Source organism: Lissotriton vulgaris, unplaced genomic scaffold (assembly GCF_964263255.1).
Source record: "Lissotriton vulgaris unplaced genomic scaffold, aLisVul1.2 SCAFFOLD_2391, whole genome shotgun sequence".
NCBI lineage: Eukaryota > Metazoa > Chordata > Amphibia > Caudata > Salamandridae > Lissotriton > Lissotriton vulgaris.
Genome location: NW_028240686.1, coordinates 233,993 through 306,081, shown reverse-complemented (window position 1 = coordinate 306,081; position 72,089 = coordinate 233,993). Strand labels below are relative to the sequence as shown.

General features: G+C 41.6%; 1 protein-coding gene and 1 pseudogene across 1 annotated transcript; one reads left to right on the top strand and one right to left on the bottom strand.

The window, feature by feature from the left end:
* Window positions 1-45,240: 45,240 nt before the first annotated feature.
* Window positions 45,241-48,369, bottom strand: LOC147672907 (uncharacterized). The gene is made up of 4 exons (XM_086947929.1): window positions 48,147-48,369; window positions 47,808-47,866; window positions 47,645-47,709; window positions 45,241-47,552 (listed from the first exon to the last, which is right to left on the bottom strand). Exon 4 carries the CDS (start codon window positions 47,537-47,539, stop codon window positions 46,136-46,138), a length of 1,404 nt encoding a protein of 467 aa, XP_086804055.1. The 5' UTR covers window positions 47,540-47,552; window positions 47,645-47,709; window positions 47,808-47,866; window positions 48,147-48,369; the 3' UTR covers window positions 45,241-46,135.
* Window positions 48,370-55,892: 7,523 nt separating this feature from the next.
* Window positions 55,893-56,505, top strand: LOC147672906 (uncharacterized; annotated as a pseudogene).
* Window positions 56,506-72,089: the final 15,584 nt, after the last annotated feature.

Below are 72,089 nucleotides of genomic sequence, written 5' to 3'. Positions count from 1 at the left end.
GGTCAGATGTGTTCATGAGCTGCTGGTGCACTCAGTTGTGGCGGCCGGCCTGCCGACTCGTGGATGTGTTGCTGGTCCATTCAGTTATGGTCACTGGCGGGCTTGTGCAGCCTGTCGTGGTCACCGGCCGGCTGGTGTGTGTGCAGTGCTGCCCCGGCCGGGTTGTGTGTGTGCACTGCTTATGCAGCCTGTCTGGTCACCGGTCGCCTTGTGTGTGAGCTGCTGGTCCCGCCTGGCCTGGTCACAGGTCGGCTTGTGTGTTTCGTGCCTCGGACGGGTTGTGTGTTCGCCGCCGTTGCAGCCTGTCCCGGTCACCGCCTGGTCGTGTGTGTATCTTGCCCCGGACGGCCTGTGTGCCGCCGCCCCGGCCTGTCCCGGTCACCGCCGGCGGCCCGTGCTCGGACTCCTTTCAGAGGGATTGGACTTCCGTTGTGTTGATAGATCCGTTCCGCCGGCCGGCCGGGGAGGGTGTTGTTGCTTCGCTGATTTATTTTGAACCCCGGGGTTGTACAAGCCCCTGACAGTTTGGATAAATTAGCCGAGCTTCGCAGCCTCCTAATGAGAGGATATTATTTCAGCACCTCGAAAGAAGCGTGAAAAACGAGCAAGGCTCCGCCGAGGTGTCGGATCGATTCGAGATCAGGGTGTAAATTACACACAACGAAATATCCGTGCGTGCGCGATGCGGCTGCGAGCGCGGCCGGTCGGCCGGGGGACGGGGTGGAGAGACGAGCTGCGCCCGGAGCCGGGGAGCACCGGCTAAAACAAGGGCCGCGCCGGGCGGGCGAAGGACCGGCTGCCGCCGAGTGTGAACGGGGTGTTTGTCTTTACTAGTGCGTGAGAGAGGCCGTGTCTTATGGCACCAGCCTTTGATTCATTATGTACGTAGTTGTGTAATATAGGAAGGGGCATTAATTAATATATATATATATATAATGTGTTTATGTGTTTTTAATATATTTTCTTCATATATCCGCATGGTTTGTTTATTTATATATATCACATAGATATGTGTGTGTATATATATATATATATATATATATATATATATATATATATATATATATATATATATATATATGTATTTTATATATTTTCTTTATATATCCGCATGGTATGTGTATATTTGTGTGTTTGTGTGGTTAATATATTTTTGCAGTCGGTTTGCTACCCAGTACGTCATTATGTTGTATGGATTTGTATTATGCATGGACTCTTCGGATATAATTTATGCTTTTAACTTTTATTTGCATTAGATTATTAGGGGTATGTGGATATTACATGTTTGCTACGCATGCGCATACGCGTCTGTGTAAGATGTGCCGCCTGCGTCATTTTGTGTACTTTTTGCGTGTTTCCCTACTATCTGCCTATCATTTTTTGTTTATTGTGTTTGTTTAGCTGTTTACGTGATATGTATGAACATTAGTTATGTGTATTGTTTACGTTTGAGCCCTGGACATCTTTATCGCACACTGTTACAAACACATGCGCCGCCTTTATGTTCTTGTGTGTGTGTGTCTGTGTATATTGTAATTGAAGCGTATTTGATCAACACGAGCCCGGTTGCGTCTGCCTTAAAGGAGGGCTGACTGGCAGGTGCCACAGGTGAGCAGACGTGCCTTTCAGGCTCTGCCCTGTGATCACCAAAGGGCAGTGCCGGCTCCTGCCTGGCCCTTCAGGGGGCACTGCCCTCTGCGGTGTCACGGCGCCCAGTGTGAAGGTCAGAGCCCCACACTTCTGTGTATAGCGCCTGGAAGTGACGGCGCATTCCACACCACGCTGATCTACCACATAGACATCGAGTGCTCAAGTACAGACAGACGAGGCCGGATTACACCCCCTCGCCCGCCCCCCCTGCCCTCTTGGTGCATATAGGGGTGAACACCCAAAGGTGAATGGCTGCTCTTCAAAGAGGCCCCCACAACGCGTGCGCCGCGGCCCCGCACCCAGCAGCCTCCGCGCCGCCCCCCGCCCGGCGGTAATTATATCCTTTCGAAGCCATTTACTGCCGAACAGCGCTACAGTAAATATGCATATTGCTAATAAGGTTTGCACAATTACTCCAGTCAAACACGGCCGCATGTTTACATCACCGCCACGTACAATACGGTAGTTAAGACAGTAAACTTTCTAGGCGGCTTCTGGGAGCACAAACCTGCTGGAGAGTGTAGGGGTGGAAGTATCCCTAAAATAAGAGTGTTTTGTGAATCGGGTTTGTGGCACAGCGGCTCTTTTGGGAGACAGACCCGTGTGATCGGCTGGCATCCCTCTGTGGTGTCAGCACTGACCCACTTAGATTCTGATCCGACCTCACTTCACTTTTACAGCCTAGCGCTCAGAAACCGCATGGCGGTATTAAACAGCGCTTGACTGCTAGGTCAATAAGCAGCACCAGCGACCCTCCTGCAGAGAAGCAGAAAATACCCAATAATATTAATATTAATATGATAATCTTGGAGTGACATCACCACTTTGGTGTATTAAGATGTAATGTTGAGTTATGACGTCAGCGCATCTGAGTTACTACAGAAGGGCAAGAATCGGTGTTTGATCAGGCATACAAAACGGGTAACCGCCTTTAAATTCCTCTGACATCAATCTGCTTCAAATACCTGTTTCAGCAGATTAAAAGCTGCCAACCGGTGCAATTATGTCCACAATAAATATTTTATATTAGTTCCTCGTGTAGTTTCTTTGAATTGAAGATGTATTGCTTCAGATAGAACCGGAGACAAAGGCTTTGAAGATGGTGGAAGGCGCAGTGATGTTGTCGGGGCATTATATGACATAAAGTACTCCGAACGTAGTAGAAAGCCTAATGTAATCCGCCCAGATTGTTATGGCCGTGTGAGGGAACTCGGCTTTGCCCTCCGCCTCTTTTGCCACACACCACCCCGTGACCCGCAACATCCTTACAATGTTTAGTGGGGTTCGCTAAACCCATATAAAGCCACCGAACTGCCTTCTCAAAATCAATTAATATGGGGGTAGTTGGGGGTGGAGTGGACCACCCTACTTAAAGGTTGACTTTTAAACCTTAGGTTTTCAAACATACTTGGCGGCTTAAACACACCTAGATTGGATGTTATGCTGATGTATGTTAGCACAATATGCTCGTATTATGCACCATATTAATTATTTGTTTTCTTTTAAAGGGCCATCCCTAAGCGTTGTGTAATGTAATAAAGACATTTAGGATACAGCACAAGTGACTATGCCGTGGTCTCACAATTCCATCTCAGAGTATAGCGACATTATGGTAAATGCATAAACCAGGGGGCGAAAGGCAAGTGGTGTGTAGTGTCAACTTTAACCTGTGACAATTTTATTGCACCGCAATAGCAGGGCTTCATTTGAGCCGGTGGGGCCCACCAGCGCTCATTTTCGGAGACTGGCACGTATTGGTACTCTTCAGACTTTGACTCAAAATAAGAGGGAGGCGGGGGTGATGGTAAAGCAGAACAAAGGCGTAAAACCATCTGCAAGAGAGAAATATATGATCAGAAAGTGTAGGGTGGGGCAGGGAGGGGACATGAGGTGGAGTCAAGAAAAGACTGCCTTGGTATTCTCAGCCCAAACCTTCTGCAGGCGGGCGGCCAGCTTCGGAGGAAAACTCTGGACAAGTCACTGTTGTATTACAAACCGAGCAGTGAACAATGAAAGGCGACAGCTGCGTCTTTGTTACATCATGATCTAGTTTTTTTAGTGTGGCCAAACAATATATTTCGAAAAAGTTACTTTTATTAAAATCAGTATATTGAAGGAGACGAAATGATATTTGTGTGAGTGGTCTATTAAGTTGCATTGCCTACGTCCGTGGGTGGGACTTTGGTGACCCTCTTTTGCAGTTTTGAGAGGATATTTGGTGTGAAGAGTGAAGGTTTTTGCAGCTGCTCTCTGCAGTGCTTCTCTTACAATGTACCACTGTTTTCACGAATGACTCGGGTTTATTTACCTATCAGAGGGAGGTTGTTGATTGAAGAAACGGGTTTGATTGAGCTGGGAACATGTTTTCGTGTCACGATTATATTCTGACATATTGAGATCCTTAGGCCCATCTCGACAGGTGAGAACCACCAGCAAAGGACCCACACGACCTGTCTTGATCGCCCACTGGTTGAATTCCATCACTCTCTGGAATGGTGTAATCCCCTTGAATTCTAGGAAACATTCCCACGAATTTGGGATTATCAAACTGTGCAGACATTTCTCCGGCAGACATAGGCGATGACACCCCGTTTGATAAAACAGCCCCTCTCCGAGTCGACTTTCCCTCGAAACATACATCAGTTTGCAAGACTCCAGCTCGAAAGCCCCAGAGCCCTGTTCAGGGTTCCAACTTTCTGTGCTCAGTAAATTGTGTCGTTTAATTAGGCTAATATCACCGCTCGTTGTTTACAGCGCCTTTAAACAACAAACGGTTGGTGTGGAGCGCTATATAGTAAATGTTATCTTTATTGGAGCGCGGAACTGTCTGACCCGAACCATGGGCGGTCCATGCACGTGCGCTTGACGCCCTGTACAGGGCAATGTGATCTGTGCCACCAAAGAAACGCCAGTTTCAAGCAGGTGTTCTCTCTGGGGCACTGCCCGCCTCAGAGGCCCATCACCGCGGGGTCTGGCAGAGGGGTCCGCTAGACAGCCATCTTTGCCACCCTAATCTCTGCGTCCCATCGGACCCCCCCCCCCCACCTTGTGTTCCTCGAATAGATAATACCGGCGACAGTAGGACGCGCGCGCCTAGAGAGGAGGTGGCACAGAGGGGGCGTGGCCAGAAGTTTACAGAAACTTTGTCAGACGAGATTAAAACATACAATCCTCAAACATACTTCAGGGCTGGTTAAAATGACACATTCAAATAAAGAATGTCAACAGAGCGTCTAATTGGCAGCCACAAAGACAGCCTAAATATGTCTTGGTGTAAGTTTGGGAGCAGAGCTGGGGCGGCACGTGTAGTCTCTGCCAGTCCCGCACAGTACAGAGTGCCTCCCCCCAGAGCTGCGAGCGCCGTGCCCGGTGTGTCTGTGGTGTGGAGTATGTTTACAGTCATCGGCGTGTGCAGAGGACGTGGCGGCATCCTTTGCGCGTCCCGTGCCCCCTGGTGCTGGCACGCGGGCCACTTTGGAGTGTATTTTATGGCGCCTTGACAGAATTGCGCCCTATGTGCCAGGGTGACTTTAGTGTAAGGTGTGTTTACGGAGCTGTCATTGGCTGGAAAGGACAGGGCAGCTCCTGCTGTCTTCTCCAGCATGCCCTGTGCGTGCGGTGCCCCCGGTGCTGGCAGGGCATTGCCCTGTGTGCCACGGCGACTGTGAGATAAGTTTACACATGGGTCACCGAATGGAAGGGGCACCTGCTCTCTCTGCCAGTCATGGAAAGTTCATGCTGTGTGGTGCTGGTGTTTGTGGTGTGAGGTGGCAGGGCAGTGCCTCTTGTGCCCAGGTGTCTGTGGTATGAGGTGCGCACAGAGCGGCTACTGGATAGCTGGGCAGTGCCCCGTGTGCCAAGGTGTCTGGTGTGAGGTGTGTACAGAGTGGATGCTGGATGGCAGGTAACAGGCAGGGGCGCATTTGTTGCATAGAAAGGAAATGCACGAAGCCTTCTTTTTTTCTGGGGTGTCCGTGTGATTACCCGGCCAAATAGTGCTTTCTTGCCCCTCTCGAACCACCCCTTGCACTGTCCACTGTTTACGAAAATAGCTCATCCCTGTCCACTGCTGTTCTCTGTAAACTTCTGCTGTTCTCTTTAGACCTTAAACTGTTTCAAAAGTCGACCAAAATTGAGTCAGAAGGAACACCTCAAGTGCTGCTAACAATCGATTCGAGGAACTATATTTTCAAGTATGTGCGGGAATGGCCATGTGGTGCTAGGGTCAATCCGTCGCCGGTCGGTGCTCGATTTACTTTCTTTACTACAGTGAATGCACCCTACAAAGTACTTTCTTTAAGGTAAAATAGAACGTAAATAGCAGCACGTGCATGCAAACAAAAAAAAAAAAATAGAAATCCGTGGCCCCCAGAAGTGTAAAATTACGATTGTGCATTTGGACTTACCTCTCGGTTAATAAGGCATTAGGGTAACTGAAAAGGCCGCAGGAGGCAGCATCTCTTGAAATAGGTCTCTGGGTGTCCTGTCGCGATAATAGATTATGGAGAATTCTATTACAGGGGCCTGCTTTGCAAATCCCACCCTGGCCTCTTTCAGTGAGTTATCACTGTTTCCATCCGCAGAAGCAGCCCCCCCCCCCCGCCCCCTTTTTATCTCGGAGTCTGCCAGGCCTTTCAGCAGCACCACAAAAAACAGGGCAGCCCCAAACACGCGCCCCGGGATTAAAATAAATAATAAAAAAAAACAATATTTATGTTAGGAAGCAATTGAAAAGTTTGCCTTTACGTGTCAACACGAAATGCAGAAATAGATTGGTGTTGTGTTTCCAGTCCCACCTGGAGGGTTATTTTTTTAATCTGTATAAACAAATTATTCAGTGTTTCTTTGTAGATTCGAGGCAGAGATGAGTGTGCGAGGGGCTTTATGCAAATGCACGCGGAAAGCTTCTCGGCGACTTTGTGTGTTTTTATAGCGTCTTTTGACTTTTCGACAGTGCTCATTTAAACTGTGGTACTCACTGTGAATGTGGGGTCCAGCGGGTGGGGGAGGGGACATTGTCTGTGACTCGGTACCTGGGAACAATCCATCCAAGTGCGACTTGAACGCTAACGTGTTGAATATAGCGCTTTATGCTAGAGGTTCACCCTGATTCTACTCCCTTTTAATGTTGGCGGCTGTGATGTGGCCAGGGTCAAACAGCGCAGGTGAGCCGGAAGTCAGCCGGCTGTAAAACACACTCTTAAAATCCAAAAAGGTAGCCACCAGCACCCGCCGGAGGTAGCACGATGCCCTGATTTTCACTGCTTCTAGGCGCCCCCGGTTTGGGGAGGTAAGGGGACTCCTGCGTAGAAAGGTAAAAGTATATGCTTAGCCTGGTAATGAACGGATTATCCGACATTCCCAGACGCCGACTTTATATTTTCGAAAACTCATCCAGCACTTCAAAACCTGTCACTTGTACTTCCCCGGCTGCCCTCTCCGCTGAGCGCCCGCCTCTGTCTGTCACCTTGGCACATCTGTGGGTGGCTGCAGGAGGGAAGGCCCTTCATGTCAAGCAACTGCCTGCCCTGCTCTGTCCACACCGTGCTTCATTTAATGAACACTTGTTTTGTCTCTTATATTAATTTCATACATCTCTCCACCACAGGGCCTTGGGTACGGAGGACATGCAACTGGCCTTCTTTGAAATCTATCTATCTATCTATCTATCTATCTATCTATCTATCTATCTATCTATCTATCTATCTATCTATCTATCTATCTATCTATCTATCTATCTATCTATCTGTATGTCTCTCTGTATGTCTCTCTGTATGTCTCTCTGTATGTCTCTCTGTCTCTCTGTATGTCTCTGTGTCTCTGTCTACCAACCTGTCTGTCTGTCTGTCTGTCTCTGCCTGTCTCTCTGTATGTCTCTGTCTCTCTGTATGTCTCTGTGTCTCTGTATGTCTCTGTGTCTCTGTATGTCTCTGTGTCTGTCTACCAATCTATCTATCTATCTATCTATCTATCTATCTATCTATCTATCTATCTATCTATCTATCTATCTATCTATCTATCTATCTATCTATCTATCTATCTATCTATCTATCTATCTATCTATCTATCTATCTATCTATCTATCTATCTATCTATCTATCTATCTATCTATCTATCTATTCTACCTACCTACCTACCCTGTCTGTCTGCTTGCCAATCTATCCACCTGCCTACCTATCATACAAATGCGCAGAGTGTAATATGCTAGTTAATACAATTGATGAGTTTGGTGAGGCGTCATGACAAATACGATGAAGCATGGAGAGGGCCATTCTGCCCCCTTCCCCCCCCCCCAAACAATGGTGATAAATGGCATATCACTCTTGACATGTCCTTATATATATGGTCGATGCTGTGCTGTTCTTTCACGTTCACCTGTTATAAATATAGGGGGCTATTTAGTAATGTTCTACGCAGGTGCTCACATTGCTGGAAGTGGCGCAAATCATGGCCTTAATTTATCACCATTTAAAAAAAAGGCCCATGAGCTCCGTGGAGACTTGTGTCTTGTGATCACCCACCCCAGCCTTAGTAACTCTAGGCCCTGGTTTATACATACCAAGAACTCAGTCCAAAAATAAAAACAACATGTCTGTTCCTGCATTAACCTGCACCCCAAGATGAGCGCCATACTGTCTAGGCTATACTGCCTAGACATACGCAAATTGTGGTGTGGATATAAATATAATATATATAAATATATATATCTGAGTTCCATGTGAAATACTGGTTTGGTTTCACAATCATAATGGCAGCTCCCAAACAATTCTAAAGATTATTACCATTGTTTAGGCTGCTAGAATTATGCGGTACAAAAGGGAGTGGTGATGGACGGAGCATCTGAATCAATCAAACACTCACACCCAGTCAAAAGATCTGGGTTTAATCCATCACCGTTCTTTAGCCCACCATGTCTGAACTGGGGTGGCAGAGTGGGCTAAAGAACGGTGATGGATTAAACCCAGATCTTTTGACTGGGTGTGAGTGTTTGATTGGTTCAGATGCTCCGTCCATTACCACCCCCTTTTGTACCGCTTTTGGCCACCATAAGTGTGGCAGGGTATGCTCAGACGTGAGTCCCTTGCTCACTTTGCCACTGGATTCAAGCAAGCCGGGCTGAAGACGGCCAGAATGCCAGAAACTGGTCCTCGGAAGCTTGTTTCCGGTCCAGGGAAGGTATGGCTTGGCAGTTCGGGCTGGACTGTTCCCATGAGGCACAGGGTCAGACTGATTTGCATATAGCCATGTCTGAACTGGGGTGGCAGAGTAGGCTAAAGAACGGTGATGGATTAAACCCAGATCTTTTGACTGGGTGTGTGTTTGATTGGTTCAGATGCTCCGTCCATTATCACCCCCTTTTGTACCGCTTTTGGCCGCAATAAGTGTGGCAGGGTATGCTCAGACGTGAGTCCCTTGCTCACTTTGCCACTGGAATCAAGCAAGCCGGGCTGAAGATGGCTGGAATGCCAGAAACCGGTCCTCGGAAGATTGTTTCCGGTCCAGGGAAGGTATGGCTTGGCAGTTCGGGCTGGACTGTTCCCATGAGGCACAGGGTCAGACTGATTTGCATATAGCCATGTCTGAACTGGGGTGGCAGAGTGGGCTAAAGAACGGTGATGGATTAAACCCAGATCTTTTGACTGGGTGTGAGTGTTTGATTGGTTCAGATGCTCCGACCATTACCACCCCCTTTTGTATCGCTAGAATTATGCAGCACAATTATATAAGTTATGCGGTATTGGTATCTATATTATGCTGCAAAAAGGGCACAATCCTTCACTCTTTTATCCCTCAACTATCCTTTTCAATCAAAATTACTAGACTAACATGTTCACTTCTCAAATTCCATATTCAAATATACCAATTTCATCCTTCATCCTTCATCCTTCATCCTTCAATTCACCACTAATCCTTTATGGGTTCCAGAGTAGTGTGCTACTCTCCAATAAAGCGTCTCAACCACATATCCACCATTAAAATTACTTTCATGTTTCATCATACTAATTCAACACTAATCCTTATGGGTTCCAGAGTAGCGTGCTTCTTGCGCTTCAAAACCCCATCAGGGGTAGAAAGCGCTTTATAAATACAAACCTCTTTCCCTCTTCTATCCCACCACCTACCCTTCTCTACCCAAATAACTGAATAACATATCCACTACTCAAATTACTTCATATTTCACCATACTAATTTTCATCACTAATCCTTTATGGGTTCCGGAGTGGCGTGCTACTCGCCAGAAAAGCGCTTCAACATCCATCAGGCGTAACAAGTGCTGTATGAATGCAAACCTTTCTTCCCCTTTTATCCCTCTACTATCCTTCTCACTCCAAATAACTGACTAAAATCCACCACTGAAATTACTTTCATATTTCACCATATTAATTCACCACTAATCCTTTATGGGTTTCCTGAATAGCGTGCTTCAACACCCCATCAGGGGTAACAAGCGCTATATAAATACAAACCTTTTTTCATTCTCTATCCTTCTGCTATCATTCCAAATCCAAATAACTGACTAACCTATCCACCACTTAAAATGTACTTGCATGTTTCACTATACTAATTCAATACTAATCCTCTATTGGTCCCGGAGTAGCGTGCTACCCGCCGAAAAATTGCTTTGACACCTCGTCGGGTAGTAAGCACTATATAAATGCAATTAAAATACAATACATTAGGGAGTTCATTCTTTAGCAATATAATTGTCATCCATTTGAGTTTGACATTTTTTTGAGGACATCTGAAATTTATGTGGCAAATTATGTAGCCTGTGCCGGAAATCCATTACTATGCAATACACGCTATAGCCACAGAATCACACCAGTCCACCGGCCCTCATCAAAGTTCATTATTTTATCAACAGTTTATTAATGAAAGGTTAACCTAAAGGTGCTGTATTACAATTCGCACTCCTTGTTAGCTGCACTTTGAAATCATTTTTTTTTAAAGCTAACCACCCGAAAGGACCATGTAATATTAAAAAATGCATATTGAATCACATGTAATATCTATGGTCTTATATTACCATCCCAGGGTCTGGTAACATTCACATGCAGGCTGACGTCTTTATGATGTCACCAGAACCCCTCATTGGCAGGGCTTTACGTGGGACGGGTCTCACCGGTGTTGAGCACCGGCAGTTTTTTAAAGGTGGCCTCCAAACGGGTCTCTATTGGGCTCCGTTTTGTGCCCTGGCACAGGCGGTCCGTTTTTTCCGGACTGCAGTGACCGCAGGCACATCCATGTGCGGTGCTCACACTGCTCACTTCTCACTAGTGGAGAAGTTACGCCATGACGTCATGCCAGGTGAGCATTGTAAGAGAAAGGAAATCCTTTAAAGACAGTCAGTTTCTCTCTGGATTTCCCTTCTCTTTTTGAAACTCAGGAGCAGCAACATTGGTGTGGTGTCACCAGGACTGTAAGAAGCTTTTTCAATGTTATATACAAGCCGTAGTTTCTGCTTATTTATCTTATGCAACTAACAGCCATTGACAAAGACAATAGTCCTGACTTGTTGTCGTGTATGATGTTACTTGTTGTATCACATATCTGGATGCAATGACAGAAACAGCAAATTACAAGTTGGGTGGCAAACTATGCTGAGCACAGATTTTTAGCTACGTGTTTTAAGCCAGGTCCTTAATTACATTGGCCACGCCCCTATGAGAGACCCCCCAGTTTTTTCATGCCACTTAAAGCCCTGGGCGGAGCCATGATGACTCTCAAGAAGCAAGCCTCAAGTGTGGTCACGACTCCCTTCTTCAGCAATGGTAAGGTGGTTTATAAATAGAGTATCCTACTCGGAGGACCTGCCATTCTCGAAGCTAAATCATAGACAAATCAAGACAAATAAAATAATATTTGGGTGGCTGAGGAGCAGCGAACATAGAGGAAGGATATAGAATGCATCTGACAGATGTAGTGTTTGTGTTGAAAGTTCAGGCTTGGTTGGCATGATAATGTTCTAATCATGACAGAGAGCTGCTATCAGGGTAGCTTCAACCCCTTGCGTGCTCGTGACGGAACCGTTCCGTCACGAGCCTCTGGTGTGCTGTGCTGGTGACGGAACAGTTCCGCCACGGCCCGCTCGCCGCACCTGCGCGGTGTGAATTCCGCGCCTGCGCTGAGCGTTCTATTGAGCGGGCGGGGCCGTGACAGAACCGTTCCGTCACAAGCACAGCCCACCCGAGGCTTGTGACGGAGCGGTTCCGTCACGAGTACGGGAGCGCCGCATGGCCCCCCCCTCCCACTTAGCACTGCGGCGGAATAGCAGCCGCAACTAAGGGGTTAAAGAGGTGGTGCCCTTGTTCTTGATGCAAAATCACAAGAACTGGGCCTTTTCAATATGGCTCCAGGTTATGTCTTACTTGAAGTAATTCTAGAGTGGAATATCTAAAGCTTCAGCTGTCTTTTCTCAAGTCAGGTAAGCTGTGTACTGGCAATAACTTTGAGTTTGACCTTTGGACTGGAGTGAGTGTGTGAATGTGAGTTTATTAATACACTTCTGGTAAATACCATGTTTTGTTTGGTCACCTTTTCACTGGTATTGGCATAAAACACTCACACAGAGCCAACCATACACATGCATCTTTGCATGTGCTTGTGTGTACATGTCCATGTGTGTGTGTTTCTATATATGAGCATAACTGGAAAGAGCTTGAGAGAGGGTGTGGAGGGTGGGAAAGCGAGGGGAGATACCTCACCATAACTGTAATACTGTCCAATATTGAATCTATGGTTTCTGGTGACATCATAAACTACAAGGCCTTTAGGACGAGTGGTTTGTAAGTGCCACCAGAGCTGGCAAAATAGGAACATTTTACATATCACCCAATATTTTATTGTTTTCTTATGTTGCATGTTTATTTTGGGGTAGTTCAGTTAAAACGTTTTTTTCTTCAATGTGCACCTGACAATGTCATTAACTGAAATTTGAATGTTTATGTTCTGTTTCTCTGTCATGAATAAACTATTAATAAATAAATGGACAGTGGTGATGGCCAGAGGATTTACACAATTCTGTGGTTTCTTGTTTGACTGTGTAATTATGGATTCAACTCCGCTGCCATATAATTTGCCACACAATTGGTATTTTCTGCAGATTGACGTTTATCAAAATAAGACACCAGAGTGTGACCCACAATGCAGCACGAATTGTCTTTTCTTGCCACATAATTTAGGCAACTAAATAATTTGACACTCCATTGCTCCTTAAACCTAGTAGCCCTGACAATGGTAAATCTCTGCGGAGTGGTTTGGGGCTGTCAATATGATGATGAAACCCATATTTCAAAGGAAACCTTAAATACAGGTCTTATAAAGCTGCACTTATGCACTAAAAGCCCCTACACATGTAGAAGGTAAATTTATAAAACCCGCACCGCCTTCTGTCTGCTCCACCGCGCCCTCCAGGGCCACACAGGCTTCGCCCAGGGTTAGGGTAAATATAAGGGCTCTGGCTTGTACACACATTTCGCGTTTGCTGCGGATGGCTCACACCCCCCCTCCAGCCCCCAGCCCCGGCCCCCGGCCGCTGATTTCATTCCCGGGATCTGACAGCAGCAGGGACCGTCTGCAGGCCGCTGCTTCCCCGCTAATTATCACCTTATGAAAAGTGTTTCATTAAGAAACGCGGCTCCTGATTAATTATCGACAGAATGCTGACCAGAAAGAAATGAAATTAATCCCTGACCCCAGCTGGGTAATGCGGGGAACTCATCGCATATCCTTTTAATATTGAAACACAGAGTGGAATTTTAATAGAAAATATTGTCTTTCCCCCAAATCTCCAGCCTTTATTAATGCCCCTGGGCAAGGAGGGATATTGCTCTCAATATCTTTTTTTTTGTTCATTTTAAATTTGTTAACCGCAGTGCACTTCATTTTCCGACGAGTTAGAGCTTCTTTTTAATTTCATTCCGGTGTAAGTACAGCACATAGCCCTTTAAACATTTAAGATATTACACCTCTTTAAACCGACCTGTGAAGGAAAGGCTATTGCTGTTAAGTGCAATTTAAGTAGACATTTGTACGTTTGGAAAGTAGTACCTACTGTCCTTAAATCTACAGCTGATGTTTGGAGCTACATCTTCAAAATGGCGTTTAAGACCTTCTTCTTTGTCTGTTATTTTGCATAGGACCCAAAACCCCCCAGGTTGTTCCCGACCTGGCCCCCATCAGAACCCACAAATCAAGACTTGACGACCAGAGCAGTGGGTTAAAGAGGCCATGTTTATTATAAACCATCACATATAAACATGACAATATATCCTCAATAAGATTCAAATTTAATACGACATAGATTTGTCTACTTTGATCACTGAACGATATTTTCATTTATGTTGATCATAACTTCATGATTTATCAGTAGAAATGACAGAACTTAATTTATCGACAAAGACAGTTCTCTATCGCTCCATCACTAAAGGGCCGTCTGTCTCGCGCCCCCCAACTGAGAACCACGCAAGGCGCAACCCACCTGCGTCCTTGAGAGGTAAGCCCCTACCATCTGGTCCTTGTCCACCACCTGAGGGGCCCACCCCTCTACCACCAGGCTGCCCGTCAGGGCTCGTAGGGAACAACCAGGGGCTGATGCCCCATGCCCTTGATTGTAAACTGGCGCCCTTGCCCCCAGCCGGTGCCTTCATTCTCTCTGGGGTGAGCTTACCATATCTCCCCTCAGTGCTGGCCTAGAGAGTATGCAGGGGGACTCCCCTTAACAATGTAAGGCAATTTAGGTGGCCTCCTTACCGCCACAAGGGCGACCAGGGCCAACCGCCCTCCCTACCACCAGACCACTCCTGAACCTCCAAGTTCCATCGATCCACAGACTCGGAGCGATGTCAAATTCAAATGCCCGGATCCATCAGTCTGGGTCCCAGGTAGACATGTGCCCACCATTGCAGTGAACCATACGATTCCCATGCCCAATTTGTGGGTGCATTATCAAGCAGGCCCCTGCCACCGCTAGGCCATTTCAGCCTTCCAGGCACTTGGCCAAAACATTAAAGGGCGCTTGACCGTAGTCCTTTCCCCCAATTTCGCCCTGGCACTATGAGATCACGCTATCTTGGAAACGTCCTATCCCAATTTGGGCAAACCCAGACAGAGCTTCCCTCCCGGCCTGGTGACCCAGTCCAAACATATCATTACCTCCTAAATGTAGAATAACCAACTCTGGGAACTGCAGTCCCCCATGGCACATGAAGTCTTCCTCCAGCTGCGAATGTATGGGATCTGAATGTCACCAATGTGACTAACACAAAAGGGAGACATTCTCACAGCCCTAGCTTCACCTCACGTTGCTGCTGCCAACAAGCGATACGGGCCCAACGCATGAGCCAGTGTCCCAGCACCCACACCGCTTTGGAAGACGTACTACCTTAATCTCGTCTGGTGAAAGATCTGGCATGCTGTGCATGCCGCAGCCCCAATTATGATTAGAGTGACCAACTACTTTGATCCCCCAGCTGAGGTAGGTAGTCCTATGCACAAATTATGCACAAATCTGCACCTGATGACAGATGTATGCACCCATGAGCATCAACTGGCATACTTCATCCCTTTTATGCTGAGTCGTGCTCCACTACAGTCCCCTTGCTAGTAGGCTCAGCATAGAACCTCCCAATGGGAGTGAGCCTGTCTCCATAAAATCCAGGAACTGTGCCCCCCCCCCCAGTACTGAGTCGCAATGTCCTTACCAGTTTTGCTCCCCCTAAAATGACCCTGCACCTGTTGCAGGAAGTAATGTAAGTCCATCGGAGGACTGCCCCCTAAGTGGAGGTCACCCAACATGTATCTTGCTAAGATCTTACTCCTCAAGAAGAGATTGCCCTCATTCTAAGTCCCCTAAGCTTGGCGAAGAAAGTGATCACAGTCCGTTGGGCTCTCGCGTAAGATATATGCCCGCTTTGTGATCCTCATAATTGCACGCCGTCCCAAGTGGGCCTCCAGTGGAATGGGGGGATTTCCTCCCCCGCTGACACGTAAAGGTCCTGTAAGCCCTAAGCAATTTCGGTCATGACTTCTGAGTGCACTCACAGAGCGGGCTCCTACCAACTGTGATAGGGCAGGACTCCCATCCACCAAAGAGATGTCGAGAACCTAGCCATTCGAGCCACTGCTTGAAAGGAGGCCTGATGGCCCCCTGATTTCAGCCTATGTTATGGTCGTAGCTGGAACCAGCCAAGCCTCCTCCCTGGCTGACATTGCTGCTCAGAACAAGCACAGAAAACCAGCCGGTGCCGCTGAAAGCATCCCAATGTCCCAACGTACCCCAGGACACCAGTCACCGGTCTGCGAGACCTCTTGTCTTCTATGTAAGACTTCATGAAATGGGACCCCGGTGAAATGCCTACATTCGGCAAGGCAGGAGTGCACTCCACCCACTGTGAACTCGGTGCCCATCACACAACACAACAAGGACCCCAACACAATTCGTCGATTGGTCTGCCCTAGACACCACCCTGCCCGGTAGGGGGAAGGGGGGTACCATCGCACTCATCCCAGCCAGACAATCAATTACCACCCTAGACGCCGACTTAACAATTTCCTTGACTCTTTCTTTACCAGATCATCATGATGACAAACCGGGCCAACCTGCCCCCGCATGAAGCCCCCACCAAGCACTTCACTCGAGCTGGGCAAGTAACACTCAGGGCCTTCGGTGGTGGGCCGCCCCCAACAGATTCCAGCAGCGGTGCGCCCAGTGTCCGGATGCCTACGGCCCTGCGAGAAAGAGAAACCTCCGACATGGCTCTGGATTCCCTGCCGTCCTCTCCCGTCCGAGTCTGACTTATCGCCTCTCCTGTCGCGTGACTCCTTCGCTCCAGCACTGGTGTATAGATTCACGCAGTCCACAGCTCACGGGGCCTGCGCTGTAAAGAAGAGGATGAGGGCCAGGGCATTGTGCCCTAAATAGGCCCCCGTCCTCTTCCCCCACCCATTACCGTCCCGTAAGGAAGTGATGTCGGTCTCGCCCCGAAAGTACTTCTCGCCATTGCGGCAACCAATCCTTCAGCTAGGAGCCACGAGGGCGTGCCCGGGATCCTGAAGGGCCCACGTCGTAATGGTGCGCTGCCTTGTAGTACGCGCTTTTCCAGTAGAGAGGAATGTAACATGAACCCCAAAACTCTGAGAACCTGGTCCCTACATCCAGGTGAACTGGACACAGTCTGAGCTTTGCGCCTGTACATACAGGTGAAGTGAGACGGTATGAGCTCTGTGGATGTATATACAGGCAAAACGAGACGATATGAGCTCTGTGGTTGTATACACATTTGAAACTACACAGTCTCAACTCTATGGCTATAGAGACCGGTGAACTGGACACAGCCTGAGCTCTGTGGCTGTACCCACAGGTGAAACAAGACCGTATGAGCTCTGAGACTGTACAAATAGTAAACCTAGACACTCGTAACTCTGTGGCTGTAGAGCCAGGTACATCTAGACCAGAGGTCTCCAACCTTTTGTGTAGTCAGAGCTACTTCTGGCCAGTGAAAATCGTCGTGAGCTACTGAACTCGAAGCAACTCGCACATTTTTCCGAGAGACCCCCCACGCTCAGTTTCATTGACTTTAAGCCTAATTTCATCAGAGCCCATACTGTGGTTTGAACAAAATACCCAAGACAGGCCTGACTTAAGAGTACCCTAGAACACCAAAAGGAATAACTTTGATTTGTGACGCTTCAAGACATTTCAAGTAATAGGTTCAAAATTAAGACCTTTCAGTAATAGTTGTCATTGTAATGTAGCTCAATTAACAAACATATATGGAAAGCGATCTTACCCCCGCTGCCTGTATGTGGTCCGTGCCCCTTTTTCTCCCCTCTGTTCCCCTCGCTGTCCCCGTGCTCTCTCTGCCCGGTCTTTCCTTCTGTACCCTTCGCTGCCCCGTGTCTCTGCCCCGTTTTCCCTTCTGTTCCCCTCGCTGCCCCATGCCTCTCTGCCCGTTCTGCCTTTTGTTCTTAGCTGCCCCTATATTTCTGTATTTTGCCTCTGTGCCATTCGTTTTTTGTGCCCGTCTGCCCCCTTTCCCCTCGTTTTTCCCTTGTTTTTGTGCCCCTTTTGCCTTCTGTTTCACTTGTTTTTCCCTCATTTTTTGTGCCTTTCTGCTCCGTTCCACTTGTTTTTTGTGCCTTTCTGCCCTCTGTTCCACTCGTTTTCCCCTTGTTTTTTGTGCCCTTCTGCCCTGTTTCACTCGTTTTTTGTGCCTTTTTGTCCTCTGTTCCACTCGTTTTTTGTGCCTTTCTGCCCTCTGTTCCACTCGTTTTTTATGCCTTTCTGCCCTCTGTTCCACTCATTTTTGCTCCGTTTTTTGTGCCCTTCTGGACTCTGTTCCACTTGTTTTTTGTGCCTTTCTGCCCTCTGTTCCACTCGATTTTTGTGCCTTTCTGCCCTCTGTTCCACTGGTTTTTGCTTCATTTTTTTGTGCCCTTCTGCCCTCTGTTCCACTCGTTTTTGCTTTCTTTTGTGCCCTTCTGCCCTCTGTTCCACTCGTTTTTGCTTTGTTTTTTTGTGCCCTTCTGCCCACTGTCCCACTCGTTTTTTGTGCCTTTCTGCCCTCTGTTCCACTCGTTTTTTGTGCCTTTCTGCCTTCTGTTCCACTTGTTTTTCCTTCGTTTTTTGTGCCCTTCTGCCCTCCGTTCCACTCGTTTTTTGTGCCTTTTTTCAGCAATGGAGATTGCTTTCTTTGCGCTATCATAAGTCCCCTCCCGATGTAAACACGGGACATCCACTAGAGTGCAGGCAGAGTAGACACCCCCCTTTGACAAATGGCTGTCATGGGTTAACCAGCCATTTTATTGGGAGCTGGCAACCGACCTCTGGAACTGCAAAAATCAAACATTTCCCCTCATATGTTTCCGCTGCAACAAACCTCTGGTTATGTCCTTTGTTCCTTCGTCAAAATACATATAGTATCTTTGCACTTACAAACAATAAAAGTACCATTGAGCTTACCTGGGGTGGAAGTCACGTCTCCTACTGCTCCGTGCTGGCACCCGTCGCACAATGGCAGACAGTGCGATACCAGCGCGTTTTCAGTAGACGATAACGTCACAAGAGTCAGACTCTCACGAGAGGAGTCTGCAGCTCCAGGAGAGGAGCGTCATCCTCTTTGCCCGCCCCCACCCCAGCTTAGCTCCAATCCGAGCAGCTGGTTTGGGTGAGGGCGGGCAAATGGAGCCGGAAAGGCTGAAGGGCTACACAAGCTACTCCCGGGGTCTCCACGAGCTACCGGTAGCTCACGATCGACCGGTTGGAGACCCCGGATTTAGACAGTCTCAACTGTTTTGGCTACAGAGACTGCTGAATTGGACACAGCCTGAGCTCTGTGGATGTACTTACAGATGAAACGAGACGGTGTGAGTTCTGTGGTGTAGACACAGGTAAAAGGAGACAGTCTGTGGCTAAGGTGAAACTAGGCACAGTCTGAGGCCAGGGACTGTATAGACAGTACAACTAGACATCCTTAACTCTGTGCCTGTAGAGACATGTGAGCCTAAACATTCTCAACTCTATAGCTAGTGAGACAGGTGAACTGGACTCAGCCTGAACTCTGTGGCCGTACATACAGGTGAAGCGAGACAGTATGAGCTCTGTGGATGTAGGCGCAGGTAAAAGAGGAGACAGTCTGTGGCTAAAGTGACACTGAAACTAGACACAATCTGATCTCTGGGACTGCGCAGACAGTAAAACTTGACATTCTTAACTCCGTAGCTGTAGAGACAAGTGAAACTAGACACCGTCTGAGCTCTGTGGCTGTAAATGCAGGTATTACTAGACAGTCTGAATTATGTGGCTGTAGAGGCAGGTGAAACTAATTCAATTCAATTCAATACATTTATATAGCGCGCTACATACCCAGAGGGTCTCAAGGCGCTAGGAGAAGGGTGGGGGATTACTTGTCGAATATCCAGGTTTTAAGTTGCTTTCTGAATGCTAGGTGGTTCTGAGTGAGGCGAAGGTGAATGGGAAGTGAGTTCCAGGTTTTAGCCGCCAGGTAGGAGAAGGATCTTCCTCCCATGGTGGTTTTGTTGATACGAGGTACAGCAGCAAGGGCATGGTTGGAGGAACGTAGCTGGCGGGAGGGGGTGTAGAAGGAAAGTCGTGTGTTGAGGCATTCGGGTCCAAGTTCATATAGTGCTTTGTGTGCGTGGGTTAGGAGACAGAATGTTATCCTCTTATTGACGGGGAGCCAGTGGAGGTTTTTCAGGTGACCAGAAATGTGGTCGTTACGCGGGATGTCTAGTATGAGTCTGGCTGATGCGTTCTGGATGCGTTGGAGTTTTTTCTGAAGTTTTGCGGTGGTACCGGCGTATAGGGTGTTTCCGTAGTCCAGGTGACTTGTAACCAGTGCGTGGGTGACCGTTTTTCTAGTTTCGGTGGGGATCCAGCGAAATGTTTTTTTGAGCATGCGAAGAATGTTGAAGCAAGATGATGAAACGGCGTTGACTTGTCTGGTCATCGAGAGTGAGGAGTCCAGGATGACGCCATGGTTCCGTGCGTGGTCCGTCGGGATGGGTGCTTTTCCAAGGGCCTCTGGCCACAAAGAGTCGTCCCAGGCGGAGGGGGAGGTACCTAAGATAAGGACTTCTGTTTTGTCTGAATTCAGTTTCAGACGGATGTGCTTCATCCACTCGGCTACTTCTTTCATTCCTTCATGCAGGTTGGTTTTGGCGGTGTTAGGGTCTTTGGTGAGTGAGAGGATCAGTTGAGTGTCATCAGCGTAGGAGATGATGTTGAGGTTGTGTTGGCGTGCGATGGCCGCGAGGGGGCTCATGTATACGTTGAAGAGGGTGGGACTGAGTGAGGATCCTTGTGGCACGCCGCAAATGACTTCAGTGGCCTCTGACTTGAATGGTGGGAGGCGGACTCTCTGGGTTCTTCCGGCAAGGAACGAGGTGATCCATTCCAGTGCTTTTCCTTGGATTCCGATGTTTCTGAGGCGTTGTAGCAGGGTGCTATGACAGACTGTGTCGAAGGCTGCGGAGAGGTCGAGGAGGATGAGGGCGACTGTGTCTCCATTGTCCAGTAGAGTTCGAATGTCGTCAGTTGCTGCAATGAGTGCGGTCTCAGTGCTGTGTTTGGTTCGGGAGCCGGACTGTGAGGGGTCGAGGGATTTGTTGGTTTCGAGGAAGACGGCGAGTTGGTTGTTGACAGCTTTCTCGATAACTTTGGCCGGGATGGAAGGAGCGAGATGGGGCGGTAGTTTTTGAGTTCGGTGGGGTCAGCTGTGGGTTTTTTCAGAAGGGCGCTGAGTTCGGCGTGATTCCAGCTATCCGGGAAGGTGGCGAAGTGGAGGGAGCAGTTGATGACGTCTCGGAGGTGTGGTGCTATGATGGAATCTGCTTTGTTGAAGATGTGGTGAGGGCATGGGTCTGTGGGGGATCCTGAATGGATGGAGTTCAGCAGACGAATGGTGTCCTCAGTGGAGATTGGGTTCCATTCGTTAAGGATGTTCAAGGGGGGTGAAGGTGCGGCAGAAGGTTGGGTGGGTAGGTCTCCGGGTTGATTGTCGAAGCTGTTGTGGATGTCTGCGATTTTGTCGTGGAAGAACGAAGCTAGGGAGTCGCAAAGGGTTTGAGAGGGAGTGATGTCGTTGGAGTTGGCAGTGGGGTTGGTAAACTCTTTGACGATGTTGAATAATTCCTTGCTGTTGTGGGCGTTGTTGTCTAGTCGGTCTTTGAATGCGGCTTTCTTGGCAGTCCGGATCAGTTGGTGGTGTATGCGGGTGGCGTTTTTGAAGGCGTCCCTAGTGCTGGTGTTTGGGTCTTTTTTCCAGGCCTTCTCAAGGGAGCGACAGAGTTTCTTGGATTTCTTGAGATCATCGTTGAACCAGGGGGCCTTTTTGTTGCCTAGTTTGATTTGACGTTTTTTCAGGGGTGCTAGGTTGTCGGCGCTGTTGGTTAGCCATTGAGTGAGGTTAATGGCTGCTTGGTTGGGGTTCGAAGAGTGGGCAGGGGGGGTTTGAAGAAGCGATGAGGAGATCTGGTCGATGGTGATTTTGTTCCAGTTTCTTCGCAGAGTAGGTTGGGGATGGATGTGTGTTGCGGTCTTATTGTAGATAAAGTGAACGCAGCTGTGGTCCGTCCAATGGAGAGCTGTGGTGTGACTGAAGGAGATATGTTTGCTGGAGGTGAAGATAGGGTCGAGTGTGTGACCAGCATGGTGAGTAGGGGTATTAACAAGTTGTTTGAGTCCGAGGTTGGCGAGATTGTCCAGAAGGGATGCAGTCTGAGCTCTGAGACTGCACAAGCAGGTGAAAGTGGACAGCATTGGCTCTGTTGCTATAGTGGCAGGTAAAACCAGACATTCTTAACTCTGTGGCTGTAGAAACAGGTGGAACCAGTCAGTCTCAATTCTATGACTATAGTGATCATTGACACAGGCCAAAGTCTGAGCTATGTGGCTGCAAGGACTGCTCGGTGACTGCACACCAGTGAAAGTAGACAACCCGAGCTCTTTAGCTCTAGAAACAGATAACACGTTAGAAAACTCCGTGGCTGTAAAGACAGATGAAACAAGACAGTAAGAACTCTGTGACTATGGAGACAGGTTAAGCTGGACACACTCTGAGGTCTGCGACAATAGAGATGGTTGAAACTGGACACAGTATGACCTCTGTGACTATAGTGACAGGTTAAGCTGGACATGCTCAGACGTCTGCGACTATAGAGACAGATTGAACTGGACACAGTCTGAGCTCTGTGACTGTACAAACACGTGAACGGGCACACTGAATTCTGTGGTGGCAGAGATAGGTGAAAGCACACAGCCTGAGCTCTGAGGCTATAGAGACAGGAGAAACTGAACACAGTCCAAGCTCTGTGATGGTACAAATAGGTGAATGTAGACACTGAATTGCATAGGCAGGTAAAACCGGACACTGTCTGAGCTTGAAAAGGTGAAACTAGAAATTCTTACAGCCCTACAAGCAGCAGAATGTAGAGACAGTTCGAATTATCTGGCTGCACATGCAAGGGAATCTACACATAGGTCTGGATTCTGAGGCTGTACGGAGCGGTGAAACCGGACATTGTTTAAAACTGAGGCTAAGAGACCGATGCAGCTGGACATAGGGTCAGCCACAAGTCCTCAAGCTGCTAGGTACCACTGGACACAGTCTGATACCTGGCTGTGGGTAAAGTGTAACTGGCCATACCTCAAGACTGGAGCTGTGTGAGAAGGAACAACTGGACTGCCTCTGAGGCCTTTAATTATAGGACAAGTTCAGCTAGAGTATGTCACACTCTAGGCCTTATTTAGATCTCAGCAGATGGAATACTCTGGCACAAATGTGATAGATACCACATCAGTCGTATTATGATCTCCATTAGATATAATGGGATTGTAATATGGCAGACAGGATATCCATCAAGTTTGTGATGAAATATTCCTCTCCACCAAGGTCTAAATCAGGCCCTCTGTGAATGCAACATAGGTTTCAGTGCACAATGTCGAGTCCCTGATGTCTCAACAAGTGTAACCAGAAGAAGTCCAAGATCTCAGGCTTTATCATCTGGCACCCCTGTCTGTGGATTGGGCTGGGGTGTAAAGCACTTACATAGCTCATGATAAGCAAAGCAAATTCCCCAAATTCCTTACCCAGTTAAGACTAATTTGTATTCATCAGTTATCTGTCACTCCATCTTCTGCCTTTATATAAACCCATCCAGCTTGCATACAATGCAACCATCATCACCATGCCTTCTGAAGCACACGCCTTGTGCATTTATAACTCTTTTTGGTAACTCCCGAAGATTTAATTGACACTAAGGATGACTTTGGGTTTATTTAATTAACTCTTTTGATCATGCGACCTGTTGATTGACTACTATCTAACTTAACAATAAATTCACCATTGTGTCCATTGTTACTCTAATATATAAAAAGTGAAAATGTTCAACAAAAATGAACCAATTTGTAAAATATGTTAATGATAAATAAAAATGTAAATTAATTTATATTATATATATATATATATATATATATATATATTTTAGATGCTACAGTACTATTGGACTTAATTTCGGAATAAATATTTTATAAATATAACCAAATCAATCAATAAATCAAAATATACTTTATTACATTGTAAAATATAATCATACAAATTGCAATCCATAAGCTATATACACAATATTTGAACAATACAGTATTCCTTTGGGTAGTGTAGATTTTAAGAACTTAAAACCAAAAAATAATCTTTAGCGTCAGCCAACACTTGGAGAAATCATTAAGCAAAGGTACAATGATCGATGTTATGCTTTCTTAAAACTGGCATTAATAATCTTTTAGGGAAAGACAGTTAAATGTACAAAAAAAATTAAATGTAATAGTGTTTGACTAAACAATTCATCACAAGGACAGGAACGGAGTCGGAAGTAAACGGTTCCAAAATAAAGGACAATTGATGACGTGTCAAGCCAAGTCTAAATTTCAACAGGATACCTCTCTCCCAGACTCTAATATCCAAGACGAGGTGAGGTTCATTAAAAGGAATAGTCGGAATGGGAATTCAACTTCCTTGTGTAGCATTCGCCTTCTCTTTAAGAAATAATTTTTGAGTCTAGATTTATCTTCTTTACAAATGGAAGTGGGACTTGAGAACAGCTGAAGCTTGCCATGCTCACATAGTACAATTTTGTCATAGGACAACCAGGGTATTTTTAAACAACTGTCACAATGCATATAATCCTAATATAACATCTTTATTAAGTGTTGCTTTGGAGTTACACCAAATAATAACCCAGGGTAGTAATGGGCAAGTTTTATAGTATCCTTCAAGTAATTAAGCCCCCAACTCCATGTAATAAAAATAGTATGAGGGGCTAGAAAGCAAGCAGGCACAGACAGAAGCAATTCTCCTCCGTTTGTAGGGTCTTTGTATAAATGTACTCCCATGTTCCTCACCATAAGTAAGTATATGAATACATTGTGTATTATACATTTCCAATAGAGATACAATAGGATGACTACCAACCTCACTAGAAATATTAATCACAGCTTCTATTGACTTCAAATGTTTTTGAGTTCCAAAAAGACTTGGTTCTTTCGATTGAGACCTCTAAAAAGGGATGTTGATGCACTTTCTCTTGGACCTTACCCTAAACAGAAAGTGTTCATGTCCTCGTGCTATTAGGTCTATACGACAATATTCGGGATTTTTAGAAATTTGTCACCAAGAAGAGGTTGCTCATAAAGCTCACAAAAGCATCAATCAGTATTGTTAACTTGTTGGGCAAGCAGGCCAACAAGACCACATCAACTGCATAAAAGAGAGATGGAATTTGCCTAGAGCCCAATACTGGAACATTCTGTTCTAGACTTATCAAGTGAAAGCTGAGTTTATTAACATATAAAATAAATACATTAGATGCCAAAACACATCCCTGTCTAACCCCTCGCTTCAGTTGAAAGGATTCAGTACATTGTCTCTCTTTCTGAAATCTAACATTCGCAGTCAGTGTGAAGTGAAGCAAAAAAAATACTAGAGCATCATCATGGCCAATGTTTCTGAAATGCAACCACAGTTTACACCTGTTAAGAAGATCAAACATGCTGAATAGAATTATGAATGCTGGGTACAATGGCAACCCTTAGCCATGGTGTTCTTACCATATATTAAATTTAAGTTAAGGCACTGCTCCACTGTGCCCAGCCCCCTCAAAAACCATATTGTGTTTCCGAGTATATTATTAACTGTTTCCCAGTTAGCAATCTTTTTGTGCACAACCCTTCCTATAATTTTAACCATAGAATGTAATAAAGCCATTGGCCTATAATAACAAAGGTTCAACTGTTACCTTTTTAAGTATGGGTGATCTACTAGATTCTGCCCATGTCCTCGGCAATGCAGACCCTCAAACATGATTATAAAGTTAGTAATAAGTGGTACACTTAAATCACAATTAAATTAAAAAAGGTCTGTATATTAAATTAAACAAAAATTATTTTCCAGAAGTGTAAGTTAAAAAACAACCAAAAGTAAAAAGGCATTTTTATTATGTATTAATAATTGATAAAAATGATGAATAGATTTAATTAACAGTAATTATATTGTAAGGAAAAATAATGTTTCATTGCGTTTTAAGATAATTAACTTTAATATAATATCTAAAAATGAAATAAAAAATGTTTTAATTTAATTAATGTAAAAAAGACATTTCATTTCAATATATTTTTAAATACTTTAAATAATTTCATTTCATTTAACCTTGTTTTCTGTGGGTTTATAGGTAAGTTCCTACCTCCATTGATTTCTATGGGAGGGTGTTGCAGTACCATTGGTTGGCCATGTGTATTGCTGAACCTAATCCAGCTCTGATCTGAAGTACATTTACTACTGTTTTGAGCCATTTATGGTGGCCGCCCCTTTCCCTGTGTGATGTATGCAGATGATAATATAATTTTGGATTTAACACCCAAGAGCTTGAAAAATAGGTTGATGTCTCTCCAACAATATACAGCCTTACATTATTTGAAGATCAATGTTCAAAGAGCAAAATATTGATTTTAAAAAACAAAGTTTGGGAAGATTAGTCATTATGTCTGGCGTATAGGCTGAAAGAGAGTGAAGACTGTAAAATCATATCCCTATTTACGGAAAGCTGTAACTGGTAATACACTGAATAAAGCCCACATAGAATATTGTTCCTCTAAAGCCTCCTTGCATGCAAACTTGTTATGTGCCTTTTATAACGCTATGGGGAGACAGCATGTTATGCAGATGCTTTCTGTTTTCAAAGTGAAAGCCCCACCTACACTACATGTTATAGAATCTATTAATGTACTAAATGGAGCTTTCTTGAGAAAATTGAAGGGAAATATTATGCAAATTATGTAATTTTAATTTGTCTGTTTCGGCCCCAGCAATGAGGTTGGAATTTGGTCTGACAAGCTCGTGTGTGCAAGCATTAGCCAGTGTGATTTCGTGGGGTTATCAGCTGAAGAACAGTGAAAAGGATTTCATGAGGGGCTTTTTGAATTATGAAATATTTGGTTCAGACTTGGGTAAATACTCTTTCTCTCGAGATCTCACTTTTGTGCTAAGTTACTTTGATTTACAGAAGGAGCTTGTGATTTCCCTCTCTCCTTCAGAATTCAAAAACTTTTAAAAAGCTACTGGGAGTGTTGTGAGTTACCAGAGGGTTCTCACATTTTGTATGACGGAGAAAAGGATGGAGTTGATATCCTTGTCTTGCTGCCCTAAGGTAGGCCAGAAGTACCTGGCCTAGAATTTGGACCATGTTTCTCACCGTTTTCTGACTTTATTTCGAAACGATTTAATGGCAAATTGGTCCTCTTCTGGGAAAATAGGAAAATATTGTAACGTGTGATTTGGGGATCCAGGACCTTAACCATGTTCTTTTCATTTGTCCTCCTTTGTCATCTCAGCGTCGCCACCTTCTATGCCAATGTTTTTACAGAACAATGTTAACTCTTTAGAGGCATAAGAAACAATTGATGGACGCAATGCTGGGCAATGCAAACATTCACCCTCATTCACACGGATCTGGGTTTAATTCATCATTCTTTTGCTCACCACACCACCCCAGTTTGGCCCCAGCCATGTTCAAATAAGTCTTGACCCTGTTCCTTGTGAGAACAGTCCAGCCCGAACTGCCAAGCCAGGTCCTCGCCGGACTGAAAATAAGCATCCTGGGACCAGTTTCAGAGCATCACCCTTCATCAGCCAGGCTTGCTTGAATCCAGTGGTGTAGTGAGCACGGAACCCACATCTGGGCATACCCTTCCCACTCAGGGCGACATATGCAAAAGAAACAATTGATGGACGAAATGCTGGACAATGCAAACATTCACCCCCAGTCACAAGGATCTGGGTTTAATCCATCTTCCTTTGCTCACCACACCACCCCAGTTTGGACCTAGCCATGTGCAAATCAGTCTTGACCCTGTTCCTTGTGGGAACAGTCCAGCCCGAACTGCCAAGCCAGGTCCTCCCTGGACCGTAAACAAGCATCCTGGGACTGGTTTCAGGGCATCACCATTCATCAGCCAGGCCTGCTTGAATCCATTGGTGTAGTGAGCACGGAACCCACATCTGGGCATACCCTTCCCACTCAGGGCGACATATGCAAAAGAAACAATTGATGGACGAAATGCTGGACAATGCAAACATTCACCCCCAGTCACAAGGATCTGGGTTTAATCCATCTTCCTTTGCTCACCACACCACCCCAGTTTGGACCTAGCCATGTGCAAATCAGTCTTGACCCTGTTCCTTGTGGGAACAGTCCAGCCCGAACTGCCAAGCCAGGTCCTCCCTGGACCGTAAACAAGCATCCTGGGACTGGTTTCAGGGCATCACCATTCATCAGCCAGGCCTGCTTGAATCCATTGGTGTAGTGAGCACGGAACCCACGTCTGGGCATACCCTTCACACTTAGGGCGACATATGCAATAGAAACAATTGATGGACTGAATGCTGGACAATGCAAACATTCGCCCCCAGTCATACGGATCTGGATTAAATCCATCATTCAAAAACACAACTATCTTACATTTAACACTTCCATGTAATGGAATTATGATTAGAATGCAATGTAGGCAATCTTGTTTGAGAAGTTGCTGGCAATATTCTAGAAAGGCACATAGGTGAATATGTGATACTGCTGGTATTTATTATGTTATTATTTTGACTTTTATATAGCGCTCGCTTGTGACCTGCAATGTTAATGCTTGTGTCTGAGATATATATATATATATAGGAAATGTGTGTGTCCTGTAAGCGTACAATGTTTAGGTTTATTCTCAGACACGTTATGCAAGATATGAATATGCTTGCATCATTTTTCTTTTTTTCTATTTTTCTTCCAAATACTTCCCCACCACTCCCAGTTCTTAGGCAACCCCCGAAACTGCAGTGCTCCTCCTTTCATTCACTGCCTCCTGAAGCCTCATTGTGATGCTGTGGCATTTTAAGCCACTAATAGGATGCCTATCTCTGCTCCTCAATCAGTGTGACGGATGCATACCACTACAGGGCACAACAACCCAAAATATTAACGTAGCCCCCTGCTATAAAACAGAACAAAGGCCACCTGCGAAATAGCCTAGTTGTGCACATTGTGAAAGAGAAATAGAGATTTCTCCAAACTAACCATCTTAAACTCACCAGATACATGGCCCTGTTCCTGTTCCCCTGCTTCAACTCCTTGAGGTTCTCCTTCACGCCCCAGCTATGGTCTTCTCTCCATTCGCTCTCATGAAATAAGAATTTTATTTTACTTGAATGCCAACTTTTCATAACCCTGTTAACCCTATCTTGTGCCATTCTTTCATCTATGTAGAAGATTCCTCTTTTAAGCAAGACATTTTCATGTGTCAGAGAGTCACAGGTTATTAGGCGAGGAATCTTAGACACCACAACTCTTTACAATGGGAGCATGTATTTCGGCTGGTTTAGGAGGTGCAGTTCATCCCTGCAGCCCATGGCAGGCACCTCGCTGCTGGGCTCTACAGGGGCCCTCGGCCTCTAACCAGAGGCCTTGTACCCAAGGAGGCCCTGCTGGGGGCCCCCAAATTCGAGTTCCGGCAGCCTTTTTGTGTTGGAAAGGTCAGCACGTTAAGGCTGCGGAAACCCAACATCGTAATCCCTCGGGCGGAAAGAGCCGCCCTTGGAATTAATGGCCGCATTCCGACTGACAAACGGGCTCTACAACGTCGGAATGACCAATCTGATTCCTTTCCGACCACCTCCATCATGATGAGGCGGTCGGAAAGGAATCCGACCGACATATTATAATGTGGTCGGAAAGGCACTGACCGACAGTTGTTGGATTTACAGTTTCTTGAAGCACCACATTTGTCCCAGTTGTGTGATAAGGGAATCTGTTTCTCAGCTCAGTCTGAACTTGACTTTACACATTATCATTTATATCAGTCTTTATCAGTCTTGAGACACCTGTTTTGACACCACCTTTTTGAGTTGTATTCCTCAAACCAGCTCTCACTGAAATTGTAAGGCCAACTCTTATTGGCTGTACTGCAGACAACACAGATATTTTCTCAGCTTTTTCTGAGTTGTCCTCAGCTTCTTCATTGGCTGTATCTTTTCTTGTTTCATAAGAACAGGTTCAAAATCTTCCTGCCCAACAGCAGGAACTTTCACTTGTGTGAATACTTGCTGTGATGCTGAAGTACTAGTTTAAGCGGTGATAGTAGATTGATGTGAATTCTCTACCACAGTTCCAGCGGCAAATTCATAATTATCTTCTTAGCACAGCTTGAACAGCTGGAAACCAGGGTTGTACCTATTCTGGTTCAACTAATCAGAAATTCGGAGCATAGATGTGGACTAAATACCCAGTCCACTGCAGTGTTAGGTGCCTTCCAATCTTGTCTTCATTTACTGATGGGAAGTTGTCCATTTTTATAGCAATAATTGAATTTGCATAGCCACAGAAGCCAAAAAGACAACATGTAGTGATCCAAAGAATAGGCTATACCATTGGACATGTCTTTTAACACAAATGACAATACTTTTCCAATCAGACGCCCATATCAATAATGCCAGATCCGAAGCATACCAACCCCCCTCTATCTTTGAGCTATTGCTGGGAAGAAAGGCGATGGGTATTTTGTTATGCGAAGTAGATCGAAGATTTTATAAAAAATCGAGATACAAAATCATTGATAGTGTTTGGAGGGTATGGAAGGCTAGCAGAAATTTGTGTAATATCCCCAAAATTAATGCATATATCCATATTTGTAGTTTTAGCCTCTTCTCAAGATTAGGGATAGAAAGGACCTTAAAAATCTGGAGGGAGTTGGGTATTAAGACATTACGGAATTTAATGGATGGGGATGGGATTATAAGCTTTGAGGCTTTACAAAAGAGGTATGGAATCCCAGACAATCATTGTTTTGCTTATACCCAGGTTGATCGCTCCCTGAAGGCTGTTAAACCAAAACCGCCTTTTCCAGGAAATAGTCCCCTCCTGGACGCATTGACCAATGGATGCAATAAAATTAAGCCCATATATAACATCCTTCTTTTAGAGATTCACGATGATGTCGACAAGACTGAGGTTGCATGGTCCAATAAACTTGAAAACCCAAACGTAGACGTTGACCTGGCTTTGGCGCTGAACAAAAGGATAATCAGAGCCACTAACTTAAGAGCTCAACATTATAAAACACTGTTTAACTTATACTATACCCCAGCTAAATTATTTGCATGGGGGGCTTGAGCGGATGACAATTGCCCAAGATGTGGGGGGGGCACAAGCAGACCTACTGCATATGTTTTTTATCTGCAGATTCCTGACCCCAGTGAAGAAAGAGATCGAAACATTTTGGGAGGGGCTGCTACGTCACAAGATCGCTCTATCCCCTACCCTGATGATCTTGGGCACAGACTCTAACCTAAATTTGGGCAAGGAAGAAGAAGCTCTGGTTTTTATATCTGTGGCCGTCCTTAGGATCTTGATTTCAGCGGGGTGGAAGGATACTGTTGCACCATCCTTCCAAATGTGGTTATCCAGGTTCCTTGGAATACATAATATTGAGACCTGCTTATATGAGCGTAAGGGGGTGAAAGTACGGGACTTTGGAAGAAGGTTTTGGGCCCCGGTAACTAATTGGAGGGAGACTATTGCAATAGATGTATGAATTGCTACTTCGCATATTATGTTGATATATATTATGGAAATAGGCTTATTTTTATAACGATATATTGATGGTTTTATGCAATTTTTCAATCATTGGTCTTAAGTATTTATTTAATGAATTTGTGGATCAATTGCTATTCTTATGTCCAGATTAATCTAATAATGTATTTTTACTTATGTGATGATGACTTAAGCATTTATTTATTGAACCTGTGGATCAATTGTTATTCTCATGTCCAGACTAATCTAATAATGTATTTTAACTTATGTGATGTATTTTGACTCCAAATAAAAAAAATAATATAAAAAAAAAATTAGTAGATTGATGTGAATTCTCTACCACAGTTCCAGCGGCGAATTCATAATTATCTTCTTAGCACAGCTTGAACAGCTGGAAACCGGGGTTTTACCTATTCTGGTTCAACTAATCAGAAATTCGGAGCATAGATGTGGACTAAATACCCAGTCCACTGCAGTGTTAGGTGCCTTCCAATCTTGTCTTCATTTACCGATGGGAAGTTGTCCATTTTCATAGCAATAATTGAATTTGCATAGCCACAGAAGCCAAAAAGACAACATGTAGTGATCCAAAGAATAGGATTTCAAATATTCAAGTGAAGGCTTCCAGGAATTGTCCTATTGCGGTATGGAAAAGTCTGGCAAAATTTGATGTTAACGCCCCCAGATGAGATGACTTTCTTGCTGTGTTGAATCCTCTAATGATAGTACAAGGCGTCCACAAAAGCACTTGAATAACACATTTGTAGCCGATTAGTGTTTTTTTGTTACACCTTCTGCTGTAGCCTAAACAAATGTGTCCTATGTGCTCGCGAGAGACCCTCTCTAACATGAGAAATGAAATGACTGTAGACAATCAGTTTATGTTGACATTGTCTGTTAGCCAAGCAGTGTCTTGCCAGAAAAGAGCTTCATTTATTTCCTTTGGTGTCAGATATTATTTTTGATTGCAGTAACTTTTCCTGTTTACTTTTAAAATATGTTACTCCTTTTTTTTATTTTACAACATTCTGTCTGTTGCTCACATAATGATTTTCAATGCAGACCTTTCAGGCCTAAGTGAAGCTTTTAACATGCATCTGTCACCCACTGATAATCTATTGCAAACTTCAGGCAGAGTCATTTCCTGACATGTATGTGAAGCACTTAAGTCATTCATATATTGTCCTGCACTATTAAATGAGGATTTACCTTCATGTGTGAATCACATTTAAAACTCCATTTGAATTGCGCAGTCTTATTTCCAGATACTTGAAACCTACCTGGACTTTTCAATCTCCGCCAGTAATTGTACTTTTTGTAAATATTGCTACTCTAATTAAACTACGGTTCAGATAATACATGTTAAGAATATCCCTTTGTGAAATTGCTGGATTTACAATATTTTAAAAGGATATTCAAGTGTACACTGTCTCTTTCTTGGACACAGAAATCTTTTTAGGTATAACACCATGAACTCCAAACAACTTTGCATCATAAATAATGCTCATCAGGGCAAATTTTGATTTGCGCATTGCAAGTGCAGATTGCAACTGAAAAAAATATTTGAAATGAGTTTGCAACATAAAGCTCTAAGCATTCAATAATTATTTTTAAAGCGGAAGGCATTTAAGATAATGGCCATATATGCTCATTCAATATCTTCAAGTCTGCATCAACAACAGAAAATCTTGTCCATGTATTCTCTGCCTGAATGTCTAAGATTTTATGCGTAGCATCTCTTCCAATCTCTGCATCAACAGCAAAGCAGTTAAGGCAATCATTTCTTGTTTATACCATTTAGATGTTTTTGGTCCATGCAAAATAACTAAACACTAGCATTTTCATTTAGTGAATCTATACACATAGCCTATGTGTTTGATTATGAAATTTACTGGGTGATCTTGAAACCACTCCTGGCATAAAATTGAAGGTGGAAACCCAATTTAGTGTAAATGTAGTGTCTTTCCAGCTCCCAATCTAACCAGCAAAGCCTTTAACAAAGTGTCTGTGATCCTGATGACCAGGTCTCTTACATCTATGAACACGTTAGAAGCAAATATCATTTTAAAGATACCAATGTTCTGTACCGTTACCATTTCAGCTGCGGATAACTCTCTACCAGATTTTCAATCTTGACAATGATAATAATTCCTTTTTGGTATTTTGGATCATAGAAATCTTCTGCTGAGGCAAAGCAATAACAAGTACTCAGAAAAATTGTTTTATGCGGATAGAAAACAAATCACTTGGAAAAAGAAAAGCAGAGAATAATGCCTCCCACCACTTTTATCGTACAGTACTTCTGAGTGGTATTATGCTTTTCCATAATTGAAAACCAGAATTGACATATTAAGTAAAAACAGAGGAATAAACACACTTATGCCTAGTAATGCATCTGTTAATTCATTACTGTGTATATTCAAGTAGTCAGTTTCATGATTAAAACTGTTTATTTCCCTGAATTACTGAAACTTTAACTCAGGTTCAGGACCAATACGAAAGGGTCTGCCTATGCATTATTTGGGTAACAATGATTACTATGTAATTCATATACTGAATATCACCACAAGCAAGTTCACCCAAACCTTTTGGCTGTAGCACGGTAATTGAGTGTACAGTCGAACAATTTATGTTGCGCTTTACTTACTCTGTTCCAAAACAGCCTCTAATTACTCTGCTCCTCTTTTTCCTCTTATTCATTAGGTAAGGCAGAACTGCTTTTCATTGCAATACTGTTTATGGTATTTCAGTGCAAGGTTCCAAACTTGGTCCTGATGGTATTAAAAGTTGAAGATGCTGAACTGGCTGTACATCAACATTAACTCCCAGTTATTTTTCCATCACTTGAGCCATAGGAGTAGGTGGCAGAAAGATAGGGGGTCGGTTCTCCAGCTGTCATTTGGATCTGCTGGATCAGTGGTGGTAGATAGAGGCTTCCTATCAAGGGATAGCTGTGCGGTATTGGCACCGCTGGCCACATGGCAAGGCTTCACCTTGACAGTAGCCTCTTTCTCTTCCTGTCAGGCAGGAGAGGCAGAACTACAGTACAGAGATGGCTTTAATGATTCTCCGTATACAAGGCCAAACGTTTCTTTTTATGTAATCTTTTTGCAGACTTGGACAGTAGCTTTTGGTTGCCACCCACCATGTTCGCTTGACCCTGGCATGGTAGGACTTCTTTTCATACGGTTCCTGCGAGACCTGAAGACAATCAATAGACAATGGTTCAGAGATATCTGTGAGCCTGGAAGTTCTGAAATGAACATCTAGACAACATTTCAAAATGTATAATGCCAAATAGTCCTTACCTGGTTAGATTATTAACTTGCTGTCAGCTATATAAGCTTTAAAGGTAATTTATGCTATCGCTTAAGACCCTGTAAATTGAGATTTGCTTAACAGTACCTTTACTCCTAACAGCCACACTACTACTTCCAGGAGAGAATTGATGGCTAAGCTGAAGTTGAGTGTCCATTTTCAGCCAAGGCATTAGCTAACATATTTGAGGTGAATGCTGGACCCTGATCTGTATAAAAAATCCTAACTCCTTTTATGACAACCGGACATATCAATTCTTTTTTAATTGTGTGAGCTACACGGTTGCCCAGGTGTGACGTTACTCATTATGGAGTAATTTTCACATAATTTCAGCTGCTATGTTGGGGGAGAACTTCCTTTCAATGTTTATTATGAAGTAACCTGCACACAAACTCAGTATTTCGGAGTTCCATGAATTGTTTTTAACTATAAAGTTTTTAATTCTTTTAAAGATCTATGAATTCTTATTTGGATTTGGTTTTCCTACCATGTCGGGGGGGGGTGGAACTCTTTTAGCTGCTCTGATGTAGTAATTTGCACTCATTTTTGCTGCCATGTCAGAGTGACAACTTAATTGGATGTTAATTTTGAAATATTTCATATATAGATCTGTATTTTAGAGCTTTATGAATTGAGTCTGTTCAGTATGTAGATGATACTGAACGAAAAGGAAATTATGAGTACATATCTCCTATTTTTATTAAGTTTCCTATTTTTATAAGATGTAATGCTGGACCCTGATCTGTATAAAAAAAATCCTAACTCCTCTTATGACAGCCGGACATATCAATTCTTTTTCAATTGTGTGAGCTACACGGTTGCCCAGGTGTGACATTACACATAGGGCATACCCACATAAAGTATGTTAAGTTATTTACAGCTGACAATATATATTTATATTGATTTACAGCTGGCAGAGGGTCGACATGACCAGCTTAAATGATGTCAAATGGCTTAGCAGCCTTTATCAACTATATAGGAGATTGCCTTTTAATAGTAGAGGCCTAGTCAGTTGACAAATCCTACACCGAAGCTCATGCTCCCTATCTATCTTAGGCGGAGTCCTCCACCGGTAACACTCTCTCAACACTGGAAGCATCACTGAGACTCCTGCATGTGCATATCCATTTTTCCTTGAGCTAGTTTGATTAAACTTAATCTAGCTCCTTCATTGGAATATAATGATCACCGGCCCCTGCAGTATTTAGCATGGGTTTTCTGAACATTCCCTGGAAAACCCTTAGGAATGTTTTTACTCTGTTTAGAAGCTGATGCTTCCATTGCTAGTGTTATATCTTCATTTTAGTCTGAGACGTAGTTACAGATGTAACTATACACGTTAACAACGAATTTATAGCAACTTCATTTGTGGCCAGTATATGTTGAACATCCCGCAGTGGTAGCTGACTTCAGAAAGTAGGTATTCATTCCCAAAGCTGCTTTGTTTTTTTGTTTTTACCTTCTGAATCTCTCTATCCATTGTATTTCTAGTGATCTAACTCTGGAGTGTAAACCCGAACACACAGAAAAATCTGACATCACTAATGGAGAAATCATGGGTGCGCGATCTGGAAGGCCAACAACAATGCATTTATTTCAGCCATTTTGGTAGTGCAAATACAAAAGGGCTAAACGTATGTATGAAGAATTACCAACTCGACATTTTGTAACAAAACAACCCTGAAGTGCTGCACAGGCAGCAGAGCACCCTTGTTGCATCCCTGAATCAGGTGGAACAGAACCATCAGTGTGGAACACTGTCTAATGTTTTTGTAACTGGGTAATGGTTTCACATGGCTTCACATTTAGAGTGTAGGGTGCAACCTGTTTGTACTCCAGAAATCCTTGATTTCTCAATGAGAGATCATAATCAGACAGCTTATCAGGAGAAGTCTGTAATGATCCCAATTGCTCCCATGCACCCATATAGTATGAAAAGTACTAACGTTTGGGATGCTAGCCTTAGTACGGGGACTGGAGTCCCTATTATGATATTCTTCATCTGAGCTGCAGGTCTATGTTTAATGATGGCCATCTGAGCTGCAGTAAACATTTTCCCAGTAGGAGAGAACCTTTCCTCAGCATTTGAGTACAAGCATAACTTGTACACAAATGGAATGTTCTTACATTCATTATAGACCATGTGCTAAACACTTGGTTTACTTCCAGCTACTCTTCTTGCCCAGTTTTCCGAATTATCTCTAATCTGAAAGAAGGATGACCATAATATATCTTTCAGGAATTGTGTTAGAGTTTAAGGGTGTGTTGCAGTCCAATCCTTTCATCTGAAGGTAGGAGTAACCGATTGATAAATAGGTGTAACTCTTGTGGCAAATATGTTATCCAAAGTTAAGAAAACCAGTTAAAGATGAAGCTGTTTGAATGTTTTTCGAGGCTCTAGTGCCGCACATTTTTTCAGTTAACCTCATAAGTGCTGCGCCTAGTCCAACGGCCGACGGCACCACTACCTCGGGAGTGCTGCCGTCGGCCGTTGGACGTTCGAACCTCACCTGCGCAATGGAACGTTCAGCACTGGAGCTGGACGTTCCATAGCTGCTAAGGTGTTAACAAAGATATTATGTATTTATTTCCCTCTCTCAACAGACACATTCGGGTTCCCAACGCCTTTGGGCTCGTAATTTGCTAGTATATGTGGGGGCATTTAGAAACCTTTAAATTTTGGGAAGGCAGGCTCTTATCATCGGATTTGGGATTTGGTGAGCAGGCATTTTTTTTAAAATGTTGTGAGGGGTCAATGAATAACATTTAGAGCTGCTCATTAATCCAATCCAAGCGGATTTTTTTAAAATAAAAAGCAGGATGCATTCGTGATGTCCATTTTATAGCATATTATTCTCTAAGAGGTTGTGAGACCAGAGTAGACAATGCATTGATATTTAGTCCTTCTCCTTCAGAAAATTTTATCACTTTTTGTGGAGTTAACTCTCCTTCAGGAAATATGATATAATCATTGTTGGAAAGGTAAGCCTAGAATATTGCCCTAATAGTCTTTTCCTTATCTCCCACAATCTGACATTCAACTACAAATATTGATCTATTTCACTCATGTGTTCCTTCCTTGTTTCCGTCTATATATAACCTTTCGTTACGGCTGTCCTCAGATGGTTGTTGAGGACTTTAGAGAACATTGTTACATTGGCTCCTCTGCCTAGCACTGGCTGGAACCCATGTCCTGTCTGTTTGACAAACTCTCTTTATGAGAAGCATTCTCCAACTGATTTGTAGCCACTTTTCTCCTGTGGCGATGCCCTTCCTCTAATGAGTCTTTCCCCTGTTTCTGTTGGTATGCTCTTTTTAAAGTTCCAGATGGCAAAGATTTTTGAGAGACTTGTTGATGCCTTCTTGATTTATTTCAGTGCCTCTGATCTCCTTGTATCTGTCGAAAGAAATATACTTTCTCTTCAGAGTGTTATCTTGCATGAGACTGTATTTTCTGCCTACTTCTAAACTTAAATTTACTCTGAGTGTCATCTGTATATAAACTAATCGTTCCTTTATAGGATTTGTCTTTAAATTTAGATGTCTCTTATCAGAAGACTTTATATCCAGTTTCCTAGATTTAGAATCACCAACGCAATCTTTCCTAGATTTCAACTAATATATTGGCCCCCCTGGCTGTATATACTGATTAAATGATTTTAGGGAGTTTAGCTTCCCTATTTTCTAGAGCAGATCTGCACATCTCTGCATGGCAGCCAGACCTGCTGCACCTCCTTTGATATTTTTTAAAGAAGTCTCCACATCAGTGTTGCTATTTCTAAGGAGCTTAATCCCAGGATCTATTGCAGTGAAGCACTATGTTTCCTGTATAATTCCTAAAACATCAGGAATTACTCCAAATGATGTGATGCCATATGTGGCAGCATGTAGATTAGCAAATACTATTCCTCGTGTTTTGCAATGTTCTTCCTCAGGTGTTATACCTATAGGTAAACGCATAGGCATAATTCTGTGTTCATCTGAAGGGTTCATATTGGGATACATTGCAGCCATGCAGTGCATTTTCTGTGCTATCTAAAATGGAAATTCTTCTTGAATTGTTGGGCAGGTTTCTATAGTAGCTTTTATAGTCTGTGGGTAAATGCCTCTATTAGTTGATGTATCTTCAGCAAACATGACATATTGTCACAGATGATTGTATATATTGATTTCAGTTAATACAGTTCTAGTAATTTCCACACTCTGCCTATGTGTCTTATGATGGGTAATGTTTGTAGCTAAGAAAGGCCATGGCGGTCCCTCTAGAGGTAATTGACACATTCAGATTCCTGCTATAAATTCGCACAAGCATACATTTTAATGCGCATGATGCTTAGCATATTAGGGTTGAAATTCACTCTTAATATATGGAGTATATGTAGCAGGTGGTTAACCTGTTTATACCCAGTGAATTCCCTAGTGTCAAATGCAGCTGCACCTATCGCAACCCAAGAGTAAAATTGCTCAATAATATACATTGGTTTTGTCTCTAGGAAAAATGTCAATCACCGTACTGTGATTTCACATCAGAAAAGCAGTCAGTGCAGGTCGTACATTTTCAGGTATTTTAATGTAATCATCAACCATGGTTACAGAGATTCAGGGTAATCTTTTTGGGAAATCTTTTGTATATGTCAATATTAACAAATGTTAAGCAGGTTAAGGGACTCCTTTCCGACCTTGAGGAGGATATCATCCCTGTGGACTTCATTTTAAGTATGTGGTGTGCATTTCCAGAGGACCTCAGCATCATTAAATTCTTAAGAATTACCCAGGAATCATGACCCCCATTGGACACCAAACAATTTCCTGATCTTTCACTCAAACTAGCGCTGTTAGGGGTAAAGGCCCATCATGGCTAGGTTTTATTACCCAAGTGGAGAGTAAGACATTGCCGTCTATTCTAACATTGAGATAGAAAACCTTAGAGGTATATCTTATGATATTTTCATCTATTTAGAAGCAAACACTTTTGAGCGAAGCATCTTTACATGTCAGGAACTCACAGGTTATTATGCGAGGAACCTTAGCCACCTCTACTCCTGACATAGGTGCATAACCCAATAATATTAAATATCTATTTATTATACATATCTTGTGGAAATTCTAGAAATTATTTACTACCTCATCGCATGTATCAAAATTATAGAAAACAATGGATGGACGCCAGCCAATATTAGACAAAATAAACTATACAACAGAAGCTAAGACATTGCATTTGGGGTAAAAACTATTCAGTGGTTGATATCTCCTTGAGATATGAAAGCCCTAATCTAACTAGATTCTGGTCTAGCTCTATATTTGTGCTATTATTCATTTATTAATCTAAGACAAACTACTGAGAGAGAGAGAGACACACACACTATGAATACCTTGATAATTGCTGATAAACTGAGGATTCTCATTCCAGTGCTTTCACATTCCATAGGGAAGAACCAGCACTTCTCTCCGAAGATGTGTGACTGCATTTTCCAGCTCGGGACAAGCGAAAAAATGCAAGTCCTTGGATGCGGGCTTATGTATATTCTTTTGGCTTCTGTTGATTCGCTTCTTCTTCAACTTCTAAAAGCAAAGTTTTTTTTTATAGGAGACTTAACTACTCCACTCATGCCCACAGGTGTGCCCCATTTGTTCATCGTGAGAACTGTTTACCAAGCTGAATGTCTTCATGTCTAATTAAGGTGGCACTTAGTCTTCATGCACCTACTAGGTGCCAATTCCATGCCAAAACAATTTAGACATGAATATTAAAAGCCACAGTTTTTCTACCATGTTTACCTTTTCCTATATATTTTGTATAAATCCACTAACTACATTTCTGAGTATATCGTGATTGTAAAGAACTGAACTACTACCATCACAGCCCAATCATTCTCAATGGAAGCATTATTCTACTCCCCATGGATCCCTTTAATTTACTTTTCTAAATAAATATTAAAATGATATTTTTAGGGCCATCAAATCCTCACATCCATAACTCGAGACAATAGGTAATGTAAAAAGATATATTTAAATTAGAGATGGTGTTCAAGAAAAACTTATCACACTACCGAGAGTGCACAATGAACTAGTCATAAAGAGCAGTTCTTTACAAATTATTCACAGAATTATAGACTACCCCTATCACAAATATTGTAAACATTAAAGTGATATACAGTAATATTCAAAATTGCAAAGTATACTTATTTGTTCTCCCTTTGATGCAGTTAAAATGTCTTTATTTAGTACAGCAACAACTTTTTCTTTTGGTACTGCACAACAGCCACATGTGTGTCATCCTTTAAATAGTATTTTTTCAAGGCAGATATTAGAGGGGAGATCAAGTGTGGTTGCGCCTTTTTTGTGTTTAGCTTTTACAAGAGTAAGCATAAGAAATAGATCAAATTAATATGTTCCCGGTGTGAGAGATTGTAAAGCATTAATTTTCATGAATTGCCACTGGCCCCTACCTAGATATATTTAATCTAAAATTACGTGTGTATGAGTATCTTATCATAGGGAGTTTCGATTTACATAGAGCAGAATAATAAAGATCAGTGGTCCATGATAACATCCTTAGTAAGTAGCTCCTTGGGCATGAAGTAAGCAGAAAGGAATTTCTCACTTCACTATCAAGGAGTAACTTACGAAGGTGCTGACTCTCACCAAAAACCTAAAGTGGTCAAGTAACACACATTAAAGTGAGTGAATGGAGCAAGTGAGAATGTAACTGGTTCAGTATTTGGGAGCAAGGTAGACTACTTCCAAAGTTTGTGTAGTCTGTTACTTGTAGATAAAATAATAATAATAAACACATTTATAAAGCGCATGGCTACACTCACTAGTGTGTCCCCGCACTGGGGCATCAAAAACTCGTCAGTGATCCCATTTTCAGCCCTCCTGTCCGATTCACAAAGATTCATTTATATGTCAGATATATTCTTATACCTAGGTGTAACTCTCCACTTTTTTCCATATCTGTCTTTCCGAATGGAAATGTACACCCAGGTGTAGACAGATATCTCCACCCCCTCAAATGAGGTGTGGAGCTTCCTGTGAGTGAACTTATGAGTGTAAAGTTACTACAAGTAGTTTTACAGCTGTTGGTGGAGATCACCGCCAAAAGGGTGGGATGTTGCTGTAGGAAAGTATAGGAATATATATTAAAGTTAATTAATGCAGTTCTTTTTCAATACGTATTTTAATGGAAAATATAAATGTAAAATAATTAAAATGAACCTGGAGCTAATTAAGTAAAAACTTACAGCACATTAACGTCCCAAACTAAATGTGCATTAAAAATAAAAGATTTGAACTACATTAAGTTAATTTATAAATATAAATTTTTAAACAGAATTGAAACTATTATTTTTTAATCTTTATTATAAAATTGTAATACTTTTGTTCGAAGGTTATGTATTTAAATATTCTAAATACATATATATCTTTGAATAAAGGTAAAATGATTTATTTGTATATAAATATATATATATATATATATGTGTGTGATCAAGGCAGCAGGTTGGCGGCCGAAACGCGTTATGTGGACTGGTATTAAGATGGAATATCGACGGGAAAATATCGACTAGCATTAATATCGTAGTAAGAATATCGAAAATCAAAAATATCGCTTAAGTAAATATCGTTGTAAAAAATATCGTTTATTTAGATTGACATAAATATCGTCAAACAAAAATATCGATGAATAGAATATCGTTGACTAAAAAGTCGTTGTATATAATATCGTCAAAAAAATATAATGTGTTAGAAAAAAAAAATAATTTATTATAATGTTGTGTATAAAATTAGAAAAAATAATATTAGTAATACTAAGGTTAAAAAAATAATATTTTACAAAAGATTTGTTAATATTCTAGTAGCGGGTTATTGGTATTATAGGGGATAAGGGTGGGTAGTAATTTAAAATTTAATATAAAAAATGTAAATAAAACAACAATTTAGAAATTTAATCAGAATGCGAAATTTAAAAATAGTAAATAGATATTTACACGAAAATTTAATTTTAATGATTAATGAAAAAGTCATATTTAATTTTAGTGGCGGGTAATTGGTATAATAGGGGATAAGGGTGGGTAGTAATTTAAAAATTAAAAAAAATAACAAAATAAAAAATTGCGAAATTAGAAAAATAATCAGAATTCGAAATTTTAAATTTCAAAAATAAAATTGTCACGAAAATTTATTTGTAATCCTTAAAGAAAATATTATAATAACATTTTTGGAGCGGGTAATTGGTATTTTAGGGGATAAGGGTGGGTAGTAATTTAAAAATAAAAAAAAAAAAAAAATAAAAAAATGCGAAATATGAAAAATAATCAGAATTCGAAATTTAAAATTTCAAATTTGAAATTGTCACGAAATTTTATTTATAATCCTTAATGAAAATATTATCAATAATTTTTTGGATTGGAGTTAGAATAGTTATTTATTATGCTTTACTATCCAGCACTTTCCCTGACTTATGTTGGACTGGAGTTAGAATAGTAATTTATTATGGTTTACTATCCTGCACTTTCCCTGACTTATGTTGGACTGGAGTTAGAATAGTAATTTATTATGGTTTACTATCTAGCACTTTCCCTGACTTATGTTGGACTGGAGTTAGAATAGTCATTTATTATGGTTTACTATCCAGCACTTTCCCTGATTTATGTTAGATTGGAGTTAGAATAGTAAATTTTTTAGGATTATTATCCAGCACATTCCCTGAGTTAAGTTATGTTTGGACTTAGAATAGTAAATTATTATAGTTTATCATCCAGCACTCTCCCTGACTTATGTTGGACTGGAGTTAGAATAGTAATTTATTATGGTTTACTATCCAGCACTTTCCCTGACTTATGTTGGACTGGAGTTAGAATAGTAATTTATTATGGTTTACTATCCAGCACTTTCCCTGACTTATGTTGGACTGGAGTTAGAATAGTAATTTATTATGGTTTACTATCCAGCACTTTCCCTGACTTATGTTGGACTGGAGTTAGAATAGTAATTTATTATGGTTTACTATCCAGCACTTTCCCTGACTTATGTTGGACTGGAGTTAGAATAGTAATTTATTATGGTTTACTATCCAGCACTTTCCCTGACTTATGTTGGACTGGAGTTAGAATAGTCATTTATTATGGTTTACTATCCAGCACTTTCCCTGACTTATGTTGGACTGGAGTTAGAATAGTAATTTATTATGGTTTACTATCCAGCACTTTCCCTGACTTATGTTGGACTGGAGTTAGAATAGTAATTTATTATGGTTTACTATCCAGCACTTTCCCTGACTTATGTTGGACTGGAGTTAGAATAGTAATTTATTATGGTTTACTATCCAGCACTTTCCCTGACTTATGTTGGACTGGAGTTAGAATAGTAATTTATTATGGTTTACTATCCTGCACTTTCCCTGACTTATGTTGGACTGGAGTTAGAATAGTAATTTATTATGGTTTACTATCCAGCACTTTCCCTGACTTATGTTGGACTGGAGTTAGAATAGTAATTTATTATGGTTTACTATCCAGCACTTTCCCTGACTTATGTTGGACTGGAGTTAGAATAGTAATTTATTATGGTTTACTATCCTGCACTTTCCCTGACTTATGTTGGACTGGAGTTAGAATAGTAATTTATTATGGTTTACTATCCAGCACTTTCCCTGACTTATGTTGGACAGGAGTTAGAATAGTAATTTATTATGGTTTACTATCCAGCACTTTCCCTGACTTATGTTGGACTGGAGTTAGAATAGTAATTTATTATGGTTTACTATCCTGCACTTTCCCTGACTTATGTTGGACTGGAGTTAGAATAGTAATTTATTATGGTTTACTATCCAGCACTTTCCCTGACTTATGTTGGACTGGAGTTAGAATAGTCATTTATTATGGTTTACTATCCAGCACTTTCCCTGACTTATGTTGGACTGGAGTTAGAATAGTAATTTATTATGGTTTACTATCCAGCACTTTCCCTGACTTATGTTGGACTGGAGTTAGAATAGTAATTTATTATGGTTTACTATCCAGCACTTTCCCTGATTTATGTTAGATTGGAGTTAGAATAGTAAATTTTTTAGGATTATTATCCAGCACATTCCCTGAGTTAAGTTATGTTTGGACTTAGAATAGTAAATTATTATAGTCTATTCTTTTCATAAATATACATTAAATACATTTGTATACAATTTTTATTTTCATATGACAAGTGTAAATTAAGAAACAATATTTTTAACAAAATATTTTATTGACATTTTGATTTGGTACTACAAAGATTGTACAAATTTTTTTTTTTTAATTTCACATTATTTTTGGTAACAAATTATATAGCATTTTTAGACATAAATAATGTTTTTATCATATATAAATTGTTATATTAAATTTTAATATTTTTATTAAAATTTAATATATTACATATTTATTATGTGATTATTTTTAACATGATATGTACATAACATACATTTACATTTTGTAACATTTGAGAAAAATATTTAACAATGACATTCACTTTTCTAATAATAAACAAATAATACATTATTATTTTAAACATATTAATGTATTTATTACAATATTCATATGTTTTTTAACAATAAAAATACATTTATTAATACATATTGGGTATATTGTGCTATTTTATACAATGTATTTTTTATTGAAAGCCTATTTTGTCCTATTTTAGTTTTTATTATGGAGCCATCTTAGTTTAGGAACTTCACTTTTTTTTCTATCAACATCGTTGTTTGGGTCATTTTAGAAAACGGAAGCTCGCGGTTGGGAGCTGTTTCTTGTTGGTGAAGGTAAGTTTGTTTCTCATTACTTTTAAAGATATTTAAGTAAAGTTTAGTGATAGTTGTAGTGTGTATGTGTAGATATGTGTAGTACTTTACATAATATGTGCGAATTACGTGTTATTTAGCGACGTTATGGAGAACGTACTTTGTGAGGTAGTTCGAACAAAAGTAACGTTTACTGTCGATTAAGGGATGAATTTAGATTGTTTTTATCTTTTCTATACTATGTGTAGGCTATGCGTATTTCCTATGTTTTGAGGTTATTTTTTATTTCGATATTTTACAGGTTTTCCTTTTGGTGAGCAGATGGACTGTGACGTGTTTTTTTTAAGCAGGTACATACTTTTACATTGTTCTGCTTTTTTCGGGGTATCAACTTTTTTTACTCGTGAGGATTTATCGTTTTTTTCATGGTTTCTATTTCGAGAGGATTGCTACGGGACTATTATCAAACAGTTGTATTTTTACATTTTGTTGGGATTTTTACACATTGGATATGGATAGCTGTTGGTAACATTTCTGTGGAAATTATCACCATGGAACATATTCTACAGCAGCAGAACCGTAAGTAAAAGTGATATTTACTTTTGGGTTGCATTGTGGTATAGTGTACTATTTAGTAAAATGTAATATTATTATGTCTTGTAAAAATATATTATTGATAATTTTACATGATATAATATTAATAAATTTTACTACATAGTATCTTTTATAATGCTTTGCTCACTTTTTGGAATTTTATATTTAAAGGATTGATTTTGCTATTAGATCTAAGTATGCTAGACCTTCTATACTTGGGTACATTCTAGTTTTTTGCTGCAGATATTCGTACATGTTTAATGTTTGTTTACTTAGTTTAGGGCCAATTTTAGAAAGCGATTGTTCTATTCTGAGTTCTTGGTAGCTTTGCTCTTTTTTTATGCTTTGGATCAGTTTGTGAAGTGTTGGTTGACTTCTCCCTAAAGTGGCTTGGAAGGCATTATGCCATCCTTCAACTGCGTTATTGGTTTTAGCTTTCTGTGCTATTGTACTAGCATATACATTCCACCATGGTATTTGAAATTTAGGTTGTCTACGGTGGCCTGAACGATGTAATCTTCCAACCCAGGTATCTTCAAAGTAGTCTAAGAAGGGAGTTAGTATTTTTTCATTGGTGCGGTAGAAAGGGCTGTCAATTAATAAATTGTAGTAGTTAGCTACTTCTGTTGTTGGTACATATGCTAATGCAATCAACTTTTTTATTTGATAAGCAAAGTTACTGTTTGTAGAATATTCTATGCTTAAAGTTGATTTTTGTAAGTGCCTCCATATGCTTTGGTTGTAGTGATAATAACAACCTTGTATGGAGGTATGGGGATATATTTTAAGGATTGCTTGAATCATGGCAATTTCAAAGTCAATGATAATTCTTTGAGGATAGTAATTATCTGTTAATTCTTTGATCGTTGTTAAAATGTCAACGTAGGTAGTATTAGTTTTGTTTGGCAGCAGAGTATAAATAAGAGGGATATTTGTATCTTGGTATTCCCCATGAATGGTGTAAAGTTGATAGAAAGGTTTGGGACAAACTTTAAAAGTCCCATCCATCATCCATGTTTCACATGATTTAAGCTTTTGCAAATTATTATTTGTAGCAAAAAGTAAAATTCTTTTGTCCTGGCTGTTGTTGTCATACATTAAGAATTTATCCTCATTATGTGTAATGGTATATTCAGGATATATTTTTATATCCTGAAAACTTTCTGGTGTTGGTGGAGTTGGATCAGAAGCACGTTTAGTTTTTGCAATTAATCTCTTTAAGTTGGGAATAGAAGGTAGCTGTCCTGTCACATGTTCAGGAACTTTGCTTAATACATTTTTTAAAATGCTAGTGCTTGTTTCTTGTGATCCTGTACTAGCATCTTTCAATGTTTCTAGTGCTTCTCTCACTTCCACTTCAGTTACATTTGGTGGGTGGTTATGCTCACGTACATTTAACACATTGTTATCAACAGTTGTTGCTCTACCATAGCATGCATTAGAGTAATATTTACTACATTTCCAATGGGTCTTATTTGCTTTCACTCTTTCTTGGGTGTAGGTGTAACCCATGTAGCTCAGCATTAGTTTTCCTTTTTGCGAAGTAATGAAAGTAGCTCCAGTTGCCATGTCTAAGGTAGATCTGTGGAAATATATATATGTGTTTTTAAGAATATTGAACACAATTTATAGAGATGTGTCTAATACTAGGCTACAGTGCTAATGTATACTTACTATGTGGCTTCACTGGTAAACCTTTTATTCTTACTTCTTTTTCAGATTTGTATCCTGTTTAAGTTCTGTAGTAGTGTTAAAGAATAATAGAAAGAAATACTTTAGTGTAATAAGTTTTTCATTTTAATTTTTGCATTTTTACACATACAGTGATTATACTTACTTAATGTAGTAGAAGATGTTGGTAGTGTAGTTGTAGATAGGCAAATAATTTTGTAGAGTCTGTGGAAAAAATTATCATTGTGTTACTTGTAGTATTTGGATGATAGTAGTTAGATACATGTTTTTAAAATTTTACATTTACTTAGCCAGTTTAAAAATTTTTTATCAGCTATCTAAGTAGACATGGATAAGGTAGTTAATAAAAGTGCTTACATCTAACTGTATTGTCGTTGTTGATAAGTTCAACATGTTTAGTTGTTACTCTAAAGAACAACAGTTTTAAAAATCGGGAGTTTATGGACTTATAGTAACTTCGAAAGAAAAATGGTATTTAACTTACTTGAAGTGTAGTGTGATGTATTGTAGTTGTAGTCGTTCGTTTGTATTCTCTTCTCTCAGCAAGGTAACCGTTTTTCTCCAAGTTTGGGCCAAAAATGGTAAATTACGTTAGGTGTGTAATTGTATTTATATGAGTGAGTTAATTAATGGTAGTTTTGGATTGGTTCAATTAGTGGAAATTCAAAATCATTGGTTGAGAACGTTATTTGGCGTGGGAAAACCGTTATTTTTGTGAGACGATGTTGCTTCACTATTTGTTTGTAAAAGTATATATTAAATGTTTTAGTGATGTCAATAAAATAGCAGAAAAATTTAAGTTAAATCAAAGAATAGTGCATTTCGAGTTGTTTATAAAAAGACGATATTTTTTGTATATATTTAGAGTACATAGGTCGTCGATGTTAGTGTAGTCGATATATATGTCAAAGGTAGTGTTATTTAAAATACAGTCGATAATGTAGTAGTCGATATTTAAGTAGTCGATATTAATGTTAACGATATTAGGGTTGTCGATAAAAAAATATCGATATTTGTGTGAAATCTATGTTATGTATAGGATGACGATATTTCTGTAAGCGATGTTTTAGTGACGATATTTATTATAGACGATATTTATGTTAACGATATTTCATCATGGAACCATGTGGACTTAGTAACAAGCAAATAAATTCCTCTTATTGCATCTGTGGTCTGTGCCCGGGTGTTCTCTGCTGCCTGCAACCACTTCGGGATATATATACATATTCATTCCTTCGGCAAAACAAATGGAGACAAGGGGCTGCAACGGTGGCGGTCTAGGTCGGGCCCCTGAAGCCCAAAATAACACTTCCTTCGCTCACAACATCAAGGAACACCCAGACACTACTTGATGCTTCGTAGTGTTTATTGACTACAAAGCAGTCTTACCAATGCATTTCGGCTTTTAGACTTGATCACGGTGTGGAGACTCAACAAGTCTGTTGTTTATGTCATGATGTTGTAAATGGTCTCGTCAGCTTCCTCTCCACACTGTGATCAAGGCTAAAGGTCGAACACATTGGTGAGGCTGCGTTGTTGTAAATAAACACTACGAAGTATCAAGTAGTGTCTGTGTGTTCCTTAACATTGGGGACGGTGGAGGTGATATTTTGGGCTTCTAGAGCCAACTCTATACTATATATACATTCTTCTGGCGATAGCCAATAGGTAGTTAATTAAAGCCTTTTTTGTTTTTGCTAATAACTTTGGCGCTATTTGACGAATGTTGACGAAACTTACAAAACTAGGACACAAGTTATTTCAGTTGTCTTGAACATTTCGGGGGGATTTGTCAAGCATGGTTTGAGAAAAAGAGGGGGGTCCACATATTATTTTCCCCATACAATGTCAATTGGTATTTTGCAATATTTAGAAACGGCTACAGCTCGAACCGCTGAACAGAATTACACCAAATTTTGCAGAAATGTCGATATTGGTCTAGGGGTGGCAAACAATATTGTGGACACCAGGCCATTAATAGGGGGGAATCAGGATAGCTTTGTCCCCATGTCCCTATCTATTACTGCCAAAGAAATCACAGAGGCTATTAATCAAAGTAAGGGAGGAAAAGCTCCGGGGGCAGATGGAATACCCATCGATTTATTTAAATATAAGAATGAGTTATGGTTCCCGCTCCTTACATGTGTGCTTGAGGCCAGTTGCAATCTGGGCTTTATTGACACATGGTCAGATTCAATAATTATCCCTATTTTCAAAAAGGGCGACCAAAACAACCCTTCCTGCTATCGCCCTATATCCCTCCTGGGCTCTTTTATGAAAATAACTGGGAGAGTAATCTTGAATCGATTGCGGCAATGGGCAGAAGAAGCAGAAATTCTGTCGCAAGTCCAATATGGTTTTAGGGAAGGTCGGGGCACAGTTGAACAAGTCCTTAATTTTTCATTACTCCTAGGAAAATACACTCAGGCAAGGGAGGGGAAAATCTATGCTGTATTTGCAGACTTAAGCGCTGCCTTCGACTGTGTTATTCACAGTCATTTATGGAAGATCCTTAAGGAGTTGAAGGTGGACGAGGCCCTAATTTCCTTCCTTAGGCAGCTTTAAGTGGGAGCCAGGGCAAAAGTTAGATTTGGTACCAACGGCGAATGCACTAAGCCGTTCCATGTCCGGCGGGGTGTCAGGCAAGGATGTGTCCTCGCCCCTTTTCTTTTCAACTTATACACCAATGATCTAGAGAAAGATTTGAAGGCCGAGGTGCGCGATTCCCCCCAGGTCAAACATAATCAAATTGTTTCACTCCAGTATGCTGATGACGCTGTGGTCATGACCAGAACTCAAAGAGGGCTACAAATGGCCTTAAATACATATATGAACTTTATGGACACGAGGGGGTTGAAACTAAATGTAAAAAAGACATTTGTAATGACCTGTGGTAGACGTAGGGAAAGAGAAGATCGCCCCTACCAAAACTTTTTCCTACCTGGGTATTGTATTAGAAGAGACGGGTAGCTGGGGGCCTGCAATTAGATCCAGGTCCCTGATGTTTAAACGAGCAACATCTGCCTTGATGATATTCTAAAAAAAATGGGGAAAAGACCCGCAGATATCTAGCTGAAAATTTACCAAGCTAAGTGTATTAGCACAGCTACTTATGGGGCGGGAGTCTGGGGAATATCTGACTCAACACCCATGCAGAAGATAGAAAACGCATTTTTAAAATTTATTCTGGCTGTTCCAAAGTACACCTAATTTTAACTGTCATGCAGAGTTGGGCATTCAGTATATAAGTGACCTTATTAGCATGCAACCGCTATTGCTGTGGCATCGAGTATGGACCTCACCCGATCTTAGCCTGAACAGAGACATTGTTACTGACTGCATGAGCCTAGATCGGGCCACTAGAATCCCCTGGTTGACCTATATACGTAAGTTTGCCAATGATCTAGGGAGACCTGAGTTTTATCATACACCTGAATCACAGTGTAATATTTCCAGGAAGGACTTGAAGTTGCTATGCTGGAACCATTTGGAAACCCTAAGGGCAGGAGTAGAATTGGTTAAGAAATCTGTGACTCATCATCAAGTAACGTTAGTGACATACTCGATTCAACCTTATTTAAACTGGTGCTTAAATGGTTTCGACTTGTATTTACTGACAAGATTTAGGTTTAACATCTTTTTTCGTTCAGTAACTTTCCCAAATATGAATAACTGGGACAGGATGTTATGTAGTTGTCCGTGTGATAATATGTCAGTTCAATCTACATTGCACGTTATCTGTTTTTGTAAATTTTATGTTGATGAAAGGTTGAGGTGGATTAAACCACTTCTAAAAAAGTATGGAACATTGAGACAATGCAGGCCGGCCCTACTGTTTCTTTTATCTCTTAATGATGTATACACTGTGGCCGTAATGACAGGTTTTTTAAAAAGCGTTCTACAAAAAAAGGAAAAGCTTAAATATTCTCTAAATTTGATTGTTCTTTTTAAACATTCTTAATGTATTTACATGAATTATTGTATGTGCAAAACTGAATCTGTTGCTTTTATGATTTTATGTATTTTAAAATCGAATAAAGCTTTTTCATTCATTGGTCTAGAAAGAGACCTTTTCATCATTTTGTGAAAATCTGTTAATTAGTTTGGGATATATTTAAGAAATACATTTATAGATATCTAGGGACGCAGATCCTTTGCAAATCTGCAGGTAACCAAAACCTAATTGGAAAAAAAACCTAACCAACTCACTCACCATCCCCCCGCATGTACACCGTGGGGTTAGGTGCATGCATGGAAGTTGGCCACAGGGCCTATGCTGCAGGTGGTTGTATTAATGTACGGTAATTATATATTACTTTCCATAAAAAAAAATACATAGAAATTCCCTGAAAAAATCAAAGGTTACAGGGATGTTAAAGTTTGTTTCACATTTTACCTAGACAAACAATCGAAATTTGATAGTTATAGTTATACTTATAGTTATACTTATCTGAAGAAACTATAACTTGTGCCATTAAGTAACTTTAGGCCACGAGTCATAGTTTCTTATCATAAGTATAACTATAAGTATAACTATAACTGCAGAACTTCTATGGTTTTGTGTGGGTAAAACATGAACCTAACTATAACATCAATGTAACCGTTGGTTTTTCAGTGAATTTATATAGATATATGTAGCTTTGAAAATAAGTCTGCTGTGGAACAGATGTACCCCAAGATAAGAACTCCAAAATGGCATTGAATACCCACTGGATTGCATATGAAATACATGTAGGACCACAAGTCCCATAATGCTAGTAGCCATCCACTTGGGAGGGCTACTAGGGGCCAACACTACACAATGAGCAATTGTGACAGCTGGTCGTCATTTGCCAATAAAAATATCGGATTCCCTTTGAAAAAGGTCACAAAGACCGAAACGCATCAGGATTGAATTGCCGATGCATCCACGAGTGCGACTCCTATTCTTCTTGGCTGGAGGATTGCTGGTTCATGTTTGGCAGCGTGGTTCTGCTGCGGAGTTGCCCACCACCATAATTTAAAGGAATTCATCAGTTTAATTCTCTGCCTCAATTGTTCTTCTATGGGAGTGTGTTGCACTGCCATTGATTGGCCATGTGTGGTGCTTGACTTACTGCAATTCTGAACTGGAGTACATCTGAGCCTATTTTGACACTAATGAAGCTGTAGTAACATTAGAAGAATGTTTTATGAATTGGAAGGATCAAACTCTTTTGTGAATGCTTGTTTTGTATTAGAATGCTCCTCCCTACACACTTCATAAATCAATTTAACCACACCCATTTTGAGTAGTTGGTCCCCATCTTCCCACCACCTCTTCTGGCCCCTTCTACATTTACTACAAAATCGTATACTTATGTGTAGGGTTATCACCACCAAAGTAGGGAGGGATATCCTCACAGAAACAATAGGAGAGGCTGAGTGGAGATCTCTACCAGTAGGTTTGTGTGTTACATTTCACAGTACATAAGCAGTACTACCGGAGAACTACTTTACGTGCTACAAAATGCAGTTTGTGAATCAACCTTTTAAACTGAAGATGTGTTGCAGCATCTGGCTTTCACACCAATGGTCATCTTCTGCTTACTTTGGCTAGTGATGGATGATGAAAAGGGTACACCAATAGTGGCAGGGACCAGTACATACACAGTACATAAGCAGTACTACCTTAGAACTACTTTACGTGCTACAAAATGCAGTTTGTGAATCAACCTTTTAAACTGAAGATGTGTCGCAGCACCTGGCTGTCACACCAATGGTCATTTTCTGCTTACTTTGGCTAGTGATGGATGATGAAAAGGGTACAACAATAGTGGCAGGGACCAGTACATACAGCAGAACGGCAGAGCAGCCCTGGAAATCTAGACAAATTCCACAGAACAGGGCGAGACCCATGAAAGAAAGGGGAAGATTCCCAGAGGAGTGGTTCCTAGCACCAGTGTCGGAAGTATAAAAATGGCAAAGACATAACTATGTGTACCCAAGGTGGGCATTGGGGATGTGGAATCTACCCAACAAGGTATGGGATTTCAATTACTCTGGGATGATACTCTCTGCCCACATTCCCCAACTCAATCTTCTGTTGGACCGCTCTTGAAGGTTATCATGATATGTCTAGGGTATTGTCTAACGACACAGGTGTTCTAACAAAAGTACTCCAGAATACATTCTAATTCTTTCACATCACCCAAACAGACAGTAAATGGCTTACTGCCACTATGGATTCAGCTGGATTGTCACCATGCTGGTCACATGGTTCCCTTGTGCATTCTATAAAAGGCAAGGGGCTAGGCTAAAAGAACTCGTTATTCAGATCGGCCACATTCCTCTGACTCTAGTGACTCTACAGGTGAGTGATAACATTGAAACTGTGAAGGTGAGCATACCATATGATGTCATAGTCAAGGTCTTACATGGAAACCCCCATTAGGAATTAATCTTCTTTTGGTCCTAATCTGGGATGGGCAAGCTGTGAGGACAAAAATCCTGAACTCTTTGCACCAGCCGCCCCATCCTGCATTTTATTTTCAGTTTTTCTCTCTGTGGTCTTATTGATGTTGCACAAGTTAAGGCACTTGCATTACTCACCCTATTCCCTAACACACTTGTATTCCCTTAGCTCTGGAGCCAGCCTGTTCAAGGAATCAATACATTCATTTATACATTCCTTTGCAATACCTTCCAGCTTCTTTTTGAGTAGTTTGTGTATACAGGTCATTTTTTTTTTTACTAATGTTTTTTGTGCGGTTGCTCATGGGATGCAATGCAGTGAAATAGATGGGCTGGCTTACTAACCATTTTAAAAGCCCACGTGTGCAAAGCTAAATTGCGTTGCGTTGCGTTGCCCGAGTACCTGTGCTACCTGTAGAAGTAGATGGCCCACGGGTGGTACAGACCGAGCCGTAAATACAGCATGAACTGTACCAGATTTTATTACAAGACGAAGGCTCATATTGTGCGGTCTTTTCTTGCTTTTTATTTAATAGCTGCCAAGTTAAAACAAAACTACATTAGCCAGTAAACCTGGATAAAAAACTACAAACAATGACATCACATTAGAAGCACCAATAGCGTTGAGTAACCTAACAATTTTCTGGACTGAGAGCAACAATTCCTCTTTTCTTGCTGCTCGCAGTCAACATAAGTATTCTTTTCACGTTTGCTGGCTTCATATTGCTAGTATTTTCATGACTTAGTCCTTATTGTGGTAATTTTGCTTCAATATTCCAGTTATTGTTGTTGTTTGCTCACCGCTTCTATCATGTGTGCGCTCTCTCAACGCGCTGTTTCTTCCAGCGTGCTTACTGTTTCTCGCTTCTACCCTCAGAGCTTCTGTTTGCCTTCCTCAGACAAATCTCGCCTTCCCAGCCTTCCGCAGCATTTTCAAGCTTGTGAAAATACTTTTTTCTTCACTCCTTGCCTGGGCAACTCCCAATAACATGCCCCTCCCCTTCTCCTGGAGACACTCCCCTAGGCTCTTTTCTTCTCTGTTAACCATTTCCTTTCCATTTTGGGAAACTTAAGAGTTTATTAATTTACAATTGTTTTTCTGGGGATTATTTTGCTGCATTTTCTCAGTTTAGGAATAATTAATTAATTTTATCATTATGTCTGAAGAAGAAGACACTCAGGTGTTTAAATACAATTTGAAATTCTTTGTAAGGGAATCTGTTCAGCAGGCTGGAGTAGTTTCTATGCTGGATGTGTCAAAGAATTTAGAGGAGTCCCTTTCTAAAATGCTTTCTTAGCCCCCTCTGAAGGTCCCTCCAAGAAACGTGCAGCCACCTCTGGTGTCACTAATAAAGGCATTTCTCTGAGCACTGGTTCTCCCACCGAGCGGTTTCTTTTTCGGGGCTCCCTCTCTCTCTCCTTTATGTTATCTATTTTAAAGCCACTGATGATGGCGATGATGACGACGTGCATGACACTACTAATTTTGAAGGATATTCAGATCCTACAATTTATAGGCCGCCGGAGAAAAGGTGGAAAATGTCTCATAATGTTGGTGGTTTTTTTCACCCAGTGTCCAATGATTTAGTTTTATAATATAAGGAAGAACCCATGTTTGACCCCTCCCTTATTTACCACCCCAACTCTACTAAGTGGATTCTTTAAGAGCATGTGGCTGTTTGTGTCCTTTTACCATCGCCAGGCTTTTGATAAATCTTCATGTAACAAGTTGAAATCTAAATTTCCCCAACCTTTTTGTCTCAACAGCATTACGTCCACTCCTGTTATTGATCCCAATATGTTAATGTTTTTTACGAAGTACGGAAAAGACCCAAAGAAAGGTCTTGACAGAGGCTGGTCCAATTGTCAAGATCGGATTTTGGATTTGGTTGGTCCTCTGACCAGAATTTTGGATTTAGCTGAAGAGGCAAAGATGGAAGGCACACACATGGATCCTGACACCATATCTAACTCGGCTTAGTGGGCTATATGTATTTTGGGCAATTCCCATATTTCACAAGAAAGGAGGAAAAGCCTGCTACTCAAAATAGATCAAAAGCTTAGTAGCTTGGCTACTGAAGAGGAAGGTCCTTTGGCTAATGGCCTTTTATTGGGATATTCTTTTTTTCAAAGAACTGGGAAATTATGTCTTCACTTTCGCTACGATGGATAAGGCCCAGCTTTCTCTCAAGAAGATATTTTCTTCCCGGGTTTTCTCCCAGGGCCAGCAAAGGTTGGAGACGCTTAGCCGGCCTTTATCTCACAAGGGTCAATCGCTCAACAGAGACCCCTTCGGCCAGCAGTCCTAGGTGGACGTCTACTCTGGCTACAAACCCCAGTTATATCCCCGTCCATCCAAAGGGGTTTTGCTCCAGGGGATAACAGAACAAAGGAGAACAATTCTCAGGTAAGACTTTCCAATTCTTGCCTACCTCCTGTACGAGGCAAATTAGCTCTTTGTTTAAATGCATGGTTTTCTCAGACTACAGATCACTGGTTAATTCAAACCGTTCAAGGTTATCAAATAGAACTCTATCAACCTCCACTGCAGTCGTATGTTCCTCATTCTCATCTTTTTTCACAGGGCCAGTCACTGTTAATTCAAGACAAAATCTATTCTCTTCTACCCAAACATGCAATTGAAAAAACAGATCTTGATCCCTCAGGATTTCTCAGCACCCTTTTTCTGGTGCAGAAGTAAAATACAACTTTTTGCCGTGTGGTAAGTCTAAAAGTTTTTAACATTTCGTTGTGTACCACCATTTCAAGATGGAAACCATTCTCCTTTTCTGCGATATCTTACTTCAGGACGATTGGTTAGCCAGATTGGACCACAAGACACTTACCTGTCAGTTCTGATACATCCTTCTCACAGAAAATGTCTTCATTTCCAATGGGGAATTTCCTTATTCCGCTTCAAATCCCTTCCTTTCAGCCTTTCTTCAGCTCCTTGGTGTTTCTCCAAGATTCTCAAACCTGTTGAAGCTTTTCTCAGAACACAAAGAATCAGACTGATCGTCCACCTCAATGGCTTTCTTGTAATGGCTCAGGACAAGAATGTGTTAATTTCTCATTTACAATTTTTACCAAGGCCTTCTTCTTCGTTTAGGATTTCTAAACAATGTTCAGAAGTCTGCTCTGGTTCCTTCTCATCAGATGGAGTTTCTAGGTTTCCTGATAGACATCTCTCGGTTTATTCTGCAACTTCCTCAACACAAGGTCGCCCTCATCAAAAAAGAAATCCATCACTTCTCTTACACATTTTTTCTGTCAGATTGTTGGCCCATTTGGTGGGCCTTCTAGCCTCCACGATTCAGTTGATTTTTCCAGGTTCTTTTCACAATTTGGCCCATTAGAGATTAAAGATCCAACATCTACGCAGGGGTCTCACTTTTTTGGACCCGGTTTCTTTAGATCCAGAGTCCAAAGAAGAATTCCTTTCATGGCTGATTCACTTAGACACCTGGAACAGGAGGACAATGTTCTCTGCCACCCCAGATCTTGTCTTAGAAACCGATGCAAGACTCTTCTCTATGCCTTTTCTCCCTTCCTATTGATTACGCAAGTCCTGGCGCAGGCTCCAGGCGGTTCTGATCACCCCCTTTTTGGCAAGCCAAACCTTGGTTTCCAACTCTGTTGGCACGGTCCTCGTATACCTCCCTCACTTCCCTAATCTGTTGCTCAACCCTCAGGGACTTCAACACAACATGATTCTAGGGTGCTGTCTATTTCTTATAGCTTGAATGATTTCAGGTCTTCCTGGAGAACCCCAGGAATTTCAGAAGAAGCTATCCACTTCATTCTGCAATTTTAGGCCCCTGGCACTTCACAACTCTACAAATGGGCCTAGTTGGCCTGGTGTAGCTGGTGTCTGGACAGGGATTCAGATCCTGTATGAGCAGATGGTACGCTATGCCTCTCTTGCATATCAAGGAAAAGCTTATCGCATGATCAATACTTGCAGGATAGGCATTTCTGCTGAACACCTTAGAGTGGATGGAAAACCCATTGGTGAACATCGTTTGATATGTCCATCTGATAAAGGGAGTACATTATGTTTATCCTCCAATACCCAAATACAATAAATTGTGGGATGTTAATTTGCTGTTAAATATGTTTGTCTCATGGCACGATAATATGTACCTTTCTCTTAAACAAATATATGCAAAATTGACAATGCTTTTGTGTTTAATTTCCTTGAAACATGTTTCCGATGTTAAAGCTTTAGATGTATTCTCATTCCATTACTCTCCTCTTAATGTTTCTTTTCAGGTTTCAGGTTTACAGGCATAAAAAAGATGAGTTTATCTACGATTTATTATACTTTTTTCCCATCTCAACCAAAATTGTGTGTTGAAAATTGTTTAAAATCCTATGTTTCACCAACCGCAGATTTGAGATCTTACTCTGCTACCCAGTTGCTTATTTCTTTCCAGAAACCCCATAAGCATGACTCTTCTCCCACTTAGCCTGCTGGGTAAACTGGATTATGTCCTTGCCTGGTATTGATGTTGATTCCTTTGGCGAACATTTGCCCAGAGGGGCTATGGTCGCTAGGGGGTTTTTGGGCAGGTGCAAGTTTGCATGGCATTCTCAAATCTGCAGACTGGTCAAACGTTAAAACTTTTAGAACCCTTTACTGTAAACCTATTTCCATGTGTCTGATTCTGTTATTTCAGTGCTTTGAACAAGCAAATTATGAGCTCTGGTCTTGTAATAAAATTAAGATTGTCCCAGCCTTGGTGTCTGTTATAAGTGCAATGTATTCTGTTTATCTATGCTTTGCTTTCATCACGAGTCGCATGTAACCACAAGACTCGTAAAGGGTGTTTTCCTTTGTTTGTTGTCTACATTCTTGATCGTGGTCGCTCCGTTGCAGAGAACCTTATCAACGCCACAGAATCCAATATCTGCAGCTGGATGGCTCAAGTCGTGGGTGCATTATTTCCTTGAATAAACCCTGGAAATGTCTCCCACATTTGCTGCATCTTTATTTAATAAATAGGTGACGATTGGGAACTTCCTCCACACCCACACCCACTGCCACCATCCAGCCTCCGGCTCCTCCATTTCCTGGCGTCATGCTGCCATATTGAAAATTCAGGAAATTCACGTATTTAACTCGTCTATTGCATGTTTGCACAACAGCAATAGACACGCTTTTAAAACCACTTTGCGTAATAATTGCTTGTTCCTTTTCACAGCGACAGGCATGCTTTGCTTGTCACTTACCCATCGCTTTCTCAGAGTCACAGGCAAATTTATGTGCACATTCAAGTTAATTACTATTCATCTCAGTGATTGACACGTTTTGCCTACCATTGTATTTTTGTATATTCCATAGGTATTTTACGGTTGTTTTAATATTGTCATTCCTCACATATTTACAAGATATTACTATTCAGTGTGTTAAGAGGTCTTCGGGGATCGGGACTCATGCCATGACGAGGATACAGACATGCTGCCGCTTCATGTACAGGGTGTGAGCGGCTCCTTTAAGCAGAACTGCGAAGGACAAGCGGAGGAGTGCCCAGAGACAACGTAATCGAGACCCGTCCTATCACGGGGAGAGCCGGCCTTAAAACGGAAGACGCTGCGTATGGAGAGGCGGTTGTGGAGATTCCAGCGCGGAAACCAGAGAACATGTGGAAGATGTCAGAAGCAAGCCGCCAACCTGTGGGAGGACCTGAAGAGCCCACGGAGGTACCGACCAAAGCCAATAGAACACCAATAGACGCCAAATACACCGCGAGACGCCCTGCCACTCTCCAGAAGGAGCATGGCTGGAGCAGGTACGTCACCGTATACGGGGGATTGTGTTGCCACAAGGAGGGAGCGTGTAAAGTTTTTGAGGGTGGTCACCGTTTGTTTTTTCACTGTCATTCACTCGGTGGTGGAGCTCGGTGCGTCCCTCACAGCCCCGTCCCTACTACAGCCATATAGAAGGTTCCCCACTGATTCGTGACTCTCTTTTCTTGTATGCACCGCTTGTCAACCGGAGGGAAAAGGAAACCTGAAGTACTCCATGTGGAAACTCAACACGAGAAGAGAACACCAAGAAAGGAACCCCAAGACTGTTTACCGTATTGCAGACTTCTTTATTTGTTTGGCACAATAAAATATAAAAGCATTACTATCCAGTAGTCCTGTCATATTCTTTGAAGAGGGCAAGGTCAGGGAATATTGCCCACCCCAGGGATCACTCGATACAAATTGCTATAACTTGTTGTAGTAATTAAGCTAAAGCAACATAGTCACTCTTCATGGCTTCAGCTGAACAATTTCAGACACCAGCTCCTTTTCTCCAAACTCCAGGTAAACCTGTACTGAAATGGCGACATTGGTTGAAAGGATTTAAAAACCAACTTGATTGCGAGTGACGCCGTGGAATACTCACTACCTCGTAAAGTTGCTATCTTATATGGTTGTCTTGGTATTGCTGCAAAACACATTTTTGAAAATCTTCCCATATTCCCTGCACCCACTGGTAGTTCTGGTGACAATTGGGTCACATATCAGGAGGCTCTTGCAAGCCTTAATAAACAATATTAGAAAAATCACCATTTGTTATACATGTGGGTCAAATAATCATATTGGCAATTTTCCTAACTATCCCGCTTCTGGCAAAAGATGTTCATCTTGCAAAAAGATAAGACATTTTCAAGCTGTATGCAGAAATGGCAGAAAGTTTACTAGAGTCAACAACATTGAATTCAAAGAAAACATGGTGATGAATCCTGCTGTGATCGACTTAATAATGTCTTATTATCTATTGAATGTGATTCAATTGATGTTTTTAAAGTTAAGGGACCGTGGTGTGAATTACTAGTTGGCACAGTTCTTCTTCAAGTCAAAGCCGATTCAGGTTCTCCGATCACCATTCTCTCAGATAACAGTTTCATGCACACAGGCATGGACATGTTTCTCTTATCAAATCAGACACCTATCCCAAGGCTTATGGAGAGAAAGACTTTCATTCCAAAATTGAGTGTTTGACTAGACACACTTACACTAAAGTTTACGTGGCTACCAAGGGGAGAAATATAGTACGTCGGTTATGTTTAGCCAAAATGGGCTTCTCGAACCAGGTTCAGATCAACCAGTCACCTTAGGAGACATTCCACATGATTATTACAGTGACCAGGAATACAAGCATACTGGTGTTGCCGATCTCTCTGTCTCTAAGGATAATATTGAAAACGTACTCACTCAGTTCCCCAGTGTTTTTCAGAACAAGGTTGGCAACGTACTAGGCTTCAAACATGAAATACGTCTCAAAGCTAATGCACAACCCATTGTTCACAAGGTACAATCCTTACCCTTGAGTGCAAGAGATGAGTTAAAGAAGTTCCTTAAAAACCTATGTGACTAGTGAATTATTACACCTTGCAACTCCTCTGAATGGGGTTCTCCCATAGTTTTGGTACACAAAAAAAGTGGTATGGTTCGGCTATATGCCGACTTGCGCTCCCTTAATAACAACATAATTTTAGATTGTCACCCCTTACCCAAAATTCATGATCTCTTAGCCAATAGAGGTGGAGCAAAGTATTTTTCCTTGTTAGACCTTAAATCTGCTTGTCACCAGATTCCCCCCTCTTTCAAATTCCCAAGAGTTAACTTATTTCGTAACACCGTTTGGTGCTTACAAATATTTGAGACTGCCATTTGGACTAGCATCTGCGGCTAGCGTTTTTCAGAAACTCATGGATACCCTGCTCAAAGACATTCCTGGCGTACAAGTGTACCAGGACGATATCCTAGTGTTTGCAAGCAATATCACAAAACATCACAAAGTTCTTTTCAAAGTGTTAGGCGTACTAGAAAAGGCTGGAATGACCCTCAGGCATGATAAATGCAAATTTGCAGTACAAGAGTTAAATTACTTAGGAAACACATTATCACTTGATGGCATAAAACCAAAATTTTCCCTCATAAAAGCCATTAGGGATGCCAAATCCCCCAAAGACCGATATTCCTTACGTTAATTTCTAGGATTGGCAGAATATTATGCCAAATTTGTGCAAGGGAATGCACAAATTGTGGAACCTTTACGGGCTCTTTTAAGAAAGGGTACAAAATTTGTATGGTCAGATAAGCTTCAGTCACTTTTTGTACAAGTAAAAAAACTAATTGAAAACTCACCCACTTTACACCCTTACTTGGATGGTTTCAATGTTTCATTAGTGTTGATGTCAGTATTTCTGGTTTGGGTGCCGTCTTCAGTCAATGGGTAGCAGGTAAAGAACACGCTGTTGCCTTTGCATCAAGAGCACTTCTGCCTGCCGAGACTAAATACAGTACTATTGAACGCGAAGCCTTAGCTTGCGTCGGGCCATTCACAAGTTCAAAACCTACATTTGGGGTCGAGAATTTGAGATATAAACAGACCACAAGCCACTTATGCACATGCTCTCTAAAGGTACTTCCAATGATCCCTCTGCCAGATTAGTCCGCTTACTGTCAAAACTCAATGAGTTACATTTTGTCATAAAACATATTCCTGGTGGGAAATTTTCAGGGCGGACTGTTTATATCAAGAATGTCGTTAATGAAACACCTGAAATTGATGATGATGTTGAGTGTATTGTTGCTGTTGTTTATGCCATTGCTGAATGCTCTCCAATTTCTGAACATGAATGGAGTATAGCTTATCTTAATGATGTAAGTCTTTTAAAGGTCAAGAATTTTATTGTAAACAAATGGCCAGAACGCAGTTTTATCTCAAGATTTAAGGGCTTCTGCCAATGTATCTGATGAACTTTCCTTAGTCAATGACATGATTTTACGAAATAATTTGTTTGTTCCACCTGAGTCCTTGCGCAATTCAATTATTCATTCAGCACATCAAGGTCACTTGGGTGTTACCAAGGCTTGCCAGTGCATCAAACTATTCTATTGGTGGCCCTCTTTAGACTCACAAGTCAGAAAAATGATTGAAAATTGTACAGAATGTCTATTATCTGACAAACATTGAAAAACTCTTTCCACCCGACTACATCCTGTTCCTCTTCCAGAGAACGCATGGGATAAAGTGGTGTAGACTTTTCAGGCCCCTATGATGTCTTACCAAGCGAAAATAGGTATTTGATCTTACTAGTTGACTACTACACTGAGTGGCTTTACTGTAGTTTCTGAAACGGAGCATCAACAGATAATGCCATCAATTTTTTGAAAAGCATAATTGATGTTGAAGGTTTCCCCAAAGTCATTGTGACTGACAACGGAACGCATTTTGTTTCACAAAAACTGTGCTCCTTCCTTAAAATAAATAACATTGCCCACAATAAGGTTGCATTGTATGCACCATCCTCCATTGGTTTGGTAGAAAGAGGCAATTGAATCATTAAGGAAGGAATTCAAACTGCAATCTCCACCAGACAGGATAATTTGCCTTTCGTACACGACAAGGTGTGGACATAGAACACTACGCCACGCTCTTTTACCGGCATTGCGCCATTTACTCTTTTCAGAAAAAGAAGAGCTCACTCACATTTCAATCCCACCTGGTTGCTTGAGAGAAATAAGCAAAATTCCAATGACACCCTTGATTCTACATTACTACAAGAACAGGTTAAGGCCAAACAATTGTCTACGAAAGTACAATTTGATGCTGAGAAACATTCCATTGATCAACAACTTAAAACATGGTTATTCCTTGATCAACATAAGTAATGGGGCGCCCTGTAATGTTTTTATGCACTCAGCCCAGCGCCGGGACACTCTATTGAGTAGCTGTGCGCTTTATAAAAACTAAATAAGATATGATAACCTTTGCAAAAAGGAGACTGTGTTCTTATTAAGAACGGCAGAAAAGTTGCCAAGGGAATGTCGAAATCTTTTGCACCAACTTTGGTAATACAAGTGAGCAAGTGTTCTGCTCTTCTTGATAACAAAGGATGGTGGAACAAGAGGGGTCTTGCTAAAGTATCTTCCCCTCAGGCTGATGTCTTGAGCAAATACTTTGATATAGAAAATGATCATTGCGATTGGTTTGACTTACCTCAGGTAAAAGAGTCTAGTCACAATTTAAAATTGAGTATGTTCCAGGCAAAAGTAATGTTTTAGCGGATTTGTTATCTCGCATGCCATCTGAATTACAAGATTGTGAAATTAATGAATGGGATTAATTACAAGTGGCTTTAATTCATGATGATATCCAATTTTGTATTGAAAAAGAAAAATGGACTGAAGAGTATCTGAAGGAAAACAATTTGGTTTCACTCATTTCTTTTATTCGGAATGGTTGGCCAGAAAAATCTAAAGTAATCCCTGATATTAAGGCCTTTTGGGAAGTTAAAAATAACTTTCTGTAGTAGATGATACTGTTTTCAGAGGTGATAATGCTATTCCTCCCTCATCCTTAAGAAATCCCATCCTCTTCGCCAATTGTAAAGTCAGGACGCTGGTAATTTAAGTAATAATAGGTTTATTACAGGAACACAGGAGCAAGGTAGGACGCAGCCTACACAGGTCTTCTCCCACAGCAACTGCCCTTCAACATCCAGCATAGAATGTTGCAGAGCAAGAGCAGAGAGACAGAAGCTTGAAAGAAAACAATTCCATAGAACAACAATACATGTGATCAAGACACAACACACAACTTTACTCCTGCACCAATTGCAACACAGTCAAATCATTTACAAGCTGTGGATAACAATGTGTCATCTGAAACATGCCTTAAAAGGTCAACATGTCTTAAACTTCTTTTAGGTTACGAGATTTTGCTTTAGTGTAATAACATTATTGCATTTATTTTTTGTTGCATCAATGTTTCCTTGTAACTTTCTTTTATTTCTTCCTAAGGGGGAAGATGTTGTAAGTGCAAGGTATTCTGTTTATCTATGCTTTGCTTTCATCACGAGTCGCGCGTAACCACGAGACTCGTAAAGGTAATGTTTTCCTTTGTTTGTTGCCTACATTCTCGATCGTGGCTGCTCCGTTGCAGAGAATCTTAGCAACGCTACTGTTTGTGTCGCATTCTCTGCAGCTGGATGACTCCGGACGTGGGTGCATTATTTCCTTGAATGAATCCTGGAAACTTCTCCCACGCTTCCTGCATCTTTATTTAACAGTGTCTGAAGGGCTAGATTTTATTAAAGACATGGAGGCGAGTATTATCCCACCACTTATCATTAACCTGCCCTGGTCTGTTTTTCTACAGTTCGGGTGCTATCCTCTGGTGCTTCCATCTCTACCTAATCCTTCTGGATTCTCTTCGACAATGGAACTCAATAGACCTCCTCATTGATCCTTTCTTCCTGTTCAAAGGATATTTCCTTGTCTGATGTTGGCCTGTCTTATGGATTTATTGACTGTTCTGATTTCTTTTAGTTTAGTGTTGTTGTTTCTTTCCATGCCTCATTTTGACTAACTCTCTTCAAGAAAAGAGGAATTGTTCCTCTCAGTCAAGATATTATTAGGTTACTCGACGTGCTATTGGTGCTTCTATTGTGATTTTGGTATCCAAAGGAAGGAGTAGGGGGCTGTTACTGCTCTCGCCGGAGCAGAAGGTCCACACACGACGTGCCCAAATAATACGTATATACAAAGGTTGTCGTGTTGTTCCTCATGAAAGAGAGAAATACAGATACAGTCTATAGTGCAAGTGGATTAGAACAGGGTAGCCTGATGGTCACCCTGGGAATCCATTTTGTTGGATTTAATGCCCTCACACACCCTTTCAGGTGTCATGCTTCATCATTTGGGCCTGCTCCTCGTTGGGTCGGCGGTGCAATACCCAACGGGCAACACCTCATAGAGGGGCTCTTTAGAGGAGATCTTTTTCCAACTGCCGTATGGATGAAGTGCGGGTATGGGGCCAGAATTCAGGGTAGACGTAATTTTGTAAATTAAAATAAAGCTAGTGGTACCGGAAATGCTTTATTCAGAAGTGCCACTGCTTTAGTTAAAAACGATTTCCTAGAGGAGAGTAGTGGAAAGTGATGTTTCCCGCTCTCATCTGGAATTTATTGCAGTCCGGTCAACATGTTTCTCGCTACTCTAAAGTTTGTTGAGCGATTCTTCAGGACCAGGAGGACTAGTTAGCAAGTATCTAGAAATGTATGTAACTGTCTACACTGTTACCACGGAGTATGGTGTATGTAAGCTCGTTTGGCTACCACACTAGTGGGTGAAGGGAAGAACAATAATATATTACCCTTCTTCAGGTTGTGATTGTTAATACCTGTTGGAGGAAAAGGGGAGAGCATATCACAAACAATTTGTAAAACATTGCATCAATGACTGTAATACTTGTGTGTTCCGCATGCCGATGTGAGTCATGCGTGTCATAACCTTATTACACAAGTGTGTCAAGCACTCTCAAAAGTGGGAGTTCAGTAGGAGTGACATGTGAAGGTAAAGACCTTGTATTTAAAAGTGAATACCCAATTGGTATTCATCGCACGCAGTTATTCACAACTCACCTAAAGTTAAAAACAATCATACAACGACAGTGTCCAGCGGGTAAAGCTTCAGGGAGATCTTCCACCACAATGCTATATAGAGGAAGAAATCTCAATGGTAATTCTATTGTGGTGTCATTATTTGTAGTTTTTTTACCAGGTTTTCTGGGTAATGTCGTTTTTTTTAATTGCCTGCTATTTAATAGATAGCAAGAAAAGACAGCATAATACTCACCTTCAAGACTTTAATACAATCTAGCCTTTTTGACAAGGCTAGGACAATCTTAATTTCCATACAATCTTTGGTGGAGTGAAGGTTTTCAACTCTTCCAACCGGTGAAGCTTCTGTCCACCACTTGCACTGAGATTACAGACTCCGCCACATTGGGATGTGCATCATTTCAAGCCCCATTTAATTTCACAAGCCCAGAAGGTGGAAACCATCTCTGAAATGTATATCTCATTATTTGAAGATCTGTTCTAAAAAGTAGTTTCTATTAACTTGATTGATACATTGTGATCTACTCTGGTTTTTGGGATGCACTATTTAAACTGAACAATCGCCAAAACTGTTCCTTTTATTTTATGATCCAATCTATACAATCATATTGCAAACCAAGACAATATGTGCACCCGCCTGCTAGTTCTGTCTGAATTAATCACTTTTTAAATTTTTTGTCAAACAAATAATTTTTTCATTTTTGACAATTATTTACATTTTAAGATCCCAACACATTAAGACATACAATTATATCAATGACAATATATCCCATCAAACATCACAAGCACTCTCATTCAGCTTTCATCATCTCAATCAATTACTTAAGCAAAACTCTTACACATTCACACATTCAGAAAACCAAATAATTTTTTTCTAATTACAATACTATTCAACTTTGAACATTTGAAAAAACTATTGATAAAAACCAAAGCCATTGAACTCAGTACTATCCACATTTCATCATTTTTAACAAAATGGAAAAATTGATTTAAACATTCTTATGGCATTAAACGGCCATCCATGAATGCAAAGCACTGTCAGATGGCTCCTTCTCAAAAAAACATAAACAGCACCTCCTAGTTTCCTACCTCATCCTCTATGTGTCCCCCCTCCCCCCTCATGCCCCTGGTCTTTGGAATGTGGCAGTTTAAACTGAGATTGTCATACTCCTCCCCAAAAGACTGCTCACTTGTTTCTTCGCCATCCTTGCTCACATGAATGTTCAACGATAGTTCAAGCTCTTTTTCCATCACCTTTTGCCGCACTCGGTGCCAGGTTTGGTAAGTAGCCGCAGCGGTTACTAGGAGGAGAGCCATGTTGCTTTTAAGGCAGTTCAGGTCTGTGACAAATGTTTAGACATGTCTGGCGTTGAAAGCAATATACCACCATTGCGGATGTGTATGTGTTTGTCAAACTACGCCTGGGCTGGAGTGAAGAAATGCCAGGGCTGTGAACAAATATGTGATCATCTCACATTAAAATTTTTCCAGAGTGCCACAGTCGCCTCAGCTAAACGCTGCCAACAGCTAATTTTACGCATATTATTGTGTTTGTTTCTAGAGGGAGCCTGTAATTATTTCATCTCCACTCTAGTCTTTAAGGAATTAGGAAAAGTACTTTTGATTTAGTGTTTCTCTCTCCAAAGCCAGGAAAACGCGCCAATGTAGCGAAATCATCAGGGCTGCTCTCAGCCCAGCCTGTCCTGGGCCAGTGTTCCCTGCGCTCTGCCTAGTCTATTGGCGGGAGGCCAGATTCTGTCTGTCCATTGGCTCATTTGTGACAGGCGTCAGCACGTTTATTACAAAGGAGGAGAGGGGAAGGACCAATCAGGTTACAGTTAACTCAGACTGTAATAACCTGTATTTAATAAATACCGTTCACTGCCCAGCTTTTGATTGTTCATTGGCTGGAGACCAGGCTCTGTCGGTTCACTGGGTCATTTGTTACATGCGTCAGCACATTCACTACAAATGGAAAGAGAGAACAACCAATCATTGCACTTAATGCAGTCTGTAAATCCCTGTGTAGGTAACATTTCTTGCGCCCTGTCTATGATTATTGGCAGGGGACTAGGCTCTGTCTGTTCATTGGGTCAAAATGTGGCAGGTGTTAGCAGATTCATTAAAAATGGTGAGAGGGCAACAAACAATCAGGTTGCACTAGTTCAATCTGTATTTACCTGGCAGACCCTCAGATGAAGTTCTCTTACAACAGAGGGAAGGAGGGAGATTCTGGCACCACTGGCAAATTGATGTGCTAAGAGCATAACCCAGACATTCTTGTCACTTGCCCTTTTGTGTGTATTTAGTCTGTGTACAGCTTGGCTGTGGGAGACCTCTGAGAAGGTCTGAGGCTTAATTATACCACCAAGTATCCATTCACAGGCCTGGTGGCCCCTTGCTGGGTGGCAGGGGCCATACCGGCATTGTCATTCTTATCTTTCTTCCCAAGGAACTCTGATGTTTGGCATCCCAAAGCCTTTGGGTCAACAGATACCCCGTTCTGCTTTTTTCTGAAGTGCCTTGTTCCCGCTGTTCAGTTTATTCCAATTCCAGACTGCTGTTCAGTGGTTGCCACCCTGGGAAGCTCCCGCCACCCTATCTTCGCTTTCTAACCTATTAAATATCACTAGCTTTAATCTTATAGTAATATGTAGTAGGAACATGTTCATCCCTACCCCTAATAAGTGGACCCTGTCCTCGATGTAAAAGCCCTGGACCAGCAGGTTAATGAGCCTGTCCTGATGAACTCCCAACCCATGCAGAACATATTCATAGGAATACTAAACTTTTGTAGAACATAATATTAAGCTTCCTTCTGCATCCCTCTACTGCCCCGTGCTCAATCGATCCTCTCCAGTTGATACTCAATATTAGTTCCGACTACAGAATGTTGATGGGTCCCAAGAGTTGTGTTATTGCTGTCGTCATTTTTTGTGTTGAGGTATTGTCCCTGTTGTAGTGTGTAGTGTGAGGTCATTCTCCTCTAAATGTATAACTAGTACACCGGGTCTGCTCTGCCTTGTAAGCAACCCCCTAATTGCAAGGAGCAGTTTACTCCACCTCATACCAGGTCTGCCAAACCACCATTATCAAGTGTGAGCCAACCAGACCCTTTGAAGTTCTGTCATCTTTCCGCCCATCGATATGCTCACACCAAGTAGGAGCTTTCGATTAGCCACACTGTCTTCCTGTCCTGGTGCTCCCTTGCAGGAGATAAACATATCGCAGCATCAAGATGTCCTTACATAGCTCTTCTAAGAATTTGACTCCTGCCTGCTCTCCCTCATTATGCCTTCTTTCTGCAGACGGCTGTAATGCCAGAAACCGGTCCCCGGAAGCTTGTTTCCTTTCCAGTAAAAGAATTGGCTTGGTAGTTTGGTCTGCCCTGTTCCCATGAATCACTGGGCCAGGGACAGACTAATTTGCATGTAGCCAGGTTCTGAGCTGGGATGATGCAGTGAGCTAAAAAACGGTGATGGATCAAGCCCTGATCTGTTGACTGGGTAGGAGTGTTCTGCTTAATTCAGATACTCTGTCCATCACCACCCCCTTTTCTGAATCGTTTTGTCCACCATAAGCGTGGAAGGGTATGCTCAGATGTGAGTCCCTTGCTCACTGCACAATCAGGATTCAAGCAAGCCGGGCCGAAGACGGCTGTAATGCCAGAAACCGGTCCCCGGAAGCTTGTTTCCTTTCCAGTAAAAGAATTGGCTTGGTAGTTTGGTCTGCCCTGTTCCCATGATGCATTGGGCCAGGGACAGACTAATTTGCATGTAGCCAGGTTCTGAGCTGGGATGGTGCAGTGAGCTAAAAAACGGTGATGGATCAAGCCCTGATCTGTTGACTGGGTAGGAGTGTTCTGCTTAATTCAGATACTCTGTCCATCACCACCCCCTTTTCTGAATCGTTCTTTCTGCAGCCTGTGCTGTGCTGCCGTGGTGGCCACCGCTATCCTGAAGGAGTGTGTCCCACATTGCATGGTTGCCAGTCCCACTTCTCCAATTGCCTTGTGCATTACTTCTGTGAACAGAGATTTGCTCTGGAAGGAGCCATCTGCATGAATGAAGAGGGGGCTCTCCTGGGGGGCCTCAACAATAGGAATGCCCTCATCATACACATGAAGCAGTACTTAGCTGCATCTATGCACTCCTAGTAGAGGTTTGTGCCCTTCCTCTCCAGATCTGTCTTGCACCGCTTCAGCTTTGTTACAGTTACATCTTGTCCCTCTACATAGGTGATTCCAGCTATAGCTTTAGCTACAGCAACTACTTTGCTCACCCGCATTGCTCCAAAGAAGGCGATACCAAAGGCCATCATTAATATTGCCTCCTTCTAATGCAATGAACATATTAATAGTAACAGGTTAGTTGTTGCACATGGGTGCTGTGCCAGTTTCCCCACCACTACCCTATGGGCTTGTGCTCATGACTTGCTCCTCCTGTATTTGAAAGCCGGGTGTATGAACTTCTCCACCAACAACTGAGCTTGGGACGCATCCTCACAATATGTGTGACCTTTCACTTGCCTAAATGCTTAATTTGAGGTGGTGGATTCCAGTGCTCGGCACCTGCACTTAATTGTCAACACCAGCACTTGTGAGAGTCTGCCACAAAATGGCGCAGTCTGGCAAACGTAGAGACGACCACAAAATCAGTTAATTATTATTTCAATATACATTAAAAATTACTATTACCTGCAGCCCAAGCCATTCTAAAAGCTTTGGAGGCCTGAAATAGGCGGAATTGTCACAGTGGTAGGAGTTTAATGGTTCGTAGTTGTGTTGTTACTATCATTGACAGCATAGCAGGGGCAATGTGTGTTGTAAGCTGCAGTGGTCACCTGAAAAGAGCCCTGGACGTTTTTTTTACACATTAAGCACTGTGTTAACTCATTGTCAATGATCTCTCCATGGTCCAGTTTACCAGCCCCCATAGTTCCTATGGAAACAAAGTCATCTCCCACACTGCCACTGGTGCCAGCACCCGAAGGTATCCATTTATAGAAGAGAAATAGCATCGGCTATTGAATTCACGCAACCTGACATGTCTTGCTTTAATTTCCATAGTTACCTGGAGTTGCCCTTTGTCCAGTGAGCGCGGCAATGCTATTACATAAAGACAATCTGCTGTCCTGTTGTTAGTGAGCTGTACTACTACTTGGTTGTCTGACCACAACGTGATCTTTTTATCCCACAGTACTCCCTCCCAAATGTGGAGTGCCTCCACTTTGGGGAACAACTCAAGAATTGTAAGATAGTTTGTGAGGCCACGCACTGCCTGGCCACTCAATAGTGCAAATGTGTTTCCTAGAATCACGGGAAGCCCACACAGAAAGCTGCATCTGTGCATTGCTCTGCCTGCTGGAACGAGGTCCAGGGCTGTCTCCAGATCAGCAAACCATGAAAGTCAGTCAAGGATATGTCTTTCATTGCGATGTTGTAGCGTACGTTTGCCATGAACCTGATATTGTGGTGGCCCATGGTTGCTTTGTTTGTCAGCTTGACCAAGCAGTTGGCAATCCCCTGCCACTGGAATGACTCTCGCTGCAAAATTGAGTTTCCTCAATAGCTCCTGGATTTTGTGTAG

Excerpts from the sequence above, each read along its gene's own strand:
- LOC147672907 (XM_086947929.1), bottom strand. The coding sequence starts at position 47,539 with ATGGCAACTGGAGCTACTTTCATTACTTCGCAAAAAGGAAAACTAATG.